Here is a 72,089-nt window from a genome sequence, read left to right on the forward strand (position 1 = left end):
AAAGTATTTCTTGAAGGGCATAATTTTCATATATAAAATTTCCAGGAAGAATAGGAACTTTAAAAAAATATGATGTTTCTTTCTGGCAAAAGTATCTGAAAAATAAACAAGAAAAATTATAAAACACACAGAGATAAACAACCACAAAAATAATTTTATGCATGAATATAAAAATGCCTTAGATCTGTATAAACATTATGGTAATACATTTTTGCTGTGGTTATAAAATCAAGCTATCCATTACATAATAGCTATTTCAGTTAAAATAGCAACCACATTATATAACAGATAACTCAATGTTGTATTCATACTTGAAAAGAGGCAAAATGAAGTTGGTTATAATGGGATAATAATGACCCTGCTAGACACAAAAGGCTAATAAACAAAGTAAGTCCCAGTAATGCTTAGTTCTTTGTAGTTGTTAGTTAGTGAGATGCAGAAGACCTGGATGTTAGGGCTATTAGTGGTGCCCTTGGTTGTGCACTAGACCTGAGCAGTAAGGCTCTTTTATTGAAGATACCGCATACTTTTATGATAGAACATGGGATAATCAAGCTGGCATGGATATGAACCCTTAGAGATACAATAACAACCAATCTGGAAAAACTTGTTCATTGTTAGAAAGGTGACACAAGAGTCCTGAAAGTAACTAACCACTTTCTGATTGTATTGAAGTCCTGTTCCCCAAGATGAAATCCATATCTGCACAGTTATTGGGCCAAAACACTGAGGCCAGATAGATCACAAACCCTACTGACTAACAATTTCTTTTGACACTATCCAGTGGCACCTGTGGGCCAAACAATGGGTGCATGTCTGAAGAAGACTCCCCTTTCCTTTCAAAATCCATCAAGTACCAATAGTCCAACACAGAGTTGTGGGAGCATATGAACCCTTCTACCGTCTGCGACTGGCTATTTTCAGATCTAATCTTGTACAAAGAACTATAGCTACTGGACTGTTTAATTTCCAGAAGACTGTTTTGAAGCTTCTCTTATTGACGAAAGTTTCTGTTGTGCCTGGTCCCAAATAAAGATATTTAGTCCCAAATAAAGACAGAGGATTATATTAATTATAAACTGTTTGGTGATGGCTCAAGCTTCTTATTGGCTAGCTCTCATTTAATTATTAACCCATTTCTTTTTATTTAAATTAAAAACAAGCTTCTTTTACATGACAATCCCCATTCATTCTCCCTTCCCTCCTCCCTTGCCCCCCATCAACTCCTTATACCATCCCCTTTCTGCTTCCCAGCGAGGCTGAAGCCGCCCATGGGGGATTTTCAAAATCTGTCACATAATTTGGGCAGGGCCTAGACCCTCCCCTGTGTGTATAGACAGAGACAGTATCCCTCTATGTGGAATGGGCTCGAAAAGTTCATTCTTATACTAGGGATAAATACTGATCCACTACGAGAGGCCTTATAGATTAAACAGACGTCCAAAGTTACAACCTTGTTCAGGGGATCTTGAACAGTCATATGTTGGTTGTCGAGCTATCAGTCTGGGGTCCATGAGCTCCCCTTGTTCAGATCAGCTGTTTCTGTGGGTTTCTCCAGCCTGGTCTTGACCATTTGCTCATCATTCCTCCTCTCTGCAGCTGGATTCCAGAGTTCAGCTCAGTGTTTATCTGTGGGTATCTGCCTATCTCCACATGGTCTCCATGCGGTCTTGGCTTATCCAGGAATGCTTGATGTCCTAACTTCCCAGTAGCTACACGCATGTCCGTGACTCCTCCTACTACCTTTCTCTATCGCTATTTGGAATTCCCACCTGGCAAAGTCCTGCCTGTTCATTGGCTGAAACAGTTTTATTCATCAACCTATAAGAAAAACATATATTCACAGCATACAGAAGGACAAGCCACATCAATCTCTATCTTGTACCTCTTATTTTTCTTCTGCCCTTTCTGCTACAGTTCTCTCAGAGCCTGAAGAGATTGGTAATGATAACACTGTTTAGGACTGAGAGATCAACAATCTGATACTGTCAAGTTTACCTTATTTTAGCAGTCTTTAAATTATCATTGTAAGTACATAGATTTGCACTAATATTTCTTTTCTTATTTATTATCAACACACATGTGTACACAAGTATATGCCGGAGCATCTGCACGTGCGTGCGCGCGCGTGCGCGCGCACACACACACACACACACACACACACACACACACACACACACACACACACACGGGAAAAAGCAGAGATAGAAGAACAAAAAGAAAATTATAATTGAGTAATTTTTGATGACTACAAAAGACAGAGATAGGAATCAAAAGAATCTTTAATGTTGCAAAATAGAAGCTGTGATGCTAGTTTCCAAAGAACTAGGATTCAGTCATGAATTTTCTGGGGAAACAGTTAAGATAATTTCTCTGTTTTCAAATGGTCATTTATCCAATGTACCCATATATTATTGACTGAACTGAAAGAAGTTATATGCAAAGTAAAATAAAGCAAGTTCTGGTACTTGAGTCTTATCTAGATGGGTCAAAATCTCAAGGAACACAAAATAAGTAGTACTTCATTTATTCAAATGTCTTTCTTCATTGATGGTGCTTTTATTCTTCACTCAATGACTGCTGTGGTGGTGCCAGAGGCATCCTGCTGGATACTATGGCTGAGAAAACGAGCTGAGATAGGAGCTGTTGTGGCTTGTCAAGGATAAACCAAGAGTTATGGGAATCTACTGTGGTATTATGTGGTAGCAAATTTGGATATAAAAATCCAGTACTTACTCATTTCTCTCATTATGAATTTCCAGTCAAAATTTTGTGAACTATTTTCAAAAGGAAAAAAAAATGTACCACAATCAGGGATGGGAGGAAAAAAATGAAGAAGAAATACAGGACAGACAAGTTAAATTGTCCTGGGTTTTTGTTTGTTTGTTTGATTGATTGATTTGTTTTGTTCTGTAGTACATCTGTGTAAACCCAGCAAGATTAGAGTGAAAGGAAGAAAGTTAGACATCTCTGTGCTGGTTTCAAGATTTGATGTACTACTTATGCACAGGATGTATCAAGAAAATGTTTAAACTTGAAGAGAATTTGTCAACCCTTAAGATGACTCTGCAGACAAAGGATCTTGGCTTTGCTGCCAATCCTGACACCCTGAGATCCATGGTACCCATACAGTACTAATGAGTCTCTGATCTGTACAGATGTCATGGCATGTGCATACATTATGCATATTCTCACCAACAATAAATAATTGTATTAATAAAAGTAGGTAAATGTATTTTATTTATATGCTTCTTATTTTGGAAAAATGAAAACATCTTTGCATTAGTTTGAGGAAGAGTTTGTAATCATTCATTTGCACCTAATGACCAAGAATGCTGTATTTAATTCATATTTTTAAATGCAGCATTTATGCAATAGATAGAACTGGCTATAGAAGCAACAGCACCAGGATTAAAACCTCTGTTATACGCTATTCAATGAGTTAGGGATACAGATGGCTATTTCTTCTCTCCAAAAAATGTAGTGGATATGGAAAATTCAAAGACCTTGTTTATAGCTCTTTTCATTTGCAATAGTCCCCTTTGAAGGCAATGAGTTATGGAATTTAAATAGTGTAACATAAAATTAAAGAAAAATTGGCAAAATCAGAATGAAATTAGCTTCTTTTTTTAAGTAGAAAACTTTCTCTCTCTCATATGTGCTTTGTATGTGTGCTGTCCATTTAAATAATGCGAACACAAGGAATAGACCATTGTTTTGCCTATGAAGAACAAGGGCACAGTGATGTTTCTGGGGGAAAAAAGGAATCTCTCATACCCTTAAGGAAGCAAATAGTCATATGCATAGAAGCCAGTTAAACACTTACTTAATGAATGTGAGGACAGCGAATGTTGCATAGGTTCAAGGGTTCAAAGTACCAGAGGGATGAGAAAAACTAAATTGGTCCCATCTACAACAGTGATGACTAAAATACTCTCTGGGGTCTGCAGAGGAGGTTAGCTGAGATGGGGCTTCAGAAGAGGGTTGGAGAATGAAAATCCTGGACACCATGTTAGTACAAAAGAAGAAGAAGCTACACTGATTTGGAAGGGGGTGAATAGGATTTAATAAGAATTCAGCAGAAAAGAATAAAGAACCTTGGAGGGTAAAGATGTAGTCATAACAACTTCTTTTATAAGAAATAGTTTTAAGTAAAATCTAGGGGATACAGATGAGAAAGGGAGGGGGAGTTGTTGAGAACCCAGGTGAAGGAATAACTAGGAGGAAGGAAAACAACAGGCTCAGTGTGGCTGTAATGGATGTGACAAGAAGGAAGGACAAAAGGGAGCAAACATGGAAGTCGAGACTAGGGGAAAGTTGGGATGTAAGGAATCAAAGGAGGAGAAGAAGAGCTCAAAGCATCCTTAGAAGAATGAATAAATATGGGAAAACAGAACTCTAGGGCCTACTGCTATGCCATTTTTAATGAAAAGGAGAGAATGTGGGCTCAAATACGGACTCCAATTAAGGGATGAAGAAGCAAAGGCTGAAGAGTGGAAAACAGCCTCTAAGAAGTACCCCGTGTGAATAGCTTTGAAGAAAAGTAAGACCTGACAGCTGATAGCTGAAAAGACTTTTGAGATCAACCTGAGTGTTGTTCAAAGGAATGTATGGGAAAATTGTTGTTCTGATGACACAATGGGAAAGGAAGCATTGACAATGGTGTTTTTAAAGTGCGAGGGTCCTCAGCACAGGAGGCTATGGAACACAGACTATGAGATTTTTTTCCCATGGAATCTGTCTTCAAAGGCTGGTTGAAGGCCTTGGTGATAGATAACTTTGACTACTTTGGTCAATTAAGAGAAATCAGAGATGGGGTTATAGGAGGAAGCTGGCAAGGATGGTTTTCATATTTGTAATGAACATTGTGGCTTTCAGGTAATCAGAATTTCAAGGCACCAGGTAAGAAATGAGAGCAAGACATGGTTTCTTCCTCACTAAAATTCCTCTGCTTAAAAAATTAAATAACAGAAGACATGGTGCTGTATATATTGCTTACTGTACCTTTCATTTTAGTTTTTATTTGTAGTAGTCACATTAGAGTAGGGAAAGAAAAGAAATGTGTATATTCTTAACATTCAGGTACAACTTCCTAAGAAATCCTTCTTTACACTCTGGTGACCTGTGTTCCTGGGGTGAAAGAACAAGCCTCAGTGGCTCACTACTCAGAGATGTAACCTAAGACAAGTTACTTCAGATCTCCCTAAGGTTGAGGAACATTAACGAAGCCCGCGGGAAACCCACTTCCTATAGAACGTATTACTCATCACAAAAGATGTAATTTCTATAACCAAACATTTCTTACACATGTGTCAGATTTCTAAAGAGAATATATATGTATATGAACATATTTTCTAATCTACAAGTAGCTGTCCACATTCTAATGATATTACTCTATATGCTAAATACATATTGCATGTTACCAATCATTTCGGGTTTCTCATAATAAATCCATGTTAGTCTTTATGTCTACAAATGTATTTGCACCTGCATGTGCATTCTTAGACCTTTGATTTATGAATATCAGAGCAATGATACTCAAACATTTTTCATGTGAATTTGAGAGGCTACAGTTCAGTCTATAGCATCCGGTTTGGCAACAAATAGTCAGTTATTGCTTGCTAATTTTGTTTTATTTTACTTTGCTTTATTTGCTGTATTTGTCTTGCCAATATACTGTGGCACACTGTTTTAACTTCCATGAGAAGTATATAGCAAACAAATGTAGACAGACTAAGTTAGAGATGCAAAGGATCATGTCCTATTTCATAAGTTAGCACCTACATCAGTTCTTCAACTTTGGCGAAACATGTGGTGCAAATGTATTTCCTAGCATTTTTTGGTTTAGAATTTGCAATTCTAAAAAATAAGCATAAGAATCACAAGGAAATCTTGTTTAAGTGAATCAGTGTTAAAAACTTGATTAAGTAGCAATGTAGTAAATCTCCCAAATGTACTTATATAAATGTGTAGTTTAGGGCTAGAGATATGGCTCAGCAGTAAAAACACTTGCTGCTCTTGTGGAGAACTCATACTCTGATCTTAATCCCCACAGCTTTGCTCACAAACATCTGTAACTAGAGCTCCAGGGAATACGCTACCCCTGGCCTCCACAAACACTTGCATAAAAGATGTTCACATATACTAATGAGGGCAAACACACTTAAATAAATAAAATAAAGCAAGTACCTTATTTTTATTTCATTTTGGACTATTTTTATCATACCATTTTCCTTTCCCTATTCCAAATCCTCCTTACCTCCCTATCCCATCCAAATTCATGTTCTTTCTCTCTCCTCAAATAAAAAAATTAAATTAAATTAAATTAAAAGATTAAGCCACAAAACCTAAATTGATTTTACATGCTCCATAAATGGGTGGCCCGTCAAAATATTCACAATGATTTATTGATGTAAATAAAAATTAGAATAAAAATTCTCCATTTTCATCTGTTCTATTCAAACAAACCACTCCCAAGCATATATACTTTTGTTTGGGTTTTATAAATAACTAATTGGCTTTTAACACTCTGTTTAATAATTTTCAAACTCATAACAGATAAGAGACTCTTTGGAGTCTAACTCATGGTGAAAATTCATTTAATCACAAGCATATCTGAACATCTAAACATAGTCCAATGTCTTGAATAGGTTCTGAAGCAGTTATAACACTATTTAATGGTGCACTAAAACTGTTCCATCTCTTGCCTTGCATTGTGTGGGGACTCAATGGACATGATAGACACTATTTCTTGGCTTAAATAAAGGTAGAGTTTGGAAGACTCCTTGACTATATCATAATATTTTATAAAATCTAGCAATTTCATTTATCAAGGACACTATCTGTCACTAATGAGGAAAGCCCCAGGAAAGTCAATACAAATTCAGTTTACCTTTTCATTTGATCCCCTTTCTAAATCATACTTTATTCAAAAAGTATACTTTTTTCAAAACCTTATGCCACTCCTTATTTTCCCCTATACTGCTATATCTTGGGATATCCCATCTTTAAACTTGTAGGGTGAATAATGTGTAGAAGATTAATATGTTACACAGTGATGTGCTTGAGGAATATCCCTTTCTTGAAAATAGTACAAAAAAGTAAAATTAAGATGAATGCATGTGTGAAAGAAAGACATCTTACAGATGAGTGTAAATGAAAGCATGTGGAAAAAACCAAAATCCACAGGTATAAGGAGAGAAAAAGGTATGAAACTCAGTGACACTATGGGATGAAGGTGATAATCAGCTTCATATTATATAGCCCTCTTGATCCTGAATGCATTTTATTCAAAATTAGAGTGAAAAGCCTGCTGTTAAGTAACAATAAGACTCAGAACTCAATAGAAATGATATTATTTTTAGCATATCTTATTGAAGAAAGTAAGATAATAGCTCTGATGTTAAGAAAGTTTTTTAATGACTAACATAAAATACTATGCAATTTAATTTTGTCATTTAAGTGAAGTAATTTTCCCTAAATATAAAACAAATGTCACATTTTTATGAAAATATATAAATTACATGAGAAATTTCGTTATTGAAAGTAAGAAGTTTGGGTAAGCATATTCTCTTTAAGTCTACTGATATAAAAATGGGCCATATAAAGTTCTTAAGAAAAATCATCTGGTTATATTGAACTCTATAATGCAACACAATATAATTTTAACTAGAGAGTATGTTTAAAGCATTGTCTACACCAAAAGTTTCATTTTTAAACAGATTCATACTGAATTTAGACTCAGTCGTACTGTTACATTGTCTTAGATTAACTCCATAAATTTGGACATATAAATGAGATAAATGCAGATGCAATTTAGAAAATTAGAAAGGTATGATTATTATCATATTCTCAGAAAAAAGCTGTTTGAATCTTGTGATTTTGTTACATATGTCTTTTCTTCCCTTGTTGCAATGACCTTTAGTTCTTCTAGAACTTAGATTTGCATATGTTCATACATAGACCACTTTCTTTGAAAGTATTTATAAGAAAATATCATCTCTAAAGCTAAATTTCAATAAAAGAATTCTGATATTGATGTAGACCTTATGGGCTAGCAAGTTCCATCACTCTCCCTGACAAAATAGTAAAATACAATCATTCTATATGAAGAAAAAGAGTGATATTTGCTGAACATTTATTCTGTGCATGCCACGATTCTAGATGTGTTCACAGATGATCATGCTAAATTGCTGTAGCAGTACAAAGTTAATCTTTAACAATTATTGGTTATAGGCCAGTTTTTCTGAGATTTTAAGTGTTGGTTAAAGGCTATGATAAATCTTCAAAATGAATTGATATGGAACTCTAATATTTTCTTCATATTACTTCCTAGGAAGTAAAAAAGGTGTTTACACGAAGATCATTATGCTAGAAGACCCATTCCTGTACCCAGATCCAAGTTTTCTACTAGTTTTAACTGTCTCTAATTTTCAAGGACGTGACACACAGAGGGTTGTAGCATTATCTGTTATCTATTGGTCACTGTTATAACATGAGATGTTTCTCCTCACAATCAAAATACTGAAGTAGTAATATCTAGAATGTCAAAGAATGACTCTGCTGAATTTCCTCTTGACTTTGATAGTTATATCAATTAGGTTGGGCTTGATTCTAATATGATTGGTACCATTTTAAGAAGAAATTTATAGTCAGCAGCATACAGATTAGACTGCATGGAAATAGAGAGATAATAATCATCTGGAAATCAAAAACTATGCCTTATAAATACTAAACTCAGCATTTATCTTGATCTTGAATTTCCCTCTTCTAGTCCTACGTGAAAATACAATGTAATGTTCAGGCCACTGGTTTCTGTGGTTCTTTAATGTGGTACTACAGGCAAACTAAGGCAAATACCACCCCTCAAAGAGACATCCTTTCCCACTCCCATGGGAATTTTGAGGTTAATTTTACACTGGAAAACATAGCATGTAGTATCTGCTGAATAGAAATCTAAGTGCTTTTCATGTACTAATAATATAATTATGATTTATGCAGAACCTGCACTTAACTCTGGGCTCTAGTAGCTTGGTGGTCTCCACCATGTCCTCTAAATCATTTTCTCATACCCTAAGGTCTGGCATCCTTTTGGACACTCCAGTTCTTTTAAAAGTGCCACCTTTAACTATACATTTTTTGTTTTTTTGGTTTTTTTTCCAGACAGGGTTTCTCTGTATAGCTTTGGAGCCTATCCAGGCACTCCCTCTGGAGACCAGGCTGAACTCATAGAGATCCCGCCTGCCTCTGCCTCTGCCTCCTGAGTGCTAGGATTAAAGGTGTGGGCCACCAATTCCCGGCTAATTATACATTTTTTAAACCCAAATTGTAGCAAAAGTAAGATGTTGGTCATACTATTTTTTTTCATTTTTCTCAACTCTGTGATATTAAGCAAACTTTTCTTACCATCTACCAAAATTCTGTTTGTGAAGAAGCCAAAAAATGTGCCTAGATGAAGTCTGTTTTCCCAACCAGATTTTCCATTTTCCTTTAGTGAAACTGTGGTTCTTGCCAGGGACATGGGCACACAAAATTGCTTTTCACTCTTGGCATAGACCAATGTGCACAAGGACGCAAACTGTTTGTGCCTAATGAATGCCCACCACATTAGACTGTTCTCTCATCCTCTAGAATGTTGGGGCATATCAATTTTATGCTCATGCCATGACAAGATACAGTAGTCTTTGTAGTACAAAAGCTAACTCTTCATCCCTCACCAGTTGTTCTTGCCTGTAACTCTCCATCTGTGCATCTGGTGTGGGGCTTTGTTTCCTCCCATTATAATGGCATGTCAACTCATGTTACTTTGCACATGTCTTATGTGATCAACCATACTATTGATAATTCATGAGTTTACAGGAGTGTGGCCAGGCTTACAGTATCAGAAAGGGTTCTCTCCTATTGAGTGAGCGTTAAGTCCAATTAGATAATTGTCAATTACCCTCAACACATACATGACACTATTGCACTAATGAACATATTTTACCTAGCCATTCATTATCATGGTTCAAAGGCTTCATAGCTGGTTAGGACTTTGGGTAACATTTCTCCCTTGACAGGTTGCAACAGGTTATCTCTTAAGGGTATATTATATTATGCATCAAAAAACTTAGGCCAAAGTTAAAACTTGCCTTACTAGCCTGCTATTAGATGAAGTTTATCTTTGAGGGAGTAGTAAATTGATAATGAGATAAAAGGAAAAGGTAACTTTACAAAATGCCATTTTATCGGACAGCACATTAAAATTAAGTCATTAAGATAAAATCCCCAGTAGGAATCTTAATCATTATAATTAAAGCAAGAAGTTTAAGTAAAGATTAGCCCAACTGGCAAGGGTGCTCTCAAGCGCTTTATGTATTTGATAAGCACGATCAATGAATTCTCTAAAGAAGTGCATTCTGTTATTTTTAAAAAATCCATGCTTTCATCCAATATATATTTAGACATTAATAAGGATATTCCATTATGCAGAATGATGGGTGCAGTCATTAATTCAGAAATACACTCTGCAACAATTTTGTATGCTTTGAATGCCTTGGCCGATGCAAGGGTAGCATAAAGGTTATCAATTACTGCAGGCTTTCCAGAAATATGCAAAAAGGACATACTGCTTTGTGTATGTATCACTGACCTGGAATGTCCCACTCTAAGAGTTTTGTATCAAAATGGCTTAATTAATATAATGCAGTGTGTAAAGGTTATCAATTACCACAGGCCTTAGTAAAGACATTTTGGTTTCCAGCGATACTGATGAAAACATTGTACATGTTTCTAGCCACTGTCACCTGTGGAACTCAAATCTCTAACACCAGACAAATAGAATTGGCCCTTTCTCTTCAGCTGGGTGACAATTTCAGCTCTCCAGACCACTTTCACTTGCAAACCTAGAAAGACATTTGCTGACCTCAATGATCTGCTCCAATTACAAAAATTATCTCAGCTATGCAAATTATAAACATAAAGATTAAAATAAACTATTCATTTAAGCCTAAATCTATAATAGTGTTTATGCATTAATGCACTACCTAAGTAGAAAATGATGTTGCATGGAGTAATTATTATTAACCATAATAATGTATTATGGTTAACCATAATAGATGTAATTGCACCTAAATCAAAATCAGGGTATGGATCATTGAATGAGTATTTACAAAGTAAATAGCTTGAAACGACATCACAATAATGATATTTAATATGCTATTGCTAAAATAGTCATACTTCTGAAAACTTTTCAATAGTATTAAACACTTCAAAAATATAGAAATGGGAGTTAGATGAGCTTGGATGGGCACCTGTGGCAGCTGAATGCTTTATCAGTTGGCCCCACCCTTGCTTTGATGTCTGCTCTTCATATATTAGAGAATTATTACTAGAGATGCAATATCCCAATAAGACAGAGTTCCCTTCAAAGGACTGCTTAATGATACCACCTGTTGTGAACATTCTTTTGTATAGTTAAGCCTATCCGATCCTTCCTAAATGATGAGGCTTGATGCTGATGTTTGGTTGGAGAGGGGAGACAGCATAGACTTAATTCAAGAAAACTACTGAGGAGGAAGTGTGTGTGATGAATCTCAGAACCCAGACAATACTGCTATTGCCAACCAGGTAAAAGCAATGTTTAGCATTTTTAACTCCTATTTTTTAGATCCAGTAATCATTGATTGTGTACCAATCCTTACAAGTCATTGGCCATCTGTTATTTAACAAAGAATGAGAAATTTCTGTCACAGACAATTCATATAAATACTTCATGTTTCCAGATTTCACTGACACTGTTTCAAAAAAAAAAAAAAAAAAAAAAGGCCCTTCAAATAATCCTCTCATGTTTTTCCAGGGCACACAACACTGAAAACTTTATTTTTTCAAACCAGTGTCAGCATGAAAACATGTTCCTGAAGTTACTAACTGAAAGAACAAGACCTCGATGGCATAATAGATTCTTCCTATGGTAGTAAATTGGTTCTCAGTACAATGTTATTTTACCTCTCCTATCTTTGTAATATTCTGCTTACAGCTATGCATGCCCCTTTGTGTTACATTCTACAGTTACCGGATCATATTACCTCTGAGTCCCTTGCCCTTTAATACTGATAGATCTACTTTTTAAAAAAATGTCCCCTTGTGCAGTAAGTTGAAGGCTTCTATGTTTCTATGTTAAAACTCCAAACCCAAAGCAATGGTATTAGAAGTGGATATTTGAGTAGCAAATGGCTATGATGATAGAGTGTTCACAAATGTGAGTCACTACTTTTCTGAAGGGACTTCAGAGAGGTGCCTCTCTCCAACCTGTAAGAATAGAGTGAACTTCAGTTGTCTAAATCTCAGAATTCTCTATCAACACCTGTCTGTGCTGGCACTTTGATCATAGATCCCAGCTTCAACAGCAGTGAGAAATAAATCTGTGCTTGTAAACTGCAATGTTTATGGAATCTGGTAATATCGACCTGACCTCATATATCATAGCACCTGCATTCTGAAACAACAGAATTGTGTTTGTGAATAAAAGCTTGGTTATTTGGATGCAGACTAGTCCATCCATCCTTGAAACATAAGGTGTAACTACATTTAACCTATAAGAACTCCTAAGCTTTATACCAAGTGATAAATTTTCACATTTAGTCACATTACTATGGTCCTCTTTAGGATTGACAAAGTAAAGCAAGGCATGGTAATAATGTCTTTCAAAGAACAGTGCCTATGCTATCAGAATGTAAAGCACAGTCCTAAGGGATGTGGCAGATACATTATTCTGTTTTACAGATGGCTTGCCTGACACTAACCCCTGATACCTCACCTTTACTTATGTCATGTAATCGCATCTGCTTTGCCTCAGTTCTTCCATTTGTAATTTGATATGAAGAAGTAGTAGTGGTTAAGTTGGTTTATAATAATGTCATTAATAACGACTCTGCTGCAAGTAATGAATACTTGGAAAACTGGGAAATTTCTTTAACTCTTAAGTCATTGGCTTTGTTTGGTGACATGACAAAATATTTTTTAAAGAGTAACCCTTGGATTTTTCATTCTGAAAAGTAACAGGACCCATAGCACAGCTTGCTAATTTCAACCACATGGAAGTCTGAGGAAGACAGATCCTAAGCTAAAGGCCTTCCTGCTGGACAGAGTGTGTGCAAGGCTAGTCCAGGCAATGTAGGGAGATTCTTTCTCAAAGTAAATCTAAAGGAAGGCTGCAAATATATTTTACTGATAGAGTGCTTGCCTAGAATTTTTTAAGTGTTAGGTTCCAGCTCCAGTACTTACCACCCCTTGTAAACACACACACACACACACACACACACACACACACACACACACAGAGAGAAGAGAGAGAGAGAGAGAGAGAGAGAGAGAGAGAGAGAGAGAGAGAGAGAGAGATTTCTTCATCAGTCCTTCACCATATATAGGAGTGCTTTGCCGTGCGTCCATGCTCCATAGCCAGGGAAGAATCTATAATAATGTCTCATTGGTTCTATAATCTAAGGAGAGATTCTGTTCTTGTTCTTTCTGTTCTCTAGCCTAGGTGTCCCATTCATTGGGGTAGTATCATCAGTTCAGCCTCTGCCTCTGTCTTCATACAGCCGACTTCATGTTTCTCCCAATCTCTCTCTCTCTCTCTCTCTCTCTCTCTCTCTCTCTCTCTCTCTCTCTCATCTCTATTTCTCCTTTCTCCTCTTCTAAGAACAAATGGAATATTCCTATTTTTGCTTGACTACACCTGTGAAGACCTTACTCAAAGTAAGCTAACTTCCAATGTACTGCAAGGTATATTTCAGTATAAGCTTTTGAGGGACATTCCATTTATTCATTATAAATATCAACTGAACTATAGGTTCAGAGGAGTGGAAAGGACTGAGTTCTTGTTATTGAGTCAATCATAATGTCATTTCTACATTTCATAGGTTATAACAGAACATAATTAGGGATAAAGATTTAATTGGAATTTCTTTTCATGGGAAGAAAAATATCCTCAGTGGTACCTAATAGCTGATTCATCCTCTTATCTGATCTAATTCCAAAATAATGTATTATATTAAAATTATTCAACTTCTGATGAAACAAAAACAAACATATTAATGATGTCACTAGTAATAGTGGTGAAGATTTAAGACCCACCATATATCCCCTGCTAGGCTCTGGTGGATTCACAATAATGTCATTCTTTTACTTTGTTTTTATATAAATTTTTAATATAATGCATGGTTCACCACACTGGGTATGAACTGAGAGACAGAACTTTCCATGCATTGTTTCCAAGATATTTCTAAGGTCTGTCTCTCAGTTACTTTGCTGGCTAGCTTAAGACGAAGACCTCCTTGAATGTGTAAATGTAGCAAAATAAAAAGATCAGATTTCATTAAAAGTTTAAAAAACAACAAAAAAAGCAAATAGACACAATACATGATAGGCTTGATGGTCAATTTAGTTTTTTTTTCTGTAATTGTAAGTATTCAGTTCATACCCAGTGTGGTGAACCATGCATGTAATTCAAGCCCAGGGGAGACCAATGAGGCAAGGAGATGTCACTATTTTAAGGTCAGTCTGCACTCCACTGTTGGGGTTAGATCATTATAGTATTATAGTATCAGACTGGATCACAGTATCTCAAAAGAAAAAAAAAAACATCATTCACAAATGAAAAAATCACTCCAAATCTTGTGTAGTGATAGCAAACATCAGTGTAACTGGCGGCCATCAAGTTCCGTGATCATCAATAGTAGAAAGACGTTGGCTATGTTCAGTGTGACTCTACCAGTATTTTGAAGTTAGACTATTTGCAGATGATTAATTGGAGTTTATATTCTGTATATGCTTGAAAGTATCTCCACCTATTTTCATATTTGGATATGTTCCCTTTTTATTATAATGCTTCTCCAGTTATTCTTTATGAAAATAATAAAGCTTCAGCATTTTGATGTCCAGCTATATTTTATAGTAATAAGTAAATTTAATTCATGCAGAATTCTATACTAGAAGATCCCAGGAGATCAGCATTTCCCACACAAATTTTGAACATTTCACACATTTTTCTTGTTTCATTTTGACTTATTATAGCTAAGTAATAAATCAATTACAATAACCTTTGTCTTCTGTGTTCATATTTAAATTTAGTCTCACCAGACTCCTATCTCTGTAAACACAAATTGCTTTTTCTCTTACTTAATAAGTACAAGTCTTTATCTTTAAAAAGAACACTTTTTGTCATTCACATTAATCTTATTGTAAATAAAACATCACTAACTAGAATTAGGTAAAGTAATTACACATACAAAAATATTTATTATTGTGCTATATGATAGCACCACACCATGGTTGAAATGAATTCTCATCTTGCTCTCTACCCTCATGTATTTCTCACTGACATCCGCGACCATTCAACTTTACACATGCCATGCAGCATGTTTCATGTTTTTTTTTTTCTTTTAGATATAGGCCACCACCATTTCACAGCTCTTAAGAAATTAAATATTTTGAAGTTATTTTATTCCTGCACTACTTCTGGTGGAATATCAGCATACACAGTGCTCAAAAGGAAATAGGAGTCTATTTTTCCACCATGAATAAAACAGGTCCAGCTAAAGGAGAAAATATCTGACTTAGTCTTTTCATGTGTAATGAGAATTAGAAGTTATTTTGTTGGTTTATGTGAGAATAACAGATACTTTCCATGTAAGCTCCGCTGACCTGATGGAGATTTTAAACATGAACTATTGAATTTCTAACATCCAGCAGAGCACGAAGCACATAATTCATCTTCATACATAGTAACAAAGGTTAAATGCCATTATGTTTTTACAGAGAACAAACAAAAAGAACTCCTAGGTGCCCAAAATGTTCACTAATCATTGTCAATCCCAAATGACGAAGTTAGTGGGAAGCAATTCTTAAAGAGAAAATTGGCAGGAAAGCAGGTGTCTTTTGATGAACTCATCAATGTTTCAAAGGAATGTGAAAAAGCAAATATAATAGTGGTTATATTGATCAGAGAGTGAGTCTTAGAATAATCTGAGGAAAAAAACATGTAGGTAGTTGCAGGACAAACATTGTATTAATACTCTTGAATAATATAGAGTTCCTGGCAAAGCAACACATTAGAACTGATCACCAAATAGAATTAGGTAATAAATAAAATGCTTTGCAGAGGGGTTGAAGAGATTGCTCAGTGGTTGTGCACTGTCTGCTCTTCCAAAAGAACAATCTCCCCATCTCATCAACATGGATTTTTAATGATTTTAAATTTTTTTGAAGTTATATATTTCACCTTCCTTTCTCAAACCCCCTCCATGTATATTACCTGTTCTCTCTCTCTCTCTCTCTCTCTCTCTCTCTCTCTCTCTCTCTCTCTCTCTCTCTCTCATTGCTGTTACACACACACACACACACACACACACACACACACACACCTTTACAACTTGCTTGGTCTGTATAATGCTACCTCTATGTATTCTCAGGGTTGAATATTTGCTATTTCACAACAAACTAGGTCTTGTTCCATTTCAGCTGAGCCTCTTGTCCTCTAAAAGTATTGTCATGTAATTAATCACGATATCAATTCTAAAATGTTTCCAAAGTTTTTACTAGGTATTCGTTCTAACTCAATATAAGAAATCTGCAAGACTTAAATTTTTGCAGTTGCCCTATTACTTCAGTGAAATAGCAGACAATTCTTGTGTTACTCACAGTAAATTAGATATGCTGCTTCCAAACCTTATTCCCTTGGTTAGGTACAACCAGATAGGAGGCTGACATTTTCTGATGTAGTGGAATGATGTGATGTTTAAATAGCAAAGTCCATCGGGCTGACCATGGATTGCCTAGGACATGCTTGTTTGAACAGCTGAGAGATGTCTGTGATAAACTTTGCTTCAGTGATGGACCCTCTGTACCTAGTGCACTAGGGAGGACTGCTGTTCATCATGGGACTTGATAGCCCATTTCCTTGTGACCCTTGTGATTGGTTCTTTAACCCTACTCAGATACAATATTAGGTGCACATATTACAGGGTACCAAACATCCTTGTCAAAATTGCACTGGTTTTAAATTTTTATACAGTGATAAATATTATAACAGCTAAGTTGCCTTTCTTCTCACATTCTCCAGAATTTTTGTTTTCCATCATTTCTAATATTTTGATGATTTTGTAGTCTCGATTTTATAGTAATAAATCTTCCTATTGTACCATGATAATGATAATTGCATGAGTTTTGTCTGACAAATATGCTTTGTAGCGAAGGCATTACTCATAAGCTGAATGACTTACAAAGCAGAGGAAGAGAGAAGCCTGGGAGGACAATGTTACAAAGCTTTTTCTATAATTCAAGCATTGTTATTTCATAAATAACTAGAAAAGAAAGAATGAACTATGGATAGTTCATATGTGTTTCATTGTGAACTTTCTCTTTAATTCCTTATTTTTTGGCATCTCTTTCCTGATGGTTAGTGAAAGAGAGTCATATGGACCAAAGTAATATGTGTTCCTGCCTAAACCTCTCATTTGACTCTAACATGGACATTAGTAGGACAGCAGTAAATGCTGAAAGATTTGCTTTATTATTTCTAATTTCTAACTGTGGTAGGATGGATTGTGCTCCCTATCAATGTTTAAATACAAAACAATAAGTTCTTGGAGGCCAAGATGCCTTATGTAACCTGGTGGTCACCAAATCTAATGACTTTTAACAAATCACAGGGAGCCACATGGTTGAAAGAGAAAACAGACTCTTGCCTGTTCGTTTTATTTGTTATTTTATTTTACTTGTGTGCCTGTGTGAGCATGTGTGTGTGGTGGGGGTCATGACTGTGGAAGTCTGAAGAGAATGTCAGATCCTTGGAGATGGAATTACATGTGGTTGTGAGCTGCCAATGTGGGTGTTGGAAACTGAATTTTATTCTCTGGAAAAGCACTCTTAACCTCTGTCTACCCCTCCAGTCCCAGAAGTAGACATTTTCAGGAAATTCCAATAACTGTTAATTATGTTTTTGATCCATTTGATAGAGGAAAAATACAAGAGTAATCATTAGAAAATAATATATACCATTGGCCAGAGGAGCCCCTACATAACCATAAACCAGTAAAAAATCCAGTCTTCAAGGAAAGAGGTGAAATGAAGTTTTAGACTTAGAAGTTACTCTGATAGTGTTTTTGCTGCTACTGCTGTGGGAGGATGAATTAATCTTGTTCTTAATATCCCATCTGTAGGATTTATTGTCAGATGTGTTTACAAATGGAAAGAGTGGACAGAAACCAGTTAACTTGATATACCCATGGGTGACATCTAAGGTGAGATGTCAAACATTAAGGCTCCAAGATTTATAGAAATTACAACTAACAACTAGAAGGCCATAATAGGTCACATTCATTATAGCTATAATCAGTTATACCACTAATATCTTTTCTATAGCTTAGAGAGTTTAGGATGGAATGCCGAGGTAGCATGAATATGTATATATTAAATCTCCATTCTCTTTTCCAATAGCTTAGAATGCTGACATTCTCTGTATGCCCCAGCCTACAGAGAAAGGCATCTGTTTAGGGGGTCTCTGTATTCTCTTGACCATCCTAGCTCACATAAATGGTCCTAAATTAATACCCATTAAAGGATGGGCTGCACGAACTAGTACTTTTCTAGTCTCTAATTTTCTCTTTAATATATTCCCACTAGTTTTTCCCAGTTAGGTGCCAGTCTGTTCTCGGTAACTTCATTTGTTGTGGTTTTCATTATTCAGACTCTTTCATTTCCAATATTCAACAATTTCTCATGATTTCCCATCTAACCGCTAGACTTTGTCATGCACTACCAGCAATATGCTTGGGCTATTTTATTAGTAATACATTGTTCTAGTGGTTCTTGGCTACATAGTACATAGCAAAAATATTCTTCTATTTTGTTTTGACTATAGATGACTGCCACATTTCTTCAGTATGTATTATTCTCATTTGAATATGACTTTCCTACTGGCAAAGAAAATATGATTGCTTATTTTGATATTGTAGAGCACATACATTGAAGTCTTCCTCTGATAAATCTTTTTGAACTTGTCTTCTCATTACATCCATGGATTAAATCCTGCCTAGTCACATCTTTTTTTTTTTTTTTTTCATTTTCAACTTCTAATTGAATGCATTCCTAGACAGGTAAATATGAAACAATTGAATATGGTCTCTCTTCTTGAAAAAGGAATTTCAATCTAGGACTCTGTAGTGCTCTTTTAAAATTAGAAATCTTAAGACATCTATAGACACAGGCACTCTTATCAGTTTTATCATGTACATACTGAGATGGCCACTTCCTCATTTCAATTCATTATTTAAGGTTATTTGATTCCTTAATGTCTATTTTAATTTTATTATGAACTCTATTGTACATTTAAAATATGAGTTGTAATGTATAAATACCCTGAATAGTAACCATTTGTGTCTCCAGTCCAGCTTAACAAATGAAGCATCACCAATAAACTTCACTCTTCTGTTTCTTTCTGATCATGGAGAAAAATAATATAATAACAGTCCAGTTTCCATATTTTAAACATTGAGTCAGGCTGGCTTGCTACCTTGTAAAAATGTGATGTTTGTCCTGAACTTTGAACATTTTCAGTAACCTTAAAAGTACCTTATCACTCCCTAAGAGTTACAATTTGTTCCAGAATATGTTTAGCCATACACTATTAAAATGATTCCATGAATAACACTGGGGTCTAATCACCAAATCTGGACTACTGGTCAAAAGTACTGCTTCTCTTCAAATATAGCCATTGTTTCCACAGACTATAAACAATGTAGATGTTCTAGCTGTTCTATAAAATATATTTGCTAGTTATGTGAAACAATTAAAATATCCTCTGCCTTTATTAATTAATTCTGTGTTTGTTCTATACTTTCTACTTTTTAAAAATTCTCTTATTGGCTAATTCATCTATATTTGTTATGCCATTATTTAAATTATTTTCATTCATTTTGTTTCAAAATTTGGAAGGGCAGAAAAGGTAACTTTGGAAAAGTACTGATGAGGGGGATGGAAAAATGGCTCAAGATGCTAATATGGTTCCAACAGAAGAGTTGAGAGGGAACAGATGCATCATTAGTAAACAAGATCTGACAAGCAATGCAGGCTCATACATCACTATGATATTGATCATTCCTGACACTAGTTTTGGTACCTTTTACTTAAGGATTTTCACGGTATAACACCCCCCGAATTTAAAATGAATGTGTTATCTATTATTTTATTGGACAGTCTCTTGGTATGCTTAGTATTCTCAAGGAGACTGCAGGTTAGACTAGCTGTCCCCACCAGTGTAAACAATGCGCAATGTGGGTATTGAAATAAAATGTGATACCAAGAGTATTATTTACTTCAAGTTCTTTGAACATTATTTAAAATATAAAACACCTTACTGTGGTCTCATATATTACTGGCTTTAAGTATATACATAATCATATGTGTGTTTTTCAGCCAACTTTCCTACGATTTATTAATTTTTCCATTCACATGTCATTATCTGATATTACCACATACTTACCAATTTCTGTATTTAAACTATTTAAAACTATATGGAAATATGAGTTTCAAATAAAAGAAATTTATACCTAGAATATCACATTTTAGGAACGTAAAGTTCAATGAACTAAACTAAATATTCCTAGCTTCATAAACAACCAGTTTACATTACATGGGTAACCAAAACACATATCACTTTATTACTTTTGTGCAAATGTACTAGTGGCTTTTAGTAATCTTTATAATAGATATCTGAATATTACAGAGAATTCTGAAAATCAACAACTTGCAAATTAATCTAGCCCACCATTAACTATAATTTAAAATATATATCTGATCTTTTCTGCATTTATTTTAACAGGACTCAATGACTTCCCTGTGTATAATTTTATATGTTTGGTAAAAGAGGTACATAAACCAATGTCTACATATGCTTGCAAAAAAATTCTCCACTAACAGTGGGATATACTTTACTGTGCTAAATTATTTTCTGAGTTATTATAACCATAAAATTTATTTACCATCAATATTGATTGTCAAAACAAGTAAGTACACTCACAGCCACAACTCACTTTTTGTTGTATAAACCATTCCTTGTTTTCCCAAACCATTTTTTCTCTCTATCCCCACTAGAGATGGAGGGTAAAGTTGCTGTTCTATTGACAAGAACTCGTTCAGGACCCTGCAATGATTCACTTGGGTGTGGAATTATTTCCCTTGAAAAGCAACAAGGGAGTGCTAAGATGGTAAAGTAATAATTACTTCCTTCAGCAGCAATAGTTTAGGGAAAAGCCCAAAGACATATGGGCTGAATATTTAGCAGACAGTGATAATGGTGAGGTCACAGATATGACTCTGTGGAATGCTAGCAAAGCAGTATTGCCAGGAAAATTGATTGAAATCTTTGCCCAAAAGGAAAGAGAAAGGCAACTACAAATACCAGAGTTAGGGACTAAAATTAGGAGCCTCCAAAAGGAGCATATTAAGAAGGGTAAGGCTAAAACTAATTGATTTAGAAAACGCCAAGGGGAAACTTAATAGGATTCTAAATGAGAGAGTGGAGTATCTAATAATGCGCAGTAAGACCGAGTTTCCCTCCCATGGCAATAAAGCAGATACTATCTTGGCCTGCTAACTTAGAGGGAGAACACAATTGAGACTAATTAGGGAAATTAAGGGACAAAAAGGGCCCTATGCAAACCCCAGTGAAACAGGAACCAGCATTGTTCCTTATTATTCTCTCGAAGACACTGAGCACAGAAGCTTTTGTGTTATGTTAAAGTTTTCTCAACGCCATTGATCATGATAAACTCCAATCCTCATTGTTCAATGAGCTGTTTATAGCTTTGCACGTTTGTGATATTTTAGTATCTTTCCATGAATATGGTGGAGAATCTGGGTAGAATGTGAACAAGCAATATAATGTTCTGAGAAAGCCAATGGACTGGGAATGGCTGTGTCTCTTAATACTGCTACCATTTGTGGTATCATTTTTCTAACTTCCCACATAAAAATCAAAGTTCTTGACTCCTTTCTCTTTTTAACAAAAACAGGCAATATAGAAACTGTAACATAATAAATTGCAATACAAAAGTGAAACATCTATGTCAAAGAAAAACAGACTAATAAAAGAGAAAAATAATAATGAAATGAACTTAATGATAGACAACTTGGTACTTATTAGAACACAGTGGGATGACTGTTCCATTCATTATTTGTTTCTTAAAACAGAGTAATTTCTTTGTTTAATGGACATAGGATCAAATTTTGGATCATCACACATTGAAGAAACAGCATTCACTCCTGACACTAATTATTTCTTAAAATTCTGAAAAAAATACATAGTCTCCATTTTATTTTCATATGAAAAATTAAATTGGACACTTGCCCAGATGATTAAATAAGAGATGTGTAATGCACTTGGAAAATTCTAATTATTATTTCTGCAGTTGCTCATTATTAATTTTCCTAATAGCATTTATCCACTTTTAAATTTCCAAGTTATATCTAGACAAGACTTCAATATCTCTTGTATTCATTAGTTCAATTTATTCTTTCATATAGCCATTCTCTAAAATGTACTTAACTGGAAATCTAAAAATCATAATTCTTTAGACTGTTCAATACTTAAAAACAATATTATTTGATAGGTATTGGGGTTCTTATAGCACTTTCATGATTAAAATAAAATATTCAATGAATTATAAACATCCATAGGTCTATGGGAAGAGAGTTTACAATAGATATGATGTAAACTTCTAAAACATGGGACACTTTTCTTTCCATTGAGACAGGGTCTTGTGATGTAGCTCCAGCAGACTATGATATTTTTTGTGTCTGTAGTTTTCGATAGCTTTGAACTTACAGTCTTCTTGCACCAACCTCAGAGTGTTGTGAATGTGTTACATATTATGCCATGCATCACAACACTACTAAAGCTTCACTTTGGCAGCAATCCTTCAGAGCAGACTAAACATCCAGAGAGGGATCTGAGTTTCTGAAAACATATAGCAACTAGACTTTCAATGCAGTCAAGATGCAATTGTTGAAAACATACCTTTCTGTATTTTACTGGCACTTTAATTCTAACATTCTTTCAGAAATGAAGCTAAAAGTCGGTTTGGCTACAAATGTTGTTGTCTCTCTTCCTGCTCTCCTCTCTGTACTCTACATTATTTAAAAGAAGAGGAGCCACACATCCTTTGTATAGCATGTTAGTTGTAGCAGTACGTATGCAAATGTCATAGCCAGACTCGTTTCAATTATGGGACAACTATCTTGTAAATGTTGCAATGCTAGAAAAATGTGAAGTAAAACTCACACATTTAAACTAATTGTTTTCATTTTATTAATAAATATTATTGTTAGTCTTATTTGATTTCTGGTAGTAAGACTGGCTTGCAAGTATTCATCCTTCATCTGGAGTGTTGTGTAATTAATATCCTTGTTTTACCCATCAGAATTCTGTTTGATTGGTTTTCTTCAGTCAAGAAAACCTTTATCTTTCTATTAAAATAGAAAGTTTCTAGAAGCAATGATCTTAATGTATTTGATTTTAAGGTATGTAACATTTACCAGTTTATGCATAGATTTTGTTATGGAAACAATTTAAAACTTTATGGTATTGCTAATATAAATTACTATTGATCAAGAACATGTTTACACTATTTATAACTTCAAATTAAAGGCATTTCTTTGAGTATTTGAATACTTTGAACCTTAAAATTTTTTAATCTGTGAAAAATTATTAGCATGGAATAGTTTTTTGACAATGTTATCTTTCATTTTCACTGATAAAAAGAAGACAGCAAGCACTTTCTAGGTCTGTCTTGTAAGGTCCAATGGGGAGCTGGTTTGGAGCAGAACTCATTTGTCTGTAGCTTAGGCTGCCACTGTGTTACTGAAGGAATTGATGCCCTGGGGAAAGATCCTCCTGCCTACTCCTTTACTTCACTTGTATCGTATTGCCCCACTCCCAGTTTTAGATCCTCAAAGGACAAAAACCACAAAAATCATTTTATTGACAGGTACTTTCAAGGATTTCAAGGATGCTATAAAATCAAAGGCTTAAATATGAAAGAAAACTCTTCATTCATACATATGCATTACATCCCACAAAGTGAAATTTATGCCTTCCAAGAATAATTTGAGCAAAGGTGTTAACAGGTATTCACACTGAATTGAGGAATCTTATCAGCATGTTTTGTTTATGTTCCATTATGTGAATCATGCAATTCAACAAAGGCCAAATACCTAAGAAAAAGAAGACAATGGCTTATTGTAACTGTCAAAAAAAAAAAAAAAAGAAAGAAAAAAGAAAAAAACTTTAAAGTTGTAACTTTTTGCTACCGGTTTGTGATTTAAAAAAAAAAATCAAAGAGAATCCATTATTCTCTTGCATTTTTTAATGCTTGCCAGAAGATCCCATCCATGTAGATTCAAGGCATGGAGCTGTCTGCTAAACACTCCTTAACTTACCTACTACATTTTTAGCCATTAAACTAATTAACCTTAATTGATCCCCTCATTTTTTTTTCCTCAAGGATCTCAAATACTTTCAGCTCACATAAGCAGGTCTGCTTTCTATAACAACAAGAAGGAAGGACCAAAGAAAATTGCAAAATGCATGAGAATAGCTTCTTTGTGTGTAAGTGGCCACATCATTAAAGCAGGGGCAGGTGTCTATCTTCCTGGGACATTGTAAATCATTCTGAACGTGGCTAAATGAGACAGACAGACTTCCCTTTACCATTTGAGAAACTCACAACATGCACACATTACAGGTATTCAGTTGGATAAAATGTGAAGGATAATAGCCAATATGAAGCACGGCCTTGGAAGACAGTGGATGTGCCGTCACAGACAAATCAAGTTTGGGGGAGATATGATCTTTAAAGAAGACAGCAAGAGAGAAAGAAAATGGGGTGACTTTTCCCTGGTCAGTGTGGGGGTGGAATCTTCTTTTATAAAAACATGACAAATCAGATGATTTTATTTAATCTTAGTTTAAAAATACTAAAAGGCTTTTCATGAAATAGCAGCAACTGAATAATTATTTAATACAAACTGCAGAATGATCTTAGACATTGAAATTGAATCTCATCAAAGCACATTTTTCTTTACTAGGTGTCCACACTATGTAGAAAATACTGTTGGCCTTAGTGTTTGAAAACTGCTTTAATTTGGAAGTTAATAGTATGCTATTAAACAATGGGAAGCATTAGAAATAAAATGTTAAGGAAAATTTACATAAGACTAGTTTATAAATACCTTTGTTTGTTGAATAGTTAAGCATTTATTAATATGATATTTTGTTTTTGAAGCAAAAAATTGCAGTATTTTTCAAAACAAAATTAATATTTTCATGTTTGTATTTTACATCTTATGCATTTTTCTCTCCCTGAAATTTGTTCTGTAATTAGCAATATTGTTTTGAAATAAGAAACATAATCAAATTAATAATTATAACTTAAAACTGTGTCTACTTAGGTTGCTAGTATAAAAAACATATGATTTCAAAGGACAATTAAATCTTCACAAACCAGAGAACTTTCATAATGGCTTTTAGTCAAGTTAATGGAGTAATGTAGAGGACTGGGAAAAATACTTTAATGGCATATATTATTAAATCTTGATCACAATTTGCTTTTGGTTTCCCTATTTTAATGAAAGAAACATAAAATCCAATTTACATCAACCTTTAGATAATATCATCCAGGATTCTGACATAGACATCGTGTCCTTTCTACAGGAAAGCACAATCACATTTCAAAGAGGCATCCACCACAGGACAGATCTTTGTTTTAACTGATGTCGACCAAAGCTCACCAATTCTCTGGGCAAAAAAAGCCAGTGTAGATCAAAGCACTTACAGGGAGGTTTCCATTGTGCAGGAACACCAAGAGCTGTTCTGTTTCAATTACTCTTTGATGAACAGGTATTACAGGGACAACATCTTCTCAAAGTAAGGAGAGGTTTGAGCTACACAGACTTAAGTTTTAAGAACAACCGTTTATTAAAATTGGATAAATAGCTGTGCTTAATTTCTTTTCACTGTGTTATAATGTTTGGTTTAAGCAGTGTTTACCCAGGCATATATAGACTTTTATTGATTTAACACAATTTAACATGGTGTCAGTCATGTGTCCTTGAACTATAGCTGTAATCTCTCATTTTTCATCTTTCTGGCAGAGATGAAAAAAAAAAAGAGGGTGAAAGAAAGGGAGGGAGGGCAGAAGGGAAAGAGAGGGGCGGCGGGGGGGGGGACTTACCAGCATTGGCACAATAATTCTCATAAGTTCCGTCTTTAATTGTTGCAAAGGTATCAAATGAAAAGAGAAGAGCTTACAAATTTCAGACTGAACATTACTTTCAATAAAGGACAACTTTCCATTAGTTGTCTGTTTCATGGGGCTGGGGGAGTATTGTAGGGGGAAAGAGAGCTTACCTAGATGTGAGTCTCCGGGTTGGGTCTCCTCCTGCACAGGTATGTATGCCTGGCAATAGAGTTTAGGAAAAATGTAATGATAAACCCATTAATGAGAAGCACTTTACTCTGACTTTAAAGAAAAGAATGACAAACTCAAAATGATACACACTAATTGAAGAAGCACTCCCCATGGATTTATTCTCACCCAGAGGGAAGGAATGAGGCAGTATTCTAGTGGACATCTTCTGTCTTATACATTCCATATTTAATGTGTCAGTTCTAACAATTTACCTTTCTCAAAGAGCCTGTTTGTTTACATCACTGTCCACCACCATAGGACAAGGCTGTGTGTGTGTGTGTGTGTGTGTGTGTGTGTGTGTGTGTGTGTGTGTGTGTGTGTGTGTGCGTGCGCGCGCGCGTGTGTAACAATAGTATTTAAAGAGAAGTCATGGATTTGAGACCTAATGGGAGATGTGAGAAGAATTGGATGGGGAAGGTAAGGGTAGAAATGATCTACAGTACTAATACTCTGTCAGTATTAGTCACTACAACAGGATATTTGAAAGAAACAATGTTAAAGTAAGCAGGGTCTATTTTGGCTCAGTTTCTGAGGTTTTAGCCTGTAGTCCCTTGGCTAGATTGGTTCTGAAGTTTAGTGAGGGAGACTGTCATGCCAGGTAAGAGGTCCCATATAGAAGGTGCTCTCATGATGGAGGAAGAGTGGAAAGAAAGGGAGGGATGTGGATGTGAGCTGCCAGGCCTCATGACCTACCTCATCCATGAACATCCAAAATCCTAGTACTTACACCTCCCAATGGTGGCATCAAATTATGCATGCACCATTCTGTTAAACCACTCATGAGATTTGATGCTACATAGTCACTTCATTTTTATTTGAAGTTATTTGAGATTTTTACATTTCTATCCTTCTCTCTTCTCACTTCAGCTCTTCTAATGCCCTCCCAGTCCATATCAAATCAATGACCTCTGAAAATATTATAGACACACACGTATACATAAATGCAGCCTGTCAAGTTTGTTTAGTGTTACTCATATGTATATTGTTTAGGTCTGACATTGAGATTAGATAACGCATTAGCAGGGTCATCCTCGAAATAACCTGATGTCCCCTCTGTCAGCAGCCACTAATTCCCTGTAGTTTGTCTTCCCTCCTTCCTTCCTTTCCTCCTTCCTTCCTTCCTTCCTTCCTTCCTTCCTTCCTTCCTTCCTTCCTTCCTAACTTTCTTGTCTTTCCTTTGTTTCTTTTTTATTTTGAAAATAGATTCTTCTCTTTTATAATAAATCCCCTCCCTCCATTCCTCCTAGCTACTGTCAACCATCCCTCTCCCCTAGATCCAATCCCCCTTCATTTCCTTGTTAGAATGGAGCAGGCCTCCAAGAAAAGTCAGCCAAATGAGACAAAACAAGACACACTAAGACAAGACAAAAGCTCTCATATCCAGGATGAACAAAGCAACCCAAAAATTGTCCAAAGTGGTACCTTGTGAGATTTCCCTTGTCCCCACTAACATGTCAACAGTATTATCACTGTACTGGGCTTGTTTATGAGATTTCATAAATAAAGCTTCCCTGTCTTATAGAAAATAATATCCTATGGCAGAGAGCCTGGCCATCTGGAAGTTAAAATATTTCAGCCCTGTTTTTGTTCAATTTTCCTTGAGCCTTAGGGGTAGGGGTTGTGTTGTCGATGTATCAGTTCAGAACAGGCACTCCACTCTTCTTTGAATTTTGAACAGTTGTCTATAATGACCTTCATCTATTGCAAACAGAAGTTTATTTGATAAGGGGTGAGAGCTACACGTACATTCGAGTATAAGGATAATAATGTAGAATTATTTAAAATGTAGTTAGAAATTATCCTGGTTTAGGAAGGCAGCACAAATAGTTTCTTACCTGGGGTTCATGAACATGCATAGATGGCTTGGTTTTGAGTACCAGGCTTGAATCCCCTTCTAATTGATTGGTCTTACATCCAATTAGATGGCTATTGGTTACTCCAAAGATATTAAATGCCACTATTGCACCTTTAGTATTACCTTGTTCTACTGGTTATTGTAGTTCATAAGCTTTATGAACTAGATAGGACTAGGTTTCCTTTTGTCTCTTGGCAGCTGACATACTAGCTTCAGATACTTTAATTAGTCTTCATCAAGGAAGTTTTCAGTTTAGTTCCAGTTCAGTTCTTCCAAGTCTTGTGTCTGATGCACGCAATTTCTTTAGCAGTAGGATCCTACATTCAAGTCATGGGAAGTAAACAAGTGTAATGTGGGGAGCCTTTATTGTTTGGAGGCATCTCTAACGTTCCCTGTTCAGCAACACCAAGACACATTTCCTGTGCCTAACATTGAAGTTTTTGACAGACACTTTGTGTCTCTGTGAGTGATAATTGCAACCTCAAGTGGAAAATCTTTATTTAAACTATACATTTTTTATGCGCATATACTTTCATAACATATTTTAGGGAACATGAAATATAAAACATACTCTGCTTTTCTTCCTTAGTCTCATCTATCCTTCCTCACTCCATCTTCTTCAGTCTTTCCATACTTTCCTCCTCAGATAAAGCCACCCCTCCCCTATTTTCCCCTTTCTTTCCTTAAATGCATGTGTGTCCTACTATTTTTTCCTATCCTTCCATGCCTGGATTACATCAGTCTAGCAGTTTCTAGTTCCATACTTTTGCTTTCACATTTCATTTTCTTTACATCCTGGAATTCCATTATCCTATTGTGTTTCTGGGTCGCCTTTTCATTTGCTGTTGTTGGTTAAAGGACAGTAAGGTTGTTTCTATTTCCTGGGTTTTTGAGTAATCAGTGGCAAGGGGCATGACTGAGTCGTTTCCTGTGGAGTAAGTTGTCAAGTCCTTTATGCATATGACTAGGAGAAGTATAGCTGAGTCATCCTAAAACTGATAGAAGGAAACATAAGCAGCACCCAAAAAGAAATAGGCATAGGAAATGACTTCCTGAATAGGTCTACCTTTAAGTGGGTATTATACACTAGTTGACAAATGGGACCTCATAAAACTAAAAAGAAATAATCAGCTGAAAAGGAAGCTGTCAAAGCTGGACATAATAGTTTCCAGCTATACCTATACTAGAGGATTCATATCTAAAAATATGAACAGAACTCAAAATCAAACAAAAAAATCAGAGAAACAGATGAACCTATTAATAAAAGGATTATAGATATAACAGAGAATTCTCAGGAGAAGAAAATACCTAGGAAATACCTCCAATAGTGTTTAACATCATTAGAAATTATGGAAATGCAAATTAAAACTACTCTTGAGATTTCACCATACTCCATCAGAATGGCTAAGAACAAGAAAACAAGTAGCATCAAAAGCTGTTGAGGATGAGGGGAAAGAGGAAGCTGCATTCACTATGGAAAGGATTTGCTGCAGTGCCTATTGAAATCAGTGTGAAAAAACCCTCAAAAGGCTAAAAGTAGATCTGCCTTGTGATCCAGGTAAGTGTTTTCCCGAAGCCTATCAGCTAGCAACCAGCCTTAAAGAAATTAGCCCCAGGAAACACTGGCGATTCAAACAATGGGATCTATTCCAAAAGATCTCAAGGTCTACACACAAATATTCTGATAGTCAAAACAAAACTTTAATTCCAAGGCACTACTTTTTGCTGTGCCCAACGTCTGGAACCCCCAAACCACCAAGGACCAGATCCAATGTAAAAGCAAAGAGTCTTGTTCTGGGTGTTCTGGGCTTCTGCTAGTTGCATAGTAACAGTCTCAGGATTGGTGCATCTCTGAGCTGGGGGATCTGTCCTGAGTTGATTGGTCCACTGCAACTGCAGTAAGGTTGCTATGCCCCAAGGCCATGCAAGGGCTGTTGCTACCTATTGCATTCCACTATTATCAGTAAAGCACATTCAGAGCCTGCCAGCTAACTTCTTATTGGTTCCTTACCATGTGGAAAGTATCTTCCCTGTAATTAGGGCAAGGTCTGGCAAGGCTAGGGGGCTCAGCACATCCTGTTGAGTCAGGGGCCTACATCTTACTGGGTAATTTTGCAGCCTGTTATAGCTGCCAAGTGGGCGCTGGGTGAGGGCCTAGCCCCTTCACTTTTAGAATCACAAGTATTTTGGATAAGCAATATGCAAACTCTGGTACATTTTGATCTTAAAATTCATGAAGCTTAAAGTTCTCTTTTAAATACTATTTTCTCAAAACCTTCTTTTCATTTTCAAACTCAAAGAACTGAACTAAATTCTAGACCTATAATGGCACTTAAATTAAACCATGATAGTAACAGTCAAGTTGTTTTAATTCCACATATTGATCAAAACTCAAAAAAATTTTATCATTAATTCTATATCTATAAGCAAGAAAGCAGAAGATTAGCAGGGATGGAGTATTCATGATAAGCTATAAGTTAGAATTAAAGGTGATTTAAATTTTTATACCATAATAGCATTATAATTAAGAGTTAATTTATCTCAAGTGCCTAATTATGATTAGCATCACTCAACTAATATAAAATGCACATGTATGTGTATGTGTGTGAATATGTATGTACATGCATGTACTCATTTGCATCCAGACATGCCCAAATGCAGATGTGCATATCCCAAGTCAACTTTCAAGAGTTGGTTCTGTTCTACTGCGGACATAAGAATTGAACATTTGCTTATTATTAGAGTTGGGAAGCAAGCACTCTTACTGACTGATATTATTGCAGTAATCATATATATATATATATATATATATATAATTGTATGTGTGTGTGTGTGAGTGTGTGTGTGAGTGAGTGTGTGTGTGTGTGTAAAATCATCCTACATATTGACAGTATAAAGTAAAAGACAGAAAAAGAAAAAGGAAGCTGAATTCAATAGCCTTACAAATAAAGCTACAAATGGTAAGTGTAAGTTCCTTTTCTTTTTGATGGATTTGTTTGACTTTGTTTCATGGATTCTAGCAAACTAGTTGACTGACCTGGCATCTTAAGATTCATGTTTTGGCCTGATTTCTAAGTTAAATGACATTGAGACTGTTCTGAAATTTGATGATATTTCTATGTATTAACATGAATAGTAAATAATTTTAGTAATGAAAAAAATGTTTCTGGTCCTTTCTAATTGTTCCTCAGGATTTGGACTTAAAAGAAAACCTTGGTTTTATTATGGATTAGATTGTGGTTATATTTCAACAAAATAGAAACACATAGTTTTTAATTCACAATTTGGACATGGCATTTATACAAAGAAGGACATTTTGAAGCAGGATTCCATTTGGAACTTTAAAGAATATTCATGGTCATCTATTGTGCACTGTTCTACCTAAACAGACTGTGCTAATGGCTTTGACCAAAAGTTATGGTTCAAATCATTCTGAGATTGTCTCTGCTTCTGGGCAAATAGTTATTAGCCTTAGGTGACCATATGCTCCAATAAGTATTACTAGTAAAAGCTCTTGTGTTATTAACATATCATAAAATAATATTTGCTTTAAGGTTCAGTATATTCAAAAACATATAAAAACTGCACTACTTCATATTTAATTGACCACAGGGTTAGTTCACAGTGACAAGAGATCTGAATTATAGAAGACTTTAAAAGAACTACTACTTCTTCTTTCTTGCACAGGCTTCTAAGAGATTATTAAAGAAAATGAATATAGGTGCTTTGTTATGAATCCTGCTGAAATATTGTCTCTGAGTTCATGCCATAGAGATACCTTATATGTAAGGTCATTACCAAATACATTTTTCCAGAACTTAGCAATTAAATGCTATGAGTAATGTTTGAGACGAATGTACCTCATTTCCTATCTCTAGATAATAGAATTATAGAAGATCTTTTTAGTACTTAACATCTAGAAGTGCACTTGCTTTTAAACAGTTCATAAAATCTTTTCAGTCTCTTGAAATGGGGAGATGATTCAGTTGGTGGGGTGCTATCTTCAAAGCATGAGAACCGAAGGTAGATTCCTCAGAACCCACAGAAACAGACTAGGTGTTACAGCATGCCTCTTCAACCCTAGTGCTGGTTGCTGGTCAGCCACCCTCACAGAATCAGTGAGCTCCTGTTTCAGTGAGAGCCTGAGTCTCAAACAGGAAAGTAGAGAATGATTCAGAAAGTCACCAAATGGCCATCTCTAGAACCATGGGTCGACATGTCTGTATGTGTTTAACCTTCATTCACGTTAAACCAAATGATGTCAACCTGTAACTTCAAGCTAATATGCACAAATATTACACTATAGCACATTTTGTTTTCAAAGTGACAAAACATTTCAGTCTTTTTCACACTCCATTTTTTAGTTAATTCTCTACATACATGCATGTACACACAACAGTAAATTAATCAATTAAAAAACTTAAGTTTAATTTTCTTGAGAATTTCATATATGAGTTCTGCATCCATATCACCCCTGCCCCTTCTGCCAACTACTTCCTTATTCCTCTCTCTGTTCCAAATTAATGACTTTTTCTTTAATTATCATAGTTGTGTACCCAAACATAAACCTGAATTATAGTCAGTTGTGTGCTATTACAATCACTTCTGATTGGACAAATTATATGGGAGGTAATATCAGGCAGGAACTGATTTTCCCCATCTCAGCTACTATAGGTCTTCACTCAGGGATAGTATCTAGTGGAGTATCCCCCATCAACTTCAGTATGTCAACTGATACTGTCACTATGCAAATCTTTTTCAGGCAAACATATTGTTGAAGTTCATTGGTGTATTTTCCCTGTTGTGTGTTGAGGATAATGTCTAGCAGTATATGTCTTGGGCCTCTTATACTTAAAAATTTTATATCTTCACTTCTGAGATGTTCCCTGACCTTTAGATCTGATGATTGCATTGCAAATATTTCACCTGAAATAGGGCACTTATTCTCTGCATTTTAAGCATTTGTGTATCTCTGTAGTAGATTCCATCTGTTGCAAAGAGAAGCTTCTTATCCAGATACCCAAATTTACTTGTGAGTATTTGGATAAGTATTTAGAATACAGCTAGAAGTTACATTAGTTTACCGATTGTTTTTAGAAATATTTGTTTTATTGTACAGGAGGAGAGCTAAACCTGCTCTCTGCCTCTAGAGTCCATGGTCTTCTAAGCCATATGGGATTGGCTGGGTTCACAATACCAAACATGAATCTCTTCCCCTCAAGCAGGAATGAAGTATAATCAGGAAGACTTTGGCCACATTGAAGACACAATTGGTACTATTGCTCACTGGGGTATGTTGCTGTGCCAGCCATTATTGTAGTCGGTAGAATTTACTGTTGGGTAGGATTACTGATTTCTCTTCTCCCTTAAAAACAGTTCACTTAAATCAATCTACTATTCCATCAAGGTTCTTGTTTTTCTCCATCAAATGTTTTACTTAGTATTCAAGTTACTCTTCTCAGTGCGGTTTGTGTGTGTGTGTGTGTGTGTGTGTGTGTGTGTGTGTGTGTGTGTGTGTGTGTGTGTTATGTTAACAATGCTATGCATGAGTCACCCCTTCCCCTGGGTTGTCACAGTTTCAGCAGTGTCAATAAAGTGCATGCTCCTTTAGAGCTCTAACCCCTCACACACACACACACACACACACACACACACACACACACACACACACAGAGAGAGAGAGAGAGAGAGAGAGAGAGAGAGAGAGAGAGAGAGCAAAATCAGCTATAGTCAGCTAGTTAGCTTTGTCCTTCATAAATGAAGTTAGAACTCAAGACAGATCATAAGTCCCAAGATCCCTCTTGCCATGTAGCTCTGTTTGAGGCCATCTCCTCATTTAAAACTTCACATCTCATTCTATGACATCAAATTATTGTTTGTTCTAAAGAAGTGAATGTTGATCATGAGCAAGATGATGGGATTGTGGGTACTCTTTCCCTTTAATGTGAGAAATCTCAGTAGTTTGAAAAAAATTCATGCTTCTCTTGGATCATAGTGCCTTTCTTGGCATCAATTACACTGCAACACAATATTTTATCTGCTAAAATTTTAAAAGCACCTATTTCAAATTGTTTATGACTCCCTATTGCCACACTGAAACAATTTTGATACAGGCCATTTCAATTTTATAAATTACATATGTTCAAAGGGTTCCTAAGCAGGTCTCTCCATCCTGATTGCCCTTACCAAATTGGGAAGAAATTATGCTTCCCTGTTTCCTGCTCCAATGCAGTGTTCTTTTAAACAGAACTTATCTTCTATGCTCCTGTGAGGGACCAGAGATGTGATAAGATAAAAGAAATGAAGCTTGGAGTTATCTTTATAATCCTCATGCCTAGGATTCCTTTCAAAGAGTGTGTTTGCTCTTATCTCAGGGGAAATTCCTCTTCCCTTGGAATACAAGGATCTGCCAAAGTATATTTGAAAATATGGCATACTGTCCATTAAGATAACAAAAAAGCATCTGTCTTTTGAGAGTCTCTTATATAGAATAATGTATCAAATATATGTATTTATTCTTTTAGCCTGATTCAAGACCCCTGCTACTTTCCCAAGCAAGGTGTCAATAGAGAACAAAGGAAATTTTCTTCTTAGATGCTCAAAAGATTGTCTGAGGTGGAGTTTTCATCATGATTTCATCATGACTCCAGGCTCTCCAGCTTCATTTCCTATGTTCCAAATAAAACACCAAATAATACAAAGAGCTGCAGCTAACCTCTTATTCCATTAGGCATATATTAAGGCTCTCTTGCTTTATATTAAGAGTATATAAGAAAAATCAGTACATTAGTTAACATCAATGTATACATTTCTAACAAAAATCATTTTCACTATACGGAAAGTGTTACAGCAAGAACTAAAATTATACTTAGTCTGCTGATCTTTACAAAGGACTTGAAATAAATATCATACCATGCAACTAGAAGTAGAGGGAAACAACAGCCGCTAAAAAATACGCAGAACTTAATATTTCCTAAGATTGATAGTTAGGCAGAGTTACTATGAGTTTCAAGGAGAGAGTATGTGTGTGTGAGAGAGAGAGAGAGAGAGAGAGAGAGAGAGAGAGAGAGAGAGAGAGAGAGAGAGAGAGAGAGAGAGAGAGAGAGAGAAGTTCTGCCCCACTCAGTCCATCCAGGGGCCGTTCATTCCCAAATAAACACACAGAGTCACAGAGGGTAATATTAATTATAACCTGTTTGGGGGATAGCTCAGCCTTCTTATTTGGCTACCTCTCTCTTAATTATTAACACATTTCTATTCATCTATGTATTTCCAATTATTCTTGGCTTACTGGTGATGCCTAGGCCACTTTCTTCGTCAGCAGCTACATGATGTCTCTTTGGTGACCCATTTTCTGTGTTCCTCTTCCCAGAATTCTCCCAGTCTGGTGGCCCTACCTGTACTTTCAGCCTGGCTGCATCCTGCCTGTCCATTGGCCAAAGCATCTTTATTCATCAACCAATAAGAGAAACATATATTCACAGCATACAGAAAGACATCCTCCATTGTGTTTATGTGTGTGTGTTTGTGGTGTACATACATGCATGCATCTCTGTGGGTGCCTTTTAATTCTGAGCATGATGATAATAAAACAATACATCACAGCTGGACTCCACTTCTGCCCTAGTCAGTGGAAAGGCACATAGCAAATTGAAGTAGTTTTCCATTTCTCAATATACACAGTCATTGTATTTTTAGGGCATTTAATTTAACATCACATTCATATGTAGAAGTCAATATTCTTTAAAACTTTTTTCTCTTAGATTTATTAATATATGTCCTGCCAGCTTAAACCACAATTAATAAAATTAACTGAAAACTTTGAAGGGATTTTGGGGAAATAAAACATCAAAATAGACTCCACCATAATCTTCCACTTTCACAGGAAAAGGACATACAAAAAAACTGCCTATTTTTGACAGTGAGTGAGCAGACCACCCCATCTCCTCAGAAGGGAGAGTTCAGTGTACCTTTATTGTGTGTGCTAATAGGCAGACACTGAAATAGCACTAGTAACTTAAGACAGAATTCCTTTGAAGAGAGCCCTGAATTCTACTTTGCTATATCACAAACAAACAGAATTGATTATCTTAAATATAATTTGGAGACATTGATGTGTTCACTGCTGCATTGTTTAGACTTCATTTTAGTACATTATCCTGGCTGATTTCACATTAATTGGTATTTTGTTCTACCCCTGGCTGTGGGATTTTAAAAATTACACCTCAATTTATATGCAAATATTGAGCCAAGATTGTAAGAATGGTTCTAAACTCAACTCTCCTTTGTAGAACTTCCTAAAAATATAGCATTCACATTACATGTACCAAAATTTGCATAAGATGTAGCTGTATTTGTACATTTATTTTTGAGACAAGGTCTCTTTCTATGTTGCCCAAGCCAGTCTCAAGCTCAGGGGCTAGGATAGATAATACTTCCATTTCATTCTTCAAAGTAGATGGGATTATAGACCCATACCACCATCCTAGCTATTTTGTTATTTTTAGTTAAACTTATTCTAATTTATGCATAAAGATGTTAAATTAATGTAGTATATTAATGAAGTAGCAGGTGAGGTATTAACACATTCATTTTATTATAAGGACATCAGATTAAATATATCTGTGTTAAGTTAAAAAAATCTGAAAATCCTTTACTATAGCTTATTGTACTATATTCCATTACTCTTTATTTATTATCATACAACAGAATTTCTGCTCCTACTTAACTTAGTACTGACAAGTCAACTTTCCCATTTCTACTTGCTTTAGCCTCTAATAAGCACATTTCACATCTCAAATTCTGGAAGATGAACTATTTAGATTACACATGGGACATTTCTTTCTATGGCTACCTTATTTAACTTAACAGTGGATCATCAGTTTCATTTTTTGTTGTCATATGATAGAATCTCATTCATTCTTATGACTAATATTAATTGAATAATCAAACCACTTTTTCTTCATGTATCCATAAGTGGACTGGATAGTTGCTTAAATTATTCCCATTTTTGGCTACATTGACTAGGATGACAAAGGGATAGGAAGGAAGTTATAGGAAGGAAGTTATCTCATCCATATACTTTCTTTTAGACACATATCTGCTAGTGGGAGATCTGGATCATTTGGGGCATTTGTGTTTTTTTTTTTTTGTGTGTGTGTGTGTGTGTGTGTGTGCGTGTTTGAGAGAAGAATTGGTATTGTCATATTGTCCAGAATTATCCCAAGCTTCTGATTCCCTTGTTTCTACTTTCTTTCTTTTTAAATTATTTTTTATTACTCGTATTTACATATCCATCCCCTTCAAATCCTCTCCCTACCATCCTAGCATGTTCCCCACCCAACCCAACCCAACCCACCTCCTGATTCCTCCCCAGGGATAGTGAGGCTCTCCACCAAGGACCTTCAAAGTCTGTCATATTGTTTGGGGGAGGGCCTAGGTACTCCTTTCTGTATCAGGGCTGCAATAGTATCCCTCCATTGGGAATGGGCTCCCAAAGTACATTTGTGCTCTATGGATAAAGACTGGCTCCACTGTTAGAGGACCCATTGACTGTCTTAGACTCTTAGCTGGTACCCACATTCAGAGGCTTGGTTTGGTCCAATGCTGTTTCCCCAGCTTTATGACTAGGGTCTCCATTATATCAGTAGCTGTGGTCCACTGTTTCTACAAGTCTCTCCATCCCCATCTTGGCTCCTTTTCTCAACCCTCTTCCCTCTCCACAAGTGAATTCCAGTAGTATAGTTCAGTGCTTAGTTGTGGGTGTCTGTTTCTGCTTCAAACAGCAACTGGATGAAGACTCTCCTTCCTCTCCCTGCCCCCTGGCTCCAATTTGGTCAGGAGTTCTTGTCCCCATCCCCTTTTTTGAGGGACTATGCAATCTTCTCTTGGGGTGCTCCTTGTTTCCTAGCTCCTTTGGCAGTATGGATTGTAGGCTAGTGATACTTTGCTCTATGTCTAAAAATAAAAAATGGGTGAGTACATCCATGCTTATCTTTTTGTGATTGGGTTACCTCACTGAGGATGGTTTCTTCTAGTTCCATTCATTTGCCTGCAAGTTTCAAGATTCCATTGTTTTTTTCTACTGAGTAGTACTCCATTGTATAAATATACCACTATTCTCTATCCATTCTTCACTTGAGGGGCATCTACATTGTTTCCAGGTCCTGGCTATTACAAATAATGCTGCTGTGAACATAGTTGAACATATGTCCTTATTGTATGAGTGTGCATTCTTTGGGTATATGCCCAAGAGAGGGATTGCTGGATCTTGAGGTATACTCACTCCCATTTTCCTGAGAAACTTACATAATGATTTCCAAAGTGGTTGTACAAGTTTGCACTCCCACCAGCAATGGAGGAGAGTTCTGCTTTTTCCACATATTCTCCAGCATAGATTGTCATTGATGTTATTGATTTCAGCCATTCTGACAAGCGTAAGATGTTATCTCAGAGTGGTTTTAAGTTGCATTTCCCTAATGGTTAAGGACGTTGAGCACTTTCTCAAGTGTCTTTCAGCCATTTTGGATTCCTCTGTTGAGAATTCTCTACTTAGTTCTACACTCCATCTTTTAATTGCATTGTTTGGTGTTTTGGTGCCTAGCTTCTTGAGTTCTTTGTATATTTTTGTGATCAGCCCTCTGTCAGATGTAGGGTTGGTGAATATCTTTTCCCATTCTGTGGGCTGTGTTTTGTCCTTCTGACCATGTCCTTTGCTTTACAAAAGCTTCTCAGTTTCAGGAGGTCCCATTTACTAATTGTTGATCTCAATGTTTGAGCTACTAGTGCTATGTTCAGAAATGGGTCTCCTGTCCCAATTTGTTCAAGGATGCCACCTACCTTCTCTTCTAGGAGGTTCAGTGTGGCTGAATTTATGTTGAGGCCTTTTCAAGGACTGCAGGAACACATCACCATTCCTGGCTGGGTAATGTTCTTTACAAAACAACAATTAAAAGTATGAGAAATATGACATAAAAAGTGAAAGCATTTCTGGTGGGTATTGGTGGCACACACCTTTAATTCCAGCAATCAGGAGGCATAGGTAGGCACATCTCGGTGAGTTTGAGGCCAGCCTGGTCTACAGAGGGAGTTTCAGGACAGCTTTCAAAGCAATACAGAGACACTGCCTCAGAAGAAAATAAAAGCATATAAATAAATATTCTGCTTTCTGTCCATTTAATATGAGGGACTTTTGTGTTCTTCCACTTGCTGTGGATAGAAAAGAAGAGTGAACTCATCTATAAGAAGTTTCTTGAGGGGTTCAGGAGACTACTCAGCTGTTAACAGCAACTGCTGTTCATACAGAAGACTGAGTTTAAATTCCAGGAATCCACACTGTGGCTCACAACAATCTGCAACTCCAGTTACAGACTGTCCCATACTCTCTTCTTGCCTGTTTGGGCATAAGGTATGAATATGGTACAAAGACATACATTCAGGTAAAACATGTATACACAGAAAATATATTAAAAATGAGATCTTCAAATAATTGTGAAGAAAAAGAAAATATACATAAAAGATGTGTAATTGTTATAAGAAAGACTTATCAATATGAGTCACCAAAGTAGCAAATGGCAGTTAAGACAGAGTTTGGATAATTTCAATTAGAGACATAGCATATGTGTGTTGTCCATGAAGCAAGTCTGATATAGGCAGAAAGCAAGAACTTTGGCTGCCTGTAGAGTTTTCTGGAAGCAGATGCTGAGATGTAATTCAAGTTCAAGAAGTTTGTGAGGATGGGTGCTTACAAAGTGGGAAGGATAGGGAGGAAGGGAGAACTGTGGTTGGTATGTAAAGTAAATAAAATAAAAATTTAAAAGAAGATTTCAATGCAAAAATGAGAGAGAAGGCATAATTAGAAAGAGAAAAAAAAGTTGATGTTTTAGAGGAGCCAGACTACTCTTCAACTAACACATTAGGAAAACTAGAACCAGGAATTCTCAACAGAGCTTGATTAATCCATCTAAATCCTATCTTTAAGCACTTCTTTTTCTGTTTCTTGGTGTGTGAAGGAGAGGAACTTCAATTGAGCCTGATCTTCCACAGTGATCAGTAAACTATGTGCTGGCCACACTGTCCACTAGGAGCATCAATTTCAAACTTGACGACAGACATGGAAAATGTGTGTCCTAGTCTACCATTCTTTTTAGGTTATTGGAGGACAGAATCAGGGAATATTGATTGTGACTTTCTAAGTTTAAGGGTGACAACTATATCAAGGATATACCAAGGGCAGTTCCTTGTGCTAGTCTTAGAAATATATTCCTCCACTGGGGAAGGAAACAACAACAATATATATATATTATATATATATATATATATATATATATATATATGAAGATTCAAGGGAAGGAAGACAACAATTCTTATGAGGAAATGGTCCATGAATATAGTTATGAAAAATAGTTTCTTAGAAAACAAACCATCATCAACCAAAAAAGAGGCTTGGGAAAAATGAAGTTTGCACCAATGGTTTTATACAAAAGTGACTTTTAAGCAAAGTTTTATTAAAAACATCTTTTAAAAGTTGCTGATTGCTCTACAATCTGCATTTGGCATGAACTTTTGTTGTGAGGCCAATACCAGCTGTTCTCTAATTTACTAAATAGTCAACAAACACTAAAGTAAAGGAGAATGTGTCTCAGTGTTATAAGAGAGACAACAAAGGCAGGTCATTCCCAATACATTATTATCTATGCAGCCGGAAGGGAAGGAAGGCACTTGGATCATCCAGAGAAGGATATAAACAGCTTTAATGGAAAGAGCTCTGGCCCTAAGGACTCAATAAAGCAGTGAGAAATTGATAAAGGGGTGGTTTGTATATACTACTGTTTCACATCATTTACCTTGTGACAGCTGGAAAACTAAAAATTCATTTGGGAGACCATTACAAGAGGTCAAGTAAAAGCATAAGATGGAAAACAATTAAGATTTCATGAATGAGAGTAACATGCTTCACAGTAGTGAAGTTTAAAACAAATTCTATATGTTGAATTTTCATTAGATTACTTTATATTATTTTAAATTTTATTGTATTATTTGTTATTAGTAGTTGTATATAATATAATTTCTATTGACAAATACCTAAGTAATAATGCTTTTTGACAAACAACCCTAATGAACAACAATGTTGTTTTGTAAAAGACCCATGTGGACCTTTATAAAATGCAGAGGCAGGAATAGAACATCTGTAGAACAAGCAACATTTTTAAGAAGAGAACTCAATTGTTTGTTTTTGAACAGACTTCTGCTGTATTATGGAAGTCTTGATGTATATAAATAAACTAGACACCTGCATGTATATATTACAAGACACGTAGCGACAACTCAGTTCATGTGGGAAGAGAGACTCTGCTTCAGCAGCTTTTCTCCTTGGAATGCTCAAGCAAATAATAAGAGAAGGAAAATATGTTTATGGAAAGAAAAAAGACAATTAGCCAAGAGAAGCACCAGTGAAGTACACAACAGCTCAGTATAATCACAGCTGGCATACCCTGTATATGGGTATGTGCTTCTGAGTTTATGTTTAAACTCAGTTATGAGCCTCAGAAGAAAGGATGGCAAAGGGAAAGGATAAAAGAAAGAACATGAGATGTACTGATACTTGAAGAATATTTAAAAATATTAGGCAATACCCCTAAATTCACCTCTCTTTGTTTCATTGTATTTTTAACAAATATGTGTAAGAAATCACATGCACTTACTCTCTTGTTATCTCACACAGAGCACAAGCTCTCTGTAGCTGGGTCTTATTCTGTTTAAAAAAATTTCCTGACAGCGACAGAACAGTGTTTTCATACATGTGTAACCAGCAGCAATTAATATTATTTCTCTTTATCTTACAGTCAACAGTGGGAATCATACTTATTCTTTCTTGTAACTTATTTAACTAAACATCAGGTATTCATTCTTTGTGCTCTCTTTGAGGTTCATTATTGAGTCAAGTTCAATTAATATATATATATAATATATATATATATATATATATATAAAACTTCTCTGAATTTTTGTGATGTTTACTTTTCTTCAAGTTTTTAACTGATTCTCTTATGTCAGAAACACAGAAGTGACGATGATGATGGTGTGTGTGTGTGTGTGTGTGTGTGTGTGTGTGTGTGTGTGTGTAGTGCATGTATGTGTGTGTATATCTTATTTCATTTGAACCGATGTGGCAAACTGTTATTTGTTTAGCAGCTCATGAATAACAGAAAATTATTTCTTAACTTTTAGAAATATGAAATCCCACTGTAAGGTGGTAGCAGATTTGGGATCTAACGAATGCTTGCATTTGGTTCATGGGTGGTTCTTCTAGCAGTATCTTTTCCAAGTTAAAGGGGAAATTGGATTTCTCATGTCTATCTTATAAATGCCATCATTGACGGCTTTAATCTACTCATGACCAACCATCGAACTACTGGCTACTTGTGCCAAAAACATGTGTGAGGAAGGCCCCAAAATAACATCATTAACTTATGTAAAACATTATGAAACTGTTTTCAGATTTTTCTTTGTAGCTCAATTATATGGTCTTAGGTCAGGATATTGTAGATTTCAATGTTACGTTGCAATGTCAAAAGTTTAGGTACACCTAAAATCCTTTTAAAAGGCTCATATCTTAATAGAGTTGGATCACCATGAATATTTGAGATGTGTAAATAAGAAGCCATATCAGTCTAGACTGACTGAAATATCTTAAAATTTTAAATTTATGGTTCACATCAAAATTATTAAAGAAAATAATAAATTGACAGTATATCATTTTACTTTATAATTAATAATAAGGTATTATTAAAATTATAATTTTTATATCTTCTCCATTTCACTGTATAATAGTAGTTACAAAAAAATTTAAGAAATCCACTTACCATCAATATCATGGTAAAGCATGATCAATTGATAAGAAACAGATATGACATCTTTTGTGGTTATTGTTTTTTAATATTCTGGGCAAGTCAATTTATTAATTATCTCCTATCATGTTCAACACAAATTAAAGGTATTTGATTGGCTAGTTTCTCTTGGATATGAGAGAGCAAGCAGCTCATGAAACCTCCAAGTTAGAAGCATTTTGAAAATAAAAAAATAGATTCCCAGGCATATCTATATATAATGATCTCCTATTTGCTAACTTCCTGATTGGCTGTAATTACCTTTGTTAAATGAATATTAAGATCACTGGTGGGTATATTAAGACAGCTCTTTGAAGCAACACAGTGAATCACAGTTTATTTATTTTGTGGTAAACACTGGGTTTCTAAACACTCAATTTCCACATTTACTTTATATTTGTCCCTTAAAGTTTTGTAATAAATCCAATTTAGTGGGAACCACAGAACTATGTATATTAATGACTTTCTTAATTTTAGAAATCAATCTAGCAATTATACATGGAGAATCCTCTGTCATTCTGAAGATATTGATGTATAATGTATATATGTAAACTGAAAGCTTCATGTAGACTTTCTTATTATTCTAATAAAAGGACGGGTGTATTTCAATTTAAGCTATGTTAGTCTTTCTCATATACTTTCATTTAACTGCCGAAGAATAATTGATTCCATTAGATTATATAACGAAGTTCTCTTCTTGAGGGTCTCTTTTCATTCTTATCCATTATTTCTGACTATACCAAGGGATAGTTTTATGTTTTGAGCAAAAACCGTGCAGTAGAACATATACATGCATGTGAGTGTACATAACATATCTTCTCTCTTGACCATGACCCCTTTATTCCAACCCTGTCTGTCCTATCCATAATTAAAGGTGGCTGGTTCCTAAGGTTTCCCTTTGGTACATTTTCCTAATAAAGGTAGCATCATAAATAATTGCTGAATTTGACACTATAATTTTGATAAACACTTTCAAGGGGGGGTTTGTTGTATAAGTAGACATTTTTCTACTCACATTTACATATCTTCGACTGGATACTTATTGATTGTATTTGAAAATGTTTTATTTAATATTCCAGTGAGAAAGGTTTTTATTGCAAGTGAGAATATATTTGTATGACACTTAGAAGTTAAACCCAATATGGATGGATAAATTCTGTACTTCTGATTTCATACTGTACTTAATCTCTGAATACATGTTCAGCAAGACATCCTGAGTATTGAAATCCCAGTAAATCTTTTTACTGTTTTTTGTTTTGTTTTGTTTTGACCACATGTACAACTGCTGTCACTTGTAGTTCTCAAACATTTGAATCATATGTTTCTTTTTTTTAACTTTTATTCTTTGTGGATTTAACATCATGCATTCAGTTCTACCTATCTCCCGGTCCCCTCACATCCTCCCTCTGCCCTAGCAACCTCCCCCTACAAACAAAATGAAATTTAAAAGAAACACAAAAATCAAACAGAACAAACCAACAAACAAAACAAAAAGAAAAGGAGAGAGGAGAGAGAGAGAGAGAGAGAGAGAGAGAGAGAGAGAGAGAGAGAGAGAGAGAAGTATCTTACCGTAGAAGCTATAGTGTGACCTGTCACACAGTTTACTCTTTAGCCCAATCATTTTTATTTGCAAGTGTTCATTACCATGAATCATTAGTCTGGCTCAAGGCCTCTTGCTTCTGCTATACCACAAATAATGGGCACTCATTGGGGTTCCTCTTGGATATCTTGTTGTCCTATGTTATGGAGATCTTGCTATTTGGATGAGTAGGTTAAGATTCATCCCCTACACCTGCTCCAACGGTTCATAGATGAGATGGATGCTGGGGTAGGCAAGCTCATAGCTCTGGTTCAGGGCCTGGGTGGTAGCTAGGTTGGTCAGCCTGTCAGCTTTTCCTCATTGTCACCACCCAGATGAGATCTCCTGCACTTCCTAGGCTAGCTCACCCAAAGAAGTGTTATATATGCATTTTAAAGTCTACTTTTAACTTTCCCCACCTCAATGAACCAAAATTGTTCTTCTTGTAAAATGTAGATAATAAATATTACCTACTTCAAGAAACTGTTATGAGCCTAGCAACATAAATTTGTTAAGTTTTCTGTGAGTGTTTGTGAGGAAGTATAATTTCAAAAACAAAAGTAAATTTCAGATAAATTATCAGTCATGCCTATTATTGCATTTATCATGTTTTATTCAATCTAAATTATTTTATTAATATATGAAGATGTCATAAACCTTATTTTGATAATGGTTACCCCTTCCTCCATATCTACCTCTATTCCAGACATATCCATCTTTGTTTCTTTTTATTGTTTTTGAAACATACAGTCCAGTTTGTACTGCCTATATATTCTTGTGAGTGTACCTATCCACTGGAACTTGTTCAACCTACAAAAGGCCATACTATTAAGAAAGAACTAACTCTCTCTCCCCACATACCAAGAGTTCCTTAGCTAGGGAAGGTAATCCATTTGCAGATTTTGTCAGACTTAATCTGTGCATGTTGCCACAACCATTGTGAGTTCTTATGTGCAACTCCCCAGTTGTAGTTTAAAAACACTCTTTCATTATATTCACCCACTGCCTCAGGCCTTTGACTTTTGCAGGCATCCTCACTACACTTTATTGATGATCTGTAAACCTTGAAGGGTGTGGTGTGCTATAAAATGTCCATTTAGGGCTAAGTACTACACAATCATTTATGCTCTGCTCCATGACCAGTGTAGGGCTCTGTGTTAATCGCCACCCATTGTAAAGAATTGTACTAATCTAAGTATAATAATACCACTAGGAGTCAACTGAATACTATCTCCAGTGAGCAGAGTAGGTTCTCTCTCCAGAGCCTATGTCATGTATAGCCACTAGTTCTTGGCCTCAGTCATGAGATCAGGTATGGGTTCTATCTTGTAGAGCATGTCTTAAATCCAGTCAGATAGTTATGTTTACTCCAATGACATCCATATCACTACTACAGGCAATATTTTTTTTTTGCTATGACTGTTGTTATTGGAGCTTGAAGAGTTGATAGCTGAATACTACTGTTAATTATTTTTATCTTCTAGTAGAGTGCAGACCACCTTCCAACTAGTAAAAGTTGCATAACTGTTGGCTCCAATATGATATAAGTCTACACCCATTATGGAGGAAGAATAATCTGTATTTCTCATATGCTTGAATCTCTAACTTATTTCCTTCAAGGCTATTCTGAAAGTCCCTTTCCTTGCCATAAACCCACAGAGAACATTCTTCTCTGTGTTTATAAAAGCTAGGCTCTGAGCTAAGTCATAGGTTATCAGTTACTTTATTTGCAAGTGAGTGTTACCTTGGACCTTTTAAACTGCAACTACAGGATTCATATATGAATGGAAACCACTGCATGCAGCATGTAGGATTTGGCAAATAGCTCCTTCGCAGAGCTTGTGTTCAGCATATGCAAAGCTGTAGGCTCAATCCTCAGTACTGTGCATGTCACATGTAACATCCGCATCAAATATGAATACAGAGTCATATTTCCTTTCACATTTAAAAACTGATGAATTAATTTGTGGTAGTGTTCTGAGTTAGACTGTATACATGAACGTAAAACAAATAGCCTAACTTATAGATGGAACACAACTTGTGCTCAAGTGCAGAAACAGATACAGCACTGATAGGGTACAAAGTCTCTTCATATTTAAGAGATAATCTATCCCTGTAATAGACAGTAGATGTCTACTTCTATGCTTGTGTGACTACTCTCCTCTCAGATTTTATGCCTTCAGTAATCTCTGTCTTTTCAAGCTGTGGACAATTTTCTTTCTTTTTTTTTCTACTTTTTTTATTCCTGTTCAGTTACATTCATTTAGCCACAATAACCTCAGTCAACTTCAAGCTTGCCCTAAGGCACCCTGTATCTACTGTGTGCTTGCAGGTACAGGAGCAGTGTCTATGCATGAAGTCTTTGAGCCTCCTGGAGGTTTGGCAAAGGCAGCCCTAGGTAATTAGATGAAACAGGCAGTAATTCCTGAAGTGCTGGAATTCAAAGCCTTTTTTCCAAAATTTGTACATTCTAGGCAAGAATCCAATTTGTTCTCCCCTAGGGCCAACTTTAGAAAAATCTTTCCTTTCCACTAAAGGTAGAAATGCTGACATCAGAGAATCATGGATGACATCATTTGTTTTAAAAGGTAACTTGCTGCTAGAGCAAATCACTACAATTTTTAAGAACTACAAATCAGTCAAACTTCTTTGAATAAAATCAGCATGGTGTGTTGAGGTTGAATTCCAATTTCAAGTTTGGCTAGCTTGTAGTGAGTAATGTGACAGGAAGTGAAGATATCATCCTTTAGATTTATTTTTTTATTTTTAACTATCATGGCTATGTTGGAATTATGTAACCGTCAAGGATTATGAATTATGTGCAACTCAAGATGCTATGTGGAAGGCATTCTGTTTAATGAGTCCTCATTCCATTGGCTGTTAGACTATATATCAAACGCATGCCTCTGCCTTTCAACATACAAACTGTTGCGCTCCCACTAATAGGTACATTAAAAAGAATCTTGCTACAAATACAAATGCAGACATCACAGCCATATGCATTTCTGCCTAGGCTCACACTTTTTAAAAGCCCCTAAGAGAAATCTTCATGAAGATAAACTGTAACCCTTTTGTGCAGTGTTTGCTAATGGAGAAAGACATGGCATGCATTTTTCTGTACATAGCTGAACTAGAACTTGGGAATGACACTGACCAGAAAAAAAAAAAGGATTTTGAGTAATTGCTATAGCATGATGGCTGTATATGATTGATACCTTGCTTACCTTTCTGTACATCTGTGAAAGCATCTTTAGAAATAGTGTAAAAACTCCATTAAAACTATAAGTTGAATCACAATGCTATTGCAGCACCTTGAAATAGTGACAGGTATCACTAAAGAGAAATTGGGCTAATGGGGTTTGAAATATTACAAACAAAATTTAAACATGTAAATAATAAATGATCTCAAAAGATTCCAGCAGACATTTGCTGAGCTTTCCAATGGCATTTGTACACAGATCTTTTTAAAGAAAAGTGAACCTGAACTCCAGAATGAAGTTTTCTGAATGTCACCTGTTACAAAAGAAAGAAAGAAAGAAAGAAAGAAAGAATGAAAGAAAGAAAGAAAGGATCAGAATAAAAGGCATTTTGCTAAAGAGGCACTTTAAAAGGCAAACCTTTTTACAATTAATTTTATTTAAATTAAAATCTTATTTTGCATACCAATCCCAGTTTCCTCCTGTCCTTCCATTCCCCTTCCATCCACTCTTCAGGGTGGGTGAGGCCTCCCATGGGGGAATCAAAAAGTTTGTCACATCATTTAGGGCAGGGCATAGGCCCTTCCCTGTGTATGTGGGCTGAGAGAGTATCCCTTCATAGGGAGTGGCCTCCAGAATCCTATTCATGCACTAGGGATAAATACTGGTTCCACTGCCAGAGGCCCCATAGACTGCCCAAACCCCCTACTGATGCCCACATTCAGGGGTCCTGATTCCAGTTTTTCTAACACAGAGAAGATTCTAAAACTGTCATGCTAATGTAGTCTCCAAGGCATGAATGTGAAAATATAGCATTTTAGCTCACTATAAATAGTTCATTTAAACATAACCAAATCTTTAAGAGATAATATAAATTTTGTGTGATCATAGTTTTGGTTGTATACCTTCAGGGAAAAAAATTATTTAAACAAATGTCAGTGTTCTTTGTGACAGATAAGTGCATTTTGTTTTAGTCTGCTTAATGAATTAGATGGTTTTGAAAGCAGAAATCTCTTTCCCAGTAGAGCAGAAGTGTAGGTTCCCCTGAAATACCTTTCATTCCATGTGTATTTTCTTTTGTCAGGAATGAATGAATGACTAAGAAAAATTAACTTCTTCAGTGTGTGAACAAATTATCTTTTTGATCAAGATGATCACAGACACTATATTAGCTTTATACCTATACTGAAACGCAGCCAGAAAAACTCATATTGAAAATTTTCACTTCAAAGCGGTGATATTCAGAATAGTTTTCAAGTGTCATTTTTAAATAAAATGTTCTAATGCATTTTGAATACTTATACTCTAGTGCCCCACTCTACAGATACCACACACACACACACACACACACACAACACACACACACAGACAGAGAGAGAGAGAGAGAGAGAGAGAGAGAGAGAGAGAGAGAGAGAGAGAGAAATTGTCCTTTTTATTATTTAAATTAGAAACAAGCTTGTTTAACATGCCAATCCCAGTTTCCTCTCCCTCCCCACCTCCCCTGTCCCCCCAACAACTCCCTATCCTATCCCCTTTCTGCTCCCCAGGGAGGGTGAGGCCTGCCATTGGGGATCTTCAAAGTCTGTCATATCATTTGGAGCAGGGCCTAGACCCTCTCCCATGTGTCTAGGCTGAGAGAGTATCCCTATATGTGGAGTGGGCTCCCAAAGTCCATTGGTGTACTAGGGATAAATACTGATCCACTGCCAGAGGCTCCATAGATTGCCCAGAAATCCAAACTGTCATCCATGTTTGGAGGCATGGAACAGTCCTATGCTGCTTTCCCAACTATCAGTGTGGGGTTCAGGTCAGCTGTTTCTGTGGTTCTCTCCAGCCTGGTCTTGACCCCTTTGCTCATCACTCCTTGTTCTCTGCAACTGGATTCCAGGAGTTCATCTCAGTGTTTAGCTGTGGGTGTCTGCTTCTGCTTCCATCAGCTACTGGATGAAGACTCTAGGATGGCATATAAGGTAGTCATCAATCTCATTACTGGGGAAGGGCATTTAAGGTAGCCTCTCCATTATTGCTTAGATTGTTAGTTGAGGTCATCCTTGTAGATCTCTGGACATTTCCCTATTACAAAATTTCTCTTTAAACCTATAATGGGTCCCTCTATTATGGTATCTCTTTTCTTGCTCTCCTCTATTCTTTCCCTGACTCAATCTTCCTCCTCCCCCAGGGGTGGGAGGAGAAATTGTCTTAATTGTATAGTTAATAGATTTAAACAGGTATTTCAAACAGTTGACCATGACCATAAACTGTCATTTACATTAATATAGTGGCATGAGACTATTTTGTTTCAGTTAATAAAATCATAGTAATAGGAGTAAGTCTTGTAAATTAAATCAATTTCTATGTTCTTGCTAAAGCATTGTGACTTTCTCCTTTTATTACAAATTGCTTTGTGCAAAATGTTGTAGGTTGGTGTATGTAGATTTAGATATAGTGTCAAATATCCTTTCCTGTGTCACTGTATTTTAGATTGAGGGGACATTTTATAGTGTGAGAAAATATCATTTGAGACCATTACAAATGTTACTAAATATCTGTGCATTTATATATAGAGAGCTACATGACTCTACTGTTATTCTTGAAAAGTTGACAATTGTTACACAAGTATCTCTTGAAGCATACAAGAAAATAATGTTTTTTCTTCTTTCATTTGTGTACATTGGCTGTGTAATTTTGCCATATAAAATGTAACTTCCAGTGCAAGTTGATATCCTTACAAGTGGTTTCTAAAGAGAAAAAAAAAATGAGTTGTGTCATGTATGTTACTAATATTGGCTTCCCTGCAAGGTTGAGTAAACAGAAAATAAAATGAAAACATCTGCAGAGAGTGATCCCAGTATGAAATACGGCCATAACATTGCATTCCAATCAGAATCACTGTTTATTTTCAATATTAAGACCAGCAGTAGGTAAGACCACCGGCTGAAAATTAAAAGCTAATCTATGGAAAATTGCGACCAAGGGATGTGTAGTCTGCATTTGAACATTTGTTAAATAAGTCATGAAACATAAGAAAGAGGCCAATCCTCTCCTACACTCTTGGACTTTCTTTTTACCCTGGTGCCCAGGCCTGTGGGCCGTGTTTCTTGCCATAGACCTGCACGGCTGTCTCACAGTTGTGAGCCACTGCTTGCCAGACCATGTCTGTCTCATTTGCTTAGCCCACGCTGCCTGCTGACATGCAGGTCATTGTTTTTAGAAGCTCTGAGAATCATCAGCAAAGTTGATTTTATAGAACCCAAGTCTGCGGTTTTTGTAAAATATGCCTCTTTTTGGCTCTTTGGACTTCTCTCACAATAAAACTGCTTTAAAACCTGTTTCGATTCACACTGCAATTTGATGAATTACTTTCTCTGGATTTCATTATAAATGTGTTTTAAAGTGTGACTGCAGAGACCAAGGTGTTTTAAAATAACAAATAGGTACACGGCAAATGAGAAGCCGCATGTCTAAATGCCTCCGGTTCTGAGCGGAGTAGGGAGAAGTCTCTTTAATTCTTCACAGCGTCTGTTTATTGTTTTATTAATGCCAGACAGGGCACTTTCATTATTACTACACAATAGAATACATGTGTGAAGAGAATGCCACATCGGGGGGGGATGGCAGGCTTGACCTTTGAGTGAACCACATAACCCAAAGTAGTCTGGGTAGCCACTGACAGCACTGACCTGGTATCTCTGCCCAGGCATTAAGTGGGTGTTCACCCTGAACTATTGACTTCATGAGGACTTAAACAGCTCACTCTTATGTCAAAGCCGCGCGGGCAGAAGAAATGTAGCGCGAAGTTGTATGAGGAAATTTATTTCCTATCTTAGAGGCATGATCGCTAGTCGAGAATCATTTTTGGTTCCTGATCCTCGACTTGACTGGCATTTCCTGGGATAAGCACTTAGGTGGAATCAGGTGTGTTCAAGTTATAGAGCAGTCCGTTGTCAAGAGACCTTAGAGCTGTATTCAACCAAGAGAGCACCCTCTCATCCCACACCACACAGGCTCGAGTTTCCAGGATGGTTTCCTGTTCAGGATCAATAACCACCAGGGATTGCTCTTTCAAATGAACATGTCCTGTTCATTTTAAAAGCTTTTAAATAGTTAATATTTTACAGTCCTATTCCTAAGCTTCTGGAGGCCCTCAGATTATTAAAGTCTGATTTCTCAAAAGAAGAAGGTAGCCAGGTGTGGGCAGCTCACATCTGTAGACTCAGAAGCCTGAGGCACAGTATTGATGTTGGTTTAAGGCCACTCTGGGCTACATAAGGAGACTGCATCAGAAATCATAAAGAAAAATTAACCAAGCAATAACAATAATAAAAACAAGTGATGTCACATAGATTTAAATCTGACTTTCATACTGACAGGACTGCTGCTGCAAACTGATTATCCACAGGAAAGGAATCTGTGGCATGAACTTACCTAATTGCTCCCCACCCCTTCATCTTTGGCTCTGCAGCCCAGGGTGTGTTACTACCTTTCCTGAAATTATGGTGGAGAATAGAATCACAGTGGTAACACCTGTGAGTCAGGCATTGCTTGAACAGGGAACAATTTGAGTAGAACAGCTTATAAATGAGTCTATGCTTCAAATCTACTCCTTGGTTTATAGTAGATGTAAAGCCAGAGCCCAGATGAAGGGAGAGGAGGGGAGTGAAAAGGAAGGGGGAAGAGAGAGGAGAGAGAGAGAGAGAGAGAGAGAGAGAGAGAGAGAGAGAGAGAGAGAGAGAGAGAGAGAAGCTTGCAACATCATTACATCATTCTTGGGGAGTTTTCCACCGCTTTTTTTTTTTTTTTTTTGAGACAGCATGTCCCATTGGTCTGGAATTTGCCAGGTAGAGTAGACCAGCTGGCCAAAACATCCTAAACATCTATGGTTCTCTGTCTCTACATCCCCTGCATAGGGCTAAAATTGCACATCACCAGATTACCAAGCAAGCCCTCTTTCCAGCTTTAATTTTTTGAAGTCTTCCTGCTGCAATAAAACAATGAATTAAGAAGTACTTTTTTCCTGAAAAAGCTTTTTCTGGACAATTCCTGTCAAGCACAATTGTAGTGGATTTAACGGGCATTTTCCCCTATTATAGATGAATGAAACACTAAATTTCCTATGAGTTTAGTGATTTGTCCAAGACTACATGCCTAGAAAACATTTAGACTAAAATTCACGTTTCTCCACTCACAGCCCAATGTACACTATCATATCAATTTATGTTTTCTTTATTCTTTAATTTCTTTTATTTTTGAGATGATGATAATATAGTTACATTATTTTCCCTTTCTTCCCTCAAAATCATCCATTATAAACCTCCCTGCTTTCTTTCAAACTCACAGCCTGTTTTTCTATTAATTGCTGTTGCAGATATATATATATATATATATATATATATATATATATATATATATATATCCCCTTCTTAATCCACACATTTGGACTAACCATTTGCACTGTTGTTCCCTGGGGGATACTACCTCTCATGTTTTCAGCAAGTTCTTTGTGTAGATCTGAGAACTTGCTGTCTCCCCTATCCACTCAACTTGTCTATTATTGCAGTACTTGTCCAGCTCATGTTTAGACAGTCATGTTGATCAGATGCTACCCCAGAAAGCCTTGTCAACATGACTTTCAGTTTGATTTTTATAAAATAGTTTAAAATTATATCAAACTTGATTATAATTGTGAAAAAGACAGAAGCCTCATTCTCAGTCTGAAACTCAAAATCAGAATTTTTAAAAAATAAACAGTGGCTTATATTGTATATACAAGTCTCTATAGATTATATCCATTGCAGAACAGCTTTCTATGAAACAGGAAGTATCCCAAAGTCTGATAACCAGTGAAGAATGTGATTATCCCTGGCTTGTACTCATTATGCAAACAATAAAACTATGATCTGAAAGATGAGTCTATATTGGGGGATTTATCCTTTGCAATGTTGAAATAATGAATAAGGCACAATGTGATAAAGTCAGCAGCATGGCTTATTGGGAAATGGTACAATGGTACTTCCCACTAGGTCCAATGACCTGAGTTGGATATCAGAGACCCAAATGATAGAAGGAGAAAATATACTCCCTCAAGCACTTTTCTGACTTCCATATATGTGCAGGGACATTCATGTGTGTGCCCATGAATACACACACAAAATAAGCAAATGCAGTGAAGAAACAATTTTTAAAATCAGTAATATTTTCAGACTTACATAAGTATTTAATTGATTTTGTCCAGACAAATTATGTTTACTAAAGTATGTGCAGCATCAAAGGCACATTTAGAATATTGATTTCATTTGAAAGTATATCCATAAGGATTTGACAGAACATAATGCCATATGTTTATTTCCATACTCCTATATTTTTAGCCTTATCCACTATATATAATACCCAGTGTTTTTAATTCTACAAATGATTATTATAGGATAGGATTATCTTCAAGAATATCTTCAGGAATTTCTTTTACTAATCAACTTTGCTTTAGCAAAATTTTACATGCTTATTTACCTCAAACAGATAAAAATGTTTATGATGCTAGAGGGTTGTATGGGTAAGTTGTATTCACTTTTACTCATGTTTCTGTTTTATAATTTATTTATTTTTATTTTATGTGCATTGGTGTTTTGTCTGCTTATGTGTCTGTGTTAGAGTATCAGATCTTGGAGTTATGGAGAGTTGTGAGCTGCCATGTGGGTGCTGGGAATTGAACCCTGGTCCTCTGAAAGATCAGATAGTGCAATTAACTGATGAGCCATCTCTCAAACATACTTTTATTTATTTTTGTGTTGTCATGGTTCAAAGGGAAAAGGCTCCAGCAGTGTATAATGACCCATTGTTTTTCACAATTCACCACAACATAGGGGCCAAAGAACTTTGACAACAGTTGTCAATATATTATACTACGTTAATTTTGATAGTCATTCTGATAAAGCTGAAAATATGCATACAGTTATCTTTTTATGTATGCCATTATAAACTTACAACATGTGAAAACATTTCATCATCAAATGGAAAGTGATATGTAAATTCAGTACTTAAAATAGCTCCAAATAAGCCATCAACCAAGCAGCCAGGGACTTTTGTTGAGCTTCCTGATTTATCCATTCCAAATTTATTTTACCATACATCATAAAGTCATCAAGTGAACTAATATTTTATTGTTCACGTATTTACCAGATATATGAGGATGCTAAATATGGTAGAAACTTACATGTAAAATATCCTAAACTTCCTTGGCATCTCAAAACATTTCATTTTCCTCGAGTCCAGAAGTGATTATTCCAGATATTAAGAACACTATATAAAAAAATCTTGGTGCCTGAAGCTAAAATGCAATAATAAATTTAATCATGAAGCAGTAAGCTTTTGTGTAGCATTAGCAATACTCATCATTATGAAGCCTGCATGACATGTATAAATACTTTGGGTTCATGCTCTTTTCTGAATGCTGTTTCAAGATCCAGTCAATCAAAACCTGGATGATGATGAGTTTGATTTTTGTCCTTGCTGACTTCCACACATGTTACTGAGAATCAACAATCTGAGGTTTCAATGCTATTTTAATACACATTGCCAGGTAAACACTATACATTCTTTTGTGTTATATGTGTGATAAAGTGCTGTTTGCATTTTTCATAGAATCTTTTTTGCAATAAGAATTGTTCAATATAAAACCTATGCCAATACTTTCATGTTTTCTCTGAGGTAAAACATCACCCTGGTTTTGGTATGAGGCCATGTTTTTTAAAAAATTTTCTTACCTTGCAAAATGTTGCTTTCTTTTGTAGAATCATTGTTTATGTTTTCTTTAACTTTACCCAGTTGTTTTGCTTTAATTCTCCCCAGAAGACTTTTTATATTTTATGGACCTTCACATTATGACCTCTAAATCATCAATCTCAGAAGCTTTAATTTTGAAGGAAGGGATGACAAAAAACTGAAAACTAAGTTCCTGAACCAAAATTGCTTTCTTAACACATATTTTTAAAGGGGAAAATTACCGTGACAGGTTCTTTGCAATTTAAAACATCATCTTTGGTAGATTACAGGTATTTTAAGATTAGTAATTTTCGTAGTCATTTTCCTGACTATAAATGTTTCAGCTTTAATTTAAAATAGCATCTGTATTAATTTTTATCATTTGGAATGAAAGTTGATTGTTTCTGGTGCTTGTAATTCTCTGAAGTGTTGCATATCAAACTGTGCTCTCTGAAGAATTTAAATCATAAATAAAATGTGCATGTTTCTCCCTGCAGGGTTTCTATTTGTATCAAATCCATCTTTAATTTCTGTCAGAATGGGCCATTAATAATTTATCAACATTTATTTTAGTTTTACCTTGCACCTTAAGACAACTTAAGCCATTTTAAATGTGTATAAATTATACTTTGAAAATGGTTATGTATAGTCTCTGCTGTTCTTGATTCTGCTGATACAGGTTTAAGTGATCTGTCCTTTTTATTGGGCATTGCAGAGCACACGTGAAGGAAACACTGAAACTAACTGCAATGTGTATCATTATATCGGATGCAGTAACCTATAATTCTCTGCCTGTTCACTGGTTTTAATTAATGAATTCTTCCTTCTATCAGGTCATCTGAAAAAAATCAGAAATGTAATTCACTTCCATTTATAATAATTTCTAGTTGTCAGTCTGTAAACTAAAGTCCAGTAATCCAACATATTCTCAGTGAGAAGGTTTCTTAGGCTCTGAAATCCTGAAATGGCAAATTTGGAAATGTCAGTTCCTTTCTCCTAGAGCAATCTGACAACTCTTCCACCCTTATTGCAGCTATAGAAGAGAAAGTTTAAGCTAGACCCTGTGAAATGTAAAATGTATTAGAAATTATTTTGTAACATCCACTAAGCCATGCAATTACAACCTCATTGTGTTTTGCTTTCTAAAACCTCTACCTAATGGTTGTCCTAATTGGGGATAGTAAGGGCTTTTGCAGAGCTCCACTTGCAAAACATATATTGAATATCACTAAAAAAAGACTAAAAAGATTTGACTTTGTGGACAATTGCATATCATTTCCTTTGAAATTGGATTTGAATAGATATTGACTGAAAATTTCACTGTGGGCTCACTATGTTGAACTTATTTTTAGGAATATAAGCCTAAAGCTTAAATCTAAAGTATGTTGATCAATCTGTAAGAAATAATTAAGTACTGAATGAAAATATTTCAAAATTCTTTCACTTACTGGAGATTCACTTTGTAGTTGAACATTGAATGCTAAAAATGATGCCAAATTTGTCAAAATAATGAAGAGACACACAGAGTAAATGTTAATAAAAATCCCTAATGTCATCAGTTAAACATTATCACTGTTATTATTATTAATTGTGTGTCGATGTGTGTGTATGTGTCAGCTCGGATGTGTGTGTGTGTGTGTGTGTGTGTGTGGGTGTGTGTGTGTGTGTGTGTGAGAGAGAGAGAGAGAGAGAGAGAGAGAGAGAGAGAGAGAGAGAGAGAGATTTAGAAGTATATGTGTGTGCACGTGTGTCAGTGTAGACACGTGTGTCAGTGTGTGTGTCATTCTGGCCATGTGTGTGTGTGTGTTTAGATATGTATATGTGTGTTGTGTCAGTGTAGATTTGAGTGTGTGTGTGTGTGTGTGTGTGTGTGTGTGTGTGTGTGTGTGTGTGTGTGCACATGTTTGCTAACCTTTGGAGGTCAGATAACAGCTCTTCAGAACTGATTCTTTCCTCACTGTGGCTTTCAGAGATTGAACTAAGCACAACAGGCTTGCTCAGGATGAACATTTATCTGCTGAGCCACCTCACTCATCTTAGTCATAAACTTTAAACAGAGTTCATTTTTATCTGATTTTTAAATGAATAGAAATATATGAGGTAAAAAATCACATTGACTTAGCTATATTAAAATTCTGTTCTTAAATGTATTTAACTTCAATTATATTTTCCTTGAGTTTATGTGTTCATATTGCCACTAGGTTATATTGAAATTATACCTATTGTTTTACATATTTCCTCTACTATTGCAGCAAAGCGAAGTTATAAAGGCTCTCCTAAGATTTGTGGATCAGGACTCTGTGTGCAGGTTTGCTATACAGTGCTGGTTCAGACGTCTCAAATGGTTATGCCCAGTGTTTGCAAGGCCTGCAGATATCTCAGGATGGGATAAGGAAAATGCCCATGTTCACATATGTCCTTATTGGTAGCATCCATATCTGGCCCCCAAACAACTGAGTACTTCTTTCCCCTGTGAATTTCTCCATAACACTGGTCCCCAAGAGACAGCTCTGGAATAGAAGGAGAGAGATAGATGCAAAAGACCCAAATGAAAGCCATGGATATGTATGACCAAAACTCAAAAGCAGAATTCAGTCACCTCCATCACACTAGCACATCTCATCCATTAGAAATAAGTGAGTAAGTCCAGGTCATAGACGAAGGGGAGATCATTAAATGATATTAGTAACCAGGAGATAGGGTGTCTGGGATCTGTCTTCAGCCTACTGGCTCTATCTGATCAAATTTATGAGAAGTGATTATCTTAAAATCAAGTGAGTCAAGTTCAGAAAGGCAAATACTTCTTAAATGGACTTTGGGAGCCCTCTCCACATAGAGAGATACTCTCTCAGCCTAGAAACACTGGGAAGCATCTAGGCAAGAACCCCCATGGAAGGCCTCACCGTCCCTGAGCAGAAAGGGGTTGGAATAGGGAGTGAGGAGGACGGGAGGGTGAGGGAACTGAGATTGACATGTAAAAGAAGCTTGTTTCTAATTTAAAAAAATAAAAAACTAAAAAACATAAATAAAAATAAACACTGAGCCAAGTCTCCAGCACCTCTGGCAATATCTTAATAATAGTAACACTATACAGAGAAGATAAATCAATCCCTGGGAGTCTGAGATTTGTTCCTTATAATAACTCATTATTGGACCACAGCAAGAAAATGATTTTACTTTTTTTGGGTAACAGCTAGTAGCTTCCCATTTACTTAAGATGTCAATTGTCACATAAAACATGCACTCTATTATTACATTGTTTATTAAGCAATTCTTATGTAGGATCTTTTCAATCTAAACATTTTAATGTTTTATTATATGTGATATTTGCTCGCACAGCCAATCCTATGTATTTTATATGTCACAGTAACTTACAAGTGAATGGCATAACATAAACAAACTTTCATTTGAATGACAGGTCCAGTAGTTACTAGCTATGTCAAGTTTCTTAATGTTTTGCTAATTCTTGGTAAAGTTGAGAAAACAATACAACTTCTAGAATTCTAAGAGGCAATGTACCCATGCAGTGAGAACATTGGAAAGTGTCCATCACTAATTAGACTGGCACTAAGGGATATGTGCTCAGCATCTATTGAAGAAGCAGGGATAGTGTTAGCATGTCACCTCAAGAGAAATGTGGAAATAATACAAACTGTTAAGTTTTCAGCTAATGAATGGCTCAGTCAATTGAAAAGGAAATAGCACTTAAGTTCTTAAAGGCGTAACATTTTTATTATCAATTTCTTTGAAATAATTAATATTTTCCCCCAGAAAATACAATTACAAGAAACAAAAGAACACCTTATATTATGGTTGGGACAGTTTAGTATCAACCAAAACAAAACCCAGTTTAAAGGAACAAATTGGTTAGGACTTTTCATGTGTAAGAAAGAAAAAAACATACAATGAATCCCTCTGCATCAGAGGCTGGTCCTCTGTAGAAACCTGAGAAGAGACAAGAAACTCTCTCTAGTGAGCTAAGTCTGTAACATCTATGGTAGCAGAATGATACCTAGGAGGGCAAACTCAGGAAAAGTTTAGTCTTAGCTTCGTTGACACTTAATGAGATTTTGGTGATATGTTATATCAGATCTAATACCATTTAATTGATTAATTTCACTCTTCAACATGAGCCATGTCTAAAGTGGCCAGGTACATACTGAGCATCACCTGAAAATTTAACTTGGTTACCATTCATTAAAAACTATGTTGCAAGCCTTGCAGACAACAAAAGGAAAAAGTCATGGTTTCTTTTCAGTTAGTAGTTTAAATATTTTATTATTAAATTTGAGTCATCATAAAAAGTGTGTGTGTGTGTGTGTGTGTGTGTGTGTGTGTGTGTGTGTGTGTGTGTGTGTGTGTGTGTGTGTGTATGTGTGTGTTTAGGAACCTTCTTTCATGTATTTTCAAGAAATCTGAGAGAGAATGCCCTCTGCTCTTCACAGAAGTAGGCTTAACTAATTTCTATAATAGCAAAACTGCAGTGATATACAGAAGAGAATAGCACTTCTAAGACAGTCCTTCTACTACACTGTACTTTAAATGTGTAAAGCTGGGATTTTTCAAAATGTGCCTTAATGATTCAGCACCTCACTTTTGCACTCAAATCATTAGTTTGTTTCCAGTCCATATTTTATATAGGTCAGGTTTGGAGCAAATCTGTCACACCTGCCTTTCCATCTCGTTTGTAGGATCTAATTAAATACACAAGACATATTAACTTTGGCTGATGAAGTGAATCCTTGTCATTCCTCTGTAAACTAACACAATGTAGGCATCATTTCAAGAATTCAAAGCGATGATGTGCTTAAAGCAAAGGTTGAAGGCAATGGAGTTTGTTCTCTTTCTCTAAGCAGAATTAGAGGAGGCTGGGAATAGCAGCTTGCAGACAAATGGGTGCAGCATTTAGCTGAATAAGAATGGGATCCTGTTCAGGGGACTTCATTGACATCTCCTGAATTTCCACAGTTTTCATTGCCCTGGAATTGTTTGTCTCTTGTGGGTGTGCTTTATAGATTTTATGGCTAAATAAGCACATAGTCATCACAGAAATATACAGAATCATAAATTGATTTTTTTCATAGTGAGGAATTAGTTTAAAACTGACTTTTAACATAAATATTAATTCTCATCACTTGCCTTGGAAGCTTCATGGATTCCAATAACTCTTAAGGAAGGAGAGCCTGCTACTGTTGTCTTTGTTCCTCTCTATTCCCACTTCGTACCCCAGGACCAGCATAGGCTAAACAGAGAGCTTAGTATTTAAACTGTGATTATCAGCTCTTCAGTATTTTGTTGTTGGCATTGTTTGCTTGTTTGTCCCTTTTCCCCCTGCTTTTATTTTTCAAGATGCCTATGAATAATTTGAAACCCAGCCTTAATATTAAGAGTTTATAATTTCATTACATCCAAGATATACTTGCACACTAAAGAAATGCATTATCTTCATGAACTACCCCCTTGCCTGGCCGGGTGTAGATGTTTCAGTTTTTGTGACTTTGTTACTTTCACATCCAAGTGTTGACTTTTGCCAATTTTTGCTTCCTGGTGAGGATGGCTTCTGTTGGCCCAGGGGATAGTCTTGATCCTTTTCCAATGTCACTGCCAAATCTATTACAACACAGTAACAAACATAAAGGCAATATCTCAAAAGATGTGGATAAAGAATGGGCTTGAGACATTACCTGGGTTGTTTTAGTGTAAACTCTTTGATTATATGTATCACTTTTAAAATAGGAACTAGAATATAAAATATACATAATGTGATTGTCCTTAATATATGAATAATCAGGCTATCATGTTAGAAAGTTTTACTCATTTAATATTGATTATATATAGGACATCAATTGATTAAATCCCTAATGCTGGCATATCACTCTTCAGTTATAAAGCACTGTGTCTGTTACTTGCAGTTGGGATCATCTGTAACTACCAAATCAGTTGCTGTTTCAGAGAAGGAACTAAGCCCCGTAGAAACTAAATTTCCTCATCACAATGATCAAAACCTATCCTTAAACCATAAAGTTTACTTTCACTTTGAGGAATTTTTTTAACTATTGCAGACATTTCTCATGTAAAGAAGAAAATCATAGTATTGATTTCATTTGGAAACTCTTCTGCAATTCCAGAAAAATGCCATCAAATATATAAATATACTAAAACTAAAACATTACTATCTTGCAGAATTATTTAGTTTTTTTTCTTTTTTTTTAAACAGAGGGACTCCCATCTTCATATAACTTTAACAGAACTCTGTGTGTAAGTAAAGGAAGATATGGAAGGTCAAAGCCTCAGTGTGCAAGAGGCTCCAGTACTTGGCACATGTACAGGGCACTCTGCAATGACACACTTTGTTAGCTTCTGGATGATCAAATGAAGACAATGTTCATAAAATAAATCATAATAGTAACAGGAAAAGTAAGAAAACATTAAAAACCATAATAAACAAAATATGCTACTATTTTTCAGTCTCAGATTTCACTCAAATACAATGACAGTTACATCAAATAAATCAAATCTAGTCATCTGTCAATCACCTATACAGATTAAGCTCACGTTTACATTGCAGTAAAGGATGTGCAAGCTTTTCTGAGTTCTTAACTGAGGAACAAAACTTTCAGACGACAAAGTCACATTTGCTTAAAATACTAATCCCATTTATATACCAGAAAAAGACAATCTAGATGCAGACCTTTGCTATAAATTAACAGGATAAAATTGGAAATATTTTATTTCTATTATGGACTATATTCAGAAAACATTCTTTTAGGTTAATAAAAATTGGTTGTAGAGCATCAATTACTACTTAGAGAATTGGACTGAGTCACTTGAAATTGTTTGCCATTTTTACCTCTAATAACTATAAAGAATAGAGTTATAGCGTTTTCCAATGTTAAGTCAGTATTTAATACTCAGTGTGCCTTTTCTATTTTAAAATAAAGATGTGCATTTTTGGGGTTCTGAGGATGATGGTCCCAGCACACATATATCATATATAAGGGGGTCACAGCCATCTGTACCTTCAGCTGCAGATGATCTGGGTAGCACACATGTATGTTCAGACATATAATACATATAACTAAATAATAATAAAGCCATCAATGCATTCCAACATATTTTTGAAAAGTAAAATAAATAATTACATACTGATGTTAAAAGCCACAACAATTTAATTTGATAGTGTTTACTTGATCTAATTTATAAATTAAACTTCATTATAGCATGAATAAAAGCTATACCAGGGCTTTAGGTATGCAACGGGTATCCTAAAATATATCCCCAGGGATCAGGTTGCTCTACTGTAAACTAAATAACATATAGTGGGCAAGTGCACTACTGTTGTGGTTAAAATTCCCTATTATGTTTCTATGTGTCTGAATATTTCACAAGTTATTTTTTATGTTTTATTTATTTATTATGAATACAACATTCTGCTTCCATGTACATCTGCACATCAGAAGAGAGCACCAGATCTCATAACAGATGGTTGTAAGCCACCATATGCTTGCTGGGAATTGAACTCTGGACCTTTGGAAGAGCAGTCGGTGCTCTTAACCTCTGAGCCATCTCTCTAGCCCCACAAGTTATTTTTTTTATTCTGAGTTTTTGTGGTTTTAGTTCTCACAGCCTAAAGTTATAGCTTACAAGTTGTATAATTTAAAGAACAAGACAAGAAGAAAGAAATATAGTATGGAAAGAAAAGAAGACAGTTGTGAGCAGTGTTAGTTATATACTTCATTTTATATCTATATTCAGTCCCTATAGAACTGTTCCAATATCTAACAAAATATCAGCAAGAGAGGGTGGTCTTTGGGGGAGATTCTTCACATTCTCAACAGTGTGAGTGCCAGAACATGTCTGGGAAGAACACTCTGCCTCATCTTTTCCATCTCCAGATGTGCTTGGAGGAATGATGTCCCAGTGCAGGGTCTTCAGTTAATGAGAGTCCTGGTGAGTTCCCATGTGAAAGAGAGTGGTGTAGGCAGGACAATGTCAAGGTCATGTTTTTATCTTGAACTGGAATAGGGATCATCTCAGCACTTATCAGCAAAACCCATAAGTAGGTATAAACTGAAAAAAAGCTGAAGACATGTGCTATTACACAGTTACTGAGACTGTTAACTACTTGAGGACAGTCTCTTTCCCTGACTTCAAGGTGACATCCCAGATACCTGCTTATAGAGCACACAACTGTCCTATTCCTGAATAATACTGTCGTCTCTTTTCCTTAGCTTCTCTATCATTCTATTTGTTTCTAATAGCTCCTTTCCTCATACTTTCACAAATATTTGTGATATATTGTAACTTTGTGCAGATTTTTTTCCTCTGCTTTGTCTTTTACATGTTATTTTTACTGTCAGGTGAAACAGAAAGGATTTTTTAAAAAACTCATTGGAATTTTTGTTAAAAATCTAAGTAAGTGCACTACAATGAAAAGGGCAGCTTTAGCATAGGCCAGATATAAGTCTGGAGCATTTGTAAACCAAAGGAGTGTTAGTTGCTGAAATCACAAATACCATTGTAAACACTGATTCATTTTGTATTCAAATGATTAAGAAAAACAACATTTTCACCCTCTAAATTACACAAAAATGGGGTTCCTGGGTTTGAACTCAATGGCAAGGAAACAGAAAAGACATGTACGAGGGTTAATGTCTAGAAAAGATAAACCATTCTACCTTTGTACAGAAACAACAGAACCAATGCACAGAATGGATCTGAAACACCTCTGCTACTTTTTTGGCATAACAAAATAGAGATAATTTAAAATATTTAAAGTAAATTCACAAACATGATTGATTAGAGCATGTTTGCTAAATTGAAATAATAGCCATAACCAGTGACTGTGAAACAATGTATCTTTGCCTAAAGCAGTGAGTGCAATAAGGCTTTTCATAACTTTTTGTATGCATAGTAAAGACTAAATTTGTTGCAGCATCCACAGAGATTTAAATTAATTTCAGAAAGAAAATTATTACATTAATTTGTTTTCATAGAATATAATTTAGAATTAGTTATTCAGTAAGGGTTTTCCCAGTAGCCTTTAATAAAATGATAGAGATGGGCTTATGGGGAGAGAATCTTAATTGTTCAGCATTCCATTTCTGTTTGACTCATTTTCCAACTTAGTTATTAGTGTGGCACAGCTTCAGTAAACTGGTGTTTGTAAACTAGAGTCCCAGACTCCCAGCTCTGTTCTCCAGTTGTTATGACTGCATTTAAAGAAACACACACAGATGAGGCTGGTTTAGTCTGCATTGTCTGAAGAGTATCCCCATTGTTTTCCTAAGCCAATGCCCAACAATCACTGAAGATAAATGTCACTCATCCCCTGTCCTCTCAAGTTTGTAATTCATAGATACATTTTCTCTCATACCCTATGCATCTCCTTCACATAAAATGGACACTTGGGTAACCTGCTATTAAGTTTCTGCATTAATCTATCTCTATTCAATAGTATAGAACCTCCATAGATTAAGTGCATAAAAATCCTGGGCTTGAAAGAGTTAATGCTTGATTATGAGAATCTAGATATATCTGGTCAAATGAGAATGGCATTATAAGGACATATTACATACTAAGTTGACATCCAAGTTCCTTTATGTCTGCCTTTCTATTTGTGTATGTTATGTGTATGAGTTTGCGTGTGCATGCATGTGCCCACACACACACACACACACACACACACACACACACACACACACACACAGGTGTGTGTGTACATGTGTAACACTAGAGAAAGAGGCTAGGACTTTGCATATGCTATGCAAGTACTCCAGGATGGAACTGTACACTCAAGCTTTGTTTTAGATTCTTTATTAAGGTTTGTCTGGTTAATTGAAAATTAGGCTCAACAAATCTTTCTGACTTGTTGATGTGCATTTACTTAATGAAATAATACATGGAAAATCAATTGGAAGATATTAAGTGACTGTAGAATTACAGTGGAGTTTCTTGCAGATTTACCCTTGGGATTCCAGTTTATTAATGAGTTGAGAAGTTGGAGTCTCAATTAGACAACAAGAAATAGAAGGCAATTGTTTAAAGAAAATCTGACAACTCAGAATCTGTGGTATAAGTTAACAGACTGTAAGCTCTCACTGGATTTTTCTGCACAGGTCACTTCATGAACTTTGTCTTCACACCTTCAAACAACTCCATTGTTTACCATCTCTCTTCTCCCTCTACTTCCTGAGCAGGGTTTCACAATTCATTTCAGAAAGATTAACTAAAACCTAGAGTAGGAAATCAAACACTAGAAAATAATGCTATCCATCTATTGTTTCAGCAAATATATAATAGGAACTAGATAGTATGAAAATTATAAATGAGTAGTTGACTAGTTGAATAAGTAAAATTCAATACTCATTTAACAACGTATGTGAATATGATAAAATGTTTGACGACATTTAGAAAGTTAAATTTATGTTTCTGGGAATATATATAGACAGTGTTTATTTTATCATATTTAATGGAAAGCAATGTACAATGTAGTTAGTTGTAAAATTGGGTAAATACTAACAGAACAAAGAGGAAGCAGAGCTCACCTCTAGTGAATATAATTTGCCAGTTTCCCCCAAATGGAGACAGTGGATGGCAGAACTGCAGATGTGTGGATTTGGGCTGTTTCGTACACACAAAACTCACAGACAATCAAGGTGCAGTATAGAGCTGCCCGATACACACTTGATGCATCCTAGTAACAGGAAGTTCAGGCTACAAAACAGAAACAGATAGGAAAAAGTATATCTGTACCATATTTATAAGATGGTTGGAGTATGAGTTCAGAGAAGCATCAAAGAGAATGAATAAAAATGAATCTCACTCATGGAACATGAAATGAGATGCAACAACTAGAAGTTTACAACTAGACAGAAATGTAAAAATCTTAATCTACAATGTAACTACATCGCCACTCTCATTTTTGAGAAAAGGCGTGTCTGCTTAACTTTGTTTTGTCTTGTAGCCCAGGTCTCTCCCTCCCTTTACCTCCTGAATACAGCATGTGCCCACATGTTGGGCTTATTTCATTGTTCTTTACTCTTGGTCTTAAGAGTCATCCGTGGAGACCTTGCATGACATCATTCCCCAACGCTCTTTGACCTGAATGCATTCAAATACTTGCAAACCTCTGTTAAATGTAATATTTATTAGAAAAAAGAGAGTGGGCAAAACCTATGAATGGGCACTTTACCCTTCTTTTGTAAGAACATGCATGACTTGGTGGACACACAGAGTGGTCCAATGCGAATGATTAGTTCTTACCTGTTCCAGCATTTTCACTTGTAGTTGAGCTGTCTTTCAATTTGCTTTAGGGCTATATTGAACTTATAACTTCTGACTTCCTTACAATATGGGTACTTAGTATTTGCAATAAAATACATACATGAATAACATACTAAGATGCAGGTTAGTGTGTGTGAGTCAGAAGACAGTACCACACTGATTTCCTTTGAAAGAGTCCTCCTGAAAAGGATTTAAGAATCCAGGTAAATAAGTGAGCTTAGCAGCAAGAATTTGCAAGAGTGTGCAAAAATATTAAGCTATTAGCAGCATAGTAAGTAGGTGTATTTCGTGGATAATCTTTATTTTTATTTTTGCTTTTAGTCTGATATTTTCATAATTGTTTTGCTACTACTAAAAGGAATAAGAACCAGGTACCCCTCTTCCTACCAGAAATTGCATTCTTCAGAAATTGTACTTATTTTCAATAAATCTTTATTCTTTTAAGACTACATGTTTCTAAAATGTTCTTTGTTCTTTAACAAAGAACAATGTCTTTTGTTCTTTAAACATTTTTTGTGTAGTTTTGATGTAGTTTTTCTGTAGTTTTGCCCCATGTCTTTTGTTCTTTAACCATTTTTTTGTTTAGTTTTGATAAAAAAATATTTATTATAAATTTGATGTTCAAAACATTCATTTATAGATGACAATTCTGTTAAAATGATCTCTATTCATGTTTATTGGTGTCAATTAATTTTATGAATATTCATTAGTTGCTCACAAATGTATTAGAGACCACACATAGCATTAGGCAGTATTAATAATGCATGCAGTATTAGAGTACCTATTAATATTTTTGAGACTATCTCAGTTTTTCAAAATGATTTTAGATATAGGCAATGTTCCAACTTACATAAAATTGGAATTCCCCCAATAAAAGAAAGGCTGCAAATCTACTTAGCTAATTAAAGGAGCTTATGTTAGGATGTAGGCTCAATTTGGAAGACGAAGCATCACACCTATATTTTTTAAATAATGTATATTGGATAATTTAGAGGTCTGTATAATATTTTCTCATGGCATTTTGCAGTCTATAAATTTTGTTCACTATAATATCACCTCTCTCAAATTAGAAGTTATTAATCACTTTGTCATGTCAGAAAAAACAGCAAAGACATTTAAATATATGTGCCATTCGATGTATTTACTAACCTATGCTCTGCTCCTTGTATTTTGAATTACACCTTTTGTTTGTTATTAATCAAATGAATTACTGTATCACCTCTATGATGTTGTTACTATGAATTATTTGAGAACCTTTGGCCAAATAATTCCTTAGAATAAGAAGAGACAGATCTGGTGAGGGTGGGGTATGTTTGCACGTCTTTCTTTAGGAGCCTGGAAAAAAAGTACAAAGAAGATAATTTTGCCTTCTCATGTCTTCTGTAATATTGTATAGATTTTCATGTCTTTCAAATATATATATATATATATAATATTTATATTAAAATTATATTAAATTATATATATTATATTAATACAAGATATTAGGGATGAATAAGTAAATCACCTATCAAGTTCACTTAGTTTAAGTCTCACATCCACATTTGCCCAAACAATTATACTTATTTCAAGAATTTCAACCAGAGCTATTCACAAATGGGGATAATTGGACATAGTGACAAAAAACCTCTCTCATACCTTCTTTTATATAAGCTAATTAAATTAGAATTAAAGTTAGATTTAATTTGTACAAATATAAGGCAAACAAACAAATATGTACTTGCTTTTTAAGTCATGTTTTTCTCTGGCTTCCTAATCTGCAAATTTTGAGTATCCATAAAGGGCATCTTTCTCATTATCACAAATCCACCAAGTGCTTGGAGCACTTGGCTGGCACAGTATGGCCAAGCCTCAGAAGTGGCTTCTTTCTGCTTGTCTGGTAGAGATATAGAAAGGTTAATGAGTTTTGGTCAGAATTACTTAAAGCAATTTTTAAAATTACATTTCAGAGCACCCCCCTTGACCTATTAGTTGTCCTATTAGAACCAAAGTGATGAGAGGAAAAACTTGAAGTCATTACCTACCTCCCAGCAGTTCCCAGGTGTGATTATGCTATAACAGAAAACTGTAAAAGCCTCCAACATGAGACAATGATACTCCCTACCTGCAAAATCTTAATGATGTAGAACGTGATAGAAACAGAAAAGAAGACTGAAATTACCATACCATTTATTCCTGTTCCTATTTTTGAAACGACATTCTGTGGTTACTTTGGTGTGAGAACACACGTTAATTTTTCTACATCAGCTGTGCTTTATAAATGCCGGCTACAAGCACACTAATGTGACTTTCAATAATCTATTCAGATTCATGAAGTAAGCATTGTGTAATTGCCTTCTGTGATTATGTTGAATTGTGTCTCCTGAAAACTTGAACTTTTTGTATATTGGTACTTTCCTTACTTTTAAAGGTACATTTATAAAGTCGACTTATAATTATCCGACTCAAAAAGCAACAGCTAGAAAGACATAGCCTTTAAGTAACTATGCATCAATCGATCAGTTAAAGCTAATAAATAGCCTTGGATTCATGGCCTGGGACCAAGACTGAGATAATCAATGGAAAGTAGGAAACATCAGGGCATAATTTATTTGTTGCCAAATAATATGTTTACAACTGCATATGCCAACATAACATGATGGCATAATAAAAGTTCTCTAATATAGATAAATCAGCATTAACATCCATAGGAGAAATCAGCCATACAAGGCTGATGTATATTTCTTAATATTTGTAGATTCAGTGATTTGTACATTATGTGAACAATGCAGCATTCTGAAGTGATTTGATTTTTTTCCCAGCTATGAAGAAAATCCAGTGCATATTGGTGGTGTACTTCTTTTTGGGAGGCTTATTATTTTGTCCTATTTCTAAAATAGAGGGGTGGAAAGGCACATCACTATTGTGTCAGGACAAACTGGATGCATACAGTACTCCTCAGACACTCACCCCTTTCCTTCATAGGCACAATGAAGTAGGGAATTTGCTCATACATCGCGCCTCCCTCTGTTCCCAGGGGGAAGAATTGGCTCTTGGCATTGCCTTAGTTTTCCTTGCTGGAAGTTAAAACCATCTTATGGCTTCAAAGACAAAAGTTTTATGGGTCATCTTACTGTAGCAATTTTTGGATCCTATATGCATTTACCCATATGATTTCTCAAATAATGCAGGTTTCTTAATTGACAATGGTAGCTGTCCTTAGAACTAGATCTTCATATTCTCATATCCATATCATACATACAATGAAATCGTGTTTGTTAAAATGAATTAGCAAAAAGAGCTGCAAACTGTCCAAGGAGATAACTCACCTCCACTGCACTCTCCAGAAGCAGCCAGCTGTTAATGGTCTGCTGTTCTTATATCCAGATGCTTTGCTCTCTTGAATACACATCAATGCCCCACATCCTCATGGTTCTGATCTTAGTGCCTTGGTGCTTTAAAAGTATTTTCTGATTTGTTTCTTTAATCACACAATTGGTTGTGGATATCCTTGATCACACTTGTTACTGTTTATGTATCACACACTATTCCATTACATATGTTATATGACCATATATTTTCCATGGATTAGAATGGAGACTTTTGGTTATATTTAAATATTCTCCCATGAACATCATCACAGTGTATATAGATAGGTTGTTAGATGGAAGGGTGGATAGTCCCAGAGGTGAAAGAAATTATTGAAAACTAAGTTGGTGGTCTCATAGATGAAGAATACCAAAATTGTTCTTCATATTGTTATAAGATTCTTCTGATGTAAATTCTTAGTTATAGCCTATGAGAGCAATTTTACCACATCCCTGACAGTGCTGGATTTTAACCTCTTAAATGTGTATCAGGGCTGGACCATGAAAAACTAGGGAAACTGCTGCTAATACCTGAATCGCAGGCTCTAATAATGAACATAATTCTTTAGCATAACTATGTGCTTGAGAATAAATTATCAGTGGCAAATTTAAACATAAAACAGATATTTTCCCAACACTGAAAAAAGGTCTCTACACATGAAGCATAGCAGTGGAGTGAAAATGGAGTGGAATTAATTATCCGAGGTCTGTAGTACCTACAGAGTTAGGATAATATTATTGAACAATACTGAAGTCCTGAAGATAGGTAGAGCTGCTAAGGACAATTACTATAAAGGAAAAATGTTTCTGAGACATAAAATTTTGGCATTCATGAAGAAAGATCAAAATTATTGTCCCCACATAACATTTGACTGTTACAACAGTCACATTTATGATAAAATAAATATCCTATAATTATAATATCAACAACAAAAAAATTCCAGTGTATGGCATAGAATGCTTCTCTATAAGAAATCACCTCAACAGCAAACATGATTAACTCTTTCTCTCTCCATTCCATGGATTCTAATACTGGAGTTTGAACATATAACTGGTTTGCTGGCACTTAATTAGTCTACCTGTGGACCCATGAAATGGCTCAGCAAATAAAGCCACTTGACAATCTGAATTTGATCTCAAAGACCCAAGTGATAGTAGAGAGTCACCTTGTAAAAGGTATGCTGTGGCATGCATGGTTGCACATGTGTACACACACACACACACACACACACACACACACACACACACTAATTAAATACATACATGAATGTAATAGTGTTAAAACAATTATTTTAGATGAGAAAAGGATATGCAACACAAATATTCATTTCCTTGCACTTGTACTTAACTCTTTTAGGTAAACTCAGAGACTGCCTATTTTTATGTTTACTTCCTAGTAATCCTCACCACAAAATTAACAGTGGATTTTGTGGAAGAAGAGCATTGGTCTCAGGAACATTTACATACAGAACTAAACCTTGGAGCTGATGAGATGTGTCAATAGTTAAAATGTTTGTCATGCAAACAGAAGGATTGGAGATCCAATCCCAACACCCACATAGCTGCCAGTTAGCTGTTTGGCCCCTTGTAATCTCTACAAACTCTGGGCTGAGGGAAAGAATCTGTCTCAGTATACACATTGTAAATGGACATCAACTTCTAGCCTCTGCACTGA

Source organism: Cricetulus griseus, assembly GCF_003668045.3.
Source record: "Cricetulus griseus strain 17A/GY chromosome 1 unlocalized genomic scaffold, alternate assembly CriGri-PICRH-1.0 chr1_1, whole genome shotgun sequence".
NCBI lineage: Eukaryota > Metazoa > Chordata > Mammalia > Rodentia > Cricetidae > Cricetulus > Cricetulus griseus.